The sequence below is a fragment of the Mus caroli genome, unplaced genomic scaffold (genome assembly GCF_978045245.1).
Source record: "Mus caroli unplaced genomic scaffold, Mus_caroli_1 scaffold_4, whole genome shotgun sequence".
Classification (NCBI taxonomy): domain Eukaryota; kingdom Metazoa; phylum Chordata; class Mammalia; order Rodentia; family Muridae; genus Mus; species Mus caroli.
The window spans coordinates 142,320,329-142,381,276 of NW_028227259.1; the positions used below are offsets into that span (position 1 = coordinate 142,320,329).

Sequence of the window (60,948 nt, forward strand, 5' to 3'; positions counted from 1 at the left end):
TGAACTCCACTAACGGCTCCTGTGACTATTCATGCCCTTTCTTCAAACTGGGCCAGGAACCAGTTATATTGTCATTTCCCTTCCATCACCGCAAAGTCTTTTATGGGATTCTTAAGCAAAGAAAGGTGAGCAGCTTCCCTCAAGCTCTGACAGAAAACACAACACCCACTCCTCTTTTGTCATCTGCAGATCAAATTTTTATCTACACAATAGAAATATTTCCTAGCTCTGAACTTGATCACATACCTTTCTTCATCAGCCGTAAGTTTGGTGTTTGTCTCTTAGGGTCTAACCCACTACATATAACCAGATCTGATGAAAAGGACTCTAAGAGCCAGGCAGTGGTGGCGCATGCCTTTAATCCCAGCACTTGGGAGGCAGAGGCAGGCGGATTTCTGAGTTCAAGGCCAACCTAGTCTACAGAGAAACCCTGTCTCAAAAAAAAAAAAAAGAAAGAAAGAAAGAAAAGAAAAAGAAAAATGAAAAGGGCTTTAAGAGCTTTTTCCTAGGAAACATAGGATCAACAGACATTACGATTGAACCCTGAGGCTGTAGCTCAGAGCTAAGCACTTACCTAGCTTATGTATGGCCCTGGATTCCATACCTAGTAAGTCCTATCTCCCACAAACCTCTCTAATGTTTGGGGAATTTTTTTTCTCTGTGTGAGTGTGGATGCACACATGACATGTGGAGGTCAGAGGACAATCTCAGGTGTCAGTCCTTGCCTTCTACTTTATTTGAGACAGGGGATCTTTGTGGGTTTTCTGCTATGTATTCCATGCTAGCTGGCCTATGAACTTCTGAAAGCCCTCCTATCTGTAGCTCCCATCTCCCCACAGGAATGCTAGGACGACATTCTTACTAAATAAATGTCCGACTTTAATGTAGGTTCTGGGGATTCAAGCTCCTGGCCTCAAGCTTCTGTGGCAAGACCTTTTACCCAGTGAGCCATCGCTCCAACTCCACAACCTTTTAATGCTAAAAAAAAAAAGAGGTATGAAAATGTAATAAAACGCATCAGTTTAAGCCCAACACTCCAGGCACAAGTCAAAGACCTGGAAAACTCAAGGCCAGCCTGGGCTATATAGTGAGCTTCTGTCTCAAAAATCAAACAAGCAAACCAAGTGTGCTGGCCCACACCTTTAATCCTAGCACTCAGGATACACAGCAGGCAGGTCTCTTTGACATTCAGATCATCCTAGTGTATATAATGAGTCTCTGGCCAGCCATGGCAACAAAGTGAGACCCTGGCTCAAAGGAAAACAAAACACAAACAAGTAAACGACGGGAAGAGATGAGAATGCCCCGCCCCTGGTCCCATGCCTTACCGCTCTCTAACAGGGGCAGAGGTCCCTGAGATGCATGGTCTGCCTGGGTTTCCATGGGCGAGGGAGAAATGCTCTGGTCACTGGTCGGCTAGCTGTAGACTCAGCAAGCAGCAGGTTTTGAAGGACTGCAGAAGCAAGAGATGAAAACTGAGTTTTAAAAATGCCTCCTGATTTCATAAAGAGGGCCCTGCACTTCCATACCCAGGGACAGCGAAAAGAAACACGTGGGACGACTCTTTTAGATCCCCGTGAATAATGGCACTTCCTCCCGGTAATAAGACGAGACCATACAAGAAATCCAGACTTCCAAATCTTCTCCACCCACACAACACTTTGAGTAAAATGTGTTAACAATGAGGTGGCTATCACTCCACAGGATGAAATGACTGACCCAGAGCCCAGTATGGTGTCTTACACCTGTAATCCCAGTACTAGGGAGGTGGGCAGGAGGATCAGATCAAAGCCAACCTATGCTATAAGAAACTTTGCCTTGGGACTCGAGGGATGGGTGTCTCGGTGGTTAAGAATACTTGGTGCCCTTCCTGGAGACCCAGGTTCAATTCCTAGCACCTACATTGCAACTTACAACACCTGGAGCTTAAGTTCTAATTCTAAAAAGAAACCGTATCTTAAGACAAAAGACAAAAAAAAAAAAAAAAAAATCTAACCCCAGATGTGCTTCCTCTAGCTCTATATGAGCTCCTGCCTCACAAAACACACAAGGGGCTGGAGTGATGCTCAGTGGTTCAGAGCACTGGCTGCCCTTCCAGAGGACCCAAAGTTTGAATCTCATCATTCACATTGGTACCTCACAGCTTTCTGCAACTCCAGTCTCAGGGGATTTGATGCCCTTTTTTGTCCTATGGGGACACTACATGCACATGGGACACAGATATATACACAGGCAAAACACCCATACACAAAATAAATAAAAATAAAAATGGGACAAGCTGAGGTGAGTATGAGACCTCATCTCAAAAGGGACAAAAACAACAAAATTATTTCCCTTTAAAGGTCAGCTAGCCAGACTATTACAGAAACTCTTGTCTCAAAAAACAAAAACAACAAACAAACAACAACAACAACAAAAAAGGTTATGCAAAAGGACTGGAGACAGACATGGCTCAGTGGTCTGGAGTATTGGCTGTACTTCCAGAGGAACAAAGTTTCATTCCCAGCAACCACGTGATATTCTCTTCTGGCCTCTCAGGCACCAGGCACAGCATGCAAGTGGTGGACAGACATGCATGCAGGCAATTCACCTATACATTTACAATTTAAAAAAATAAATAAAATTTTTAAAAAAGTATACCGTTAAAATATTTTGCTGGAGCCGGGCGGTGGTGGCGCACACCTTTAATCCCAGCACTTGGGAGGCAGAGGCAGGTGGATTTCTGAGTTCGAGGCCAGCCTGGTCTACAAAGTGAGTTCCAGGACAGCCAGAGCTATACAGAGAAACCCTGTCTCGAAAAACCAAAAAAAAAAAAAAAAAAAAAAAATATTTTGCTGGGTGGTAGTGCTGCACACCTTTAACCTCAGCACTCGGGAGGCAGAGGCAGCAGTAAGTTGGAGGCCAACTCTAGTGTGCATAGAGAGTTCAAGGACAGCCAGGGCTACGGGGAGAGAGAGCTGTCTCAAAAACAACAAACTACAGAGTAAAACCATCCAGGTGTGGGCAGGGCCTTTCCCTTGCCCTGTTGATTTTTTTTTTTTTTGGGGGGGGGGGAGGTGGTTTTTTGGAGACAGAGTTTCTCTGTATAGCCCTGGCCGTCCTGGAACTCACTTTGTAGACCAGGCTGGCCTCAAACTCAGAAATCCGCCTGCCTCTGTCTCCCGAGTGCTGGGATTAAAGGTGTGCACCATCACGCCCAGCTCCTTGCCCTGTTGTTAACCCTACTCTCTCAAGCTGTGTGAACCAAAAAAGACCACCTGGCTGTAAGCACAGGTCAAGAAAGGCCTCGCCTCCTGGATCCTTTCCTCTTTCTTTGGAGTAACTCACTATAAGATTAAGGTAGCAATGACTGGAAACTTAGCACCTTTTGTGCAGTTCTGAGGTTTTTGTTTGTTTGGTTTGGTCTTTATTGGGTAAGAATCAGACTATAGCCCAGACTAGCCTGGAATTCACTGTATAGTACAAGTTGGCCCTGCTTCATTTGCCTCTGTGCTGGGATTGGATGTGAGCAAGCCAATCTGGCTAATTCCTGGAAATTCACATTAGGTCACTGTTTCTCAAACTTGTAGGTCGTGACCCCTTTGGAAGTTGAATGACCCTTTCAGAGGGGTTACCTAAGACTATTGGAAAACACAGATATTTATATTACTGTTCATATCAGTAGCAAAAAAAATACAGTTATGAAGTAGTGACAATAATAACTTTACGGTTGGGGGGTCACCACATGAGAAACTGCATTAAAAGGTTGAGAATTTCTGTTTTAGGTTCTACCAGTGCTGTATGATTAAGGGGTCAAAATGGGGAAATCGGGTTCAGTTTATGTCTAATATAGATACTTAAGAAGTATGGAGGGTAAATGTGCTAGGAACTACCAGCAAAGACCATCACATACTGTCTTTTCAGTACACCCTAGAGAGCTGAAATGGACCTAAGGTTCTCTGTGTTCAACTAGTTTCTCAATGTCTTAGCCAGCTAATGAACCGGCTCCAGCATGTCCACGAAAGGGTATCAGTCAGTAAAAAAAAAAAAAAAACTATAGCCATAGGACATGAGATCTTGGTGAGGTTACCGAGGACCCGAGTTCGCACCTCCTCCCAAGCCCTAGTTCTCACTGCGACCCAGAAACTACTGTCTGGTTTTCCGATTCAATTAAGGAAAAACTTCCTTCTCCTGCCCTCACACAGAAATCGGTGTGCTGAGAGTACCAAGTTAGGGTGGCAATCTGTCATCAGTTGTTTTAAAGAGAGGGAGACCTCCGTAGCGACGCTAGGAATCTTAAACACTGGGGCTGGGGACGGTAAGAGACACAAAAAGCAGACCCGGAGTCCCATTACGCGACACCCGGGTTCACGCTGCGCGCCTGCAGCTAGGGTTGCGGAGCTGGACAGCGACTGCGGGAGGAAGGTGGGCCCAGAACCCCGGCGGGCCGCGGACGTGTGAACACCAACCCCCTTCCCCGGCGACCACAACTTCCACCTCACCGCGAGTCCGGGAGATGGCCCCACTCACCCTGGGGACAGGGACGTAAGACTTAGGGGGCCGGACACGAAACAGGTCCTGTTGGACCCTGTCACAGACCCACACAACGGAGAACAGAACAAAGAACGGAAACTGCCCCTCCCCATATCGTTTCCGGGTCGTCCTTTCTCACCACCCAGGACAACAAATGCCCACTTGCTCTGTCTAGGAAAATGGGAGGTCTTCATCTCTCGATGGTACGCTGACTCGTGCTGGGAAAACAAGCGCACCAGACTGCGCCACATGCTGGCCAGGTTGGGAAGGGACGATGCGTAGGCTGAAGAAGAAGTTGGAGGTCCAGGAAATTCAGGGCACAAGTTCTAGTGGCTCTGAGGCAGAGAGAGTACACCATCACCCAAACCTCCATAGCAAATATATGAAACTTGAAGAATCCCTTAATATAAATGTGCACCATTGGCTGGTCGTGATGGCGCACGCCTTTAATCCCAGCACTGGGGAAGCAGAGTCAGGCAGATCTCTGTGAGGCCAGCCTGACCAATGATACAAAACAAAACAAAAAATAACAGAGCACCATGGGTTTTGTTTTTTGGTTGTTTTGTTTTGTTTTGTTTTTACTCATGAATCTTTCTTTAATTATTTTGAACAACATTTTCACTAATTAAGAAAATATTTTATTTCAAAACTTCTTTTTTTTTTTTTTTTTTTTGGTTTTTCGAGACAGGGTTTCTCCTTATAGCTCTGGCTGTCCTGGAACTCACTTTGTAGACCAGGCTGGCCTCGAACTCAGAAATCCGCCTGCCTCTGCCTCCCGAGTGCTGGGATTAAAGGCGTGCGCCACCACGCCCGGCTCAAAACTTCTTATAGTAGAAAAATGGATTACCTTTTTAACATGGTATCTCCACTGCTTGGTAAGAAGTATAATAGTTATATTTTTAAAATTTGGAATTTATGCTGGTACTAATGATATTATATCCAAAATAGCGCCATGGGGTTGTTTGTTTGTTTGTTTGTTTGTTTTTGGTTTTTTCGAGACAGGGTTTCTCTGTGTAGCCCTGGCTGTCCTGGCCCGGCCGCCATGGGGTTTTAAAAGCACTCAGCACTCAGTTTTTAAAAGATTTATTTTAACCAGGCAGTGGTGGTGCACGCCTTTAATCCCAGTACTTGGGAGGCAGAGACAGGCGGATTTCTGAGTTTGAGGCCAGCCTGGTCTACAGAGTGAGTTCCAGGACAGCCAAGGCTACACAGAGAAACCCTGTCTCGAAAACAAAAAGACGCCGGGCGTGGTGGCGTACGCCTTTAGTCCCAGCACTCGGGAGGCAGAGGCAGGCGGATTTCTGAGTTCGAGGCCAGCCTGGTCTACAAAGTGAGTTCCAGGACAGCCAGGGCTACACAGAGAAACCCTGTCTCGAAAAACCAAAAAAAAAAAAAAAAAAAAAAAAAGAAAAAAAAAAAAGAAAAAAAATTATTTTAATAGATTTAATACTTATTTGAAGATTTAGTATTTTAATGGGTGTTTTTCCTGCACACACACACACACACACACACACACACACACACACACACACACACACACATACCTGATTCAGATATAGGTCAGACGAAGCCATCAAGATTTAGTATTTTAATGGGTGTTTTTCCTGCACACACACACACACACACACACACACACATACCTGATTCAGATATAGGTCAGACGAAGCCATCACATCTTCTGGAACTGGAGTTATGGTAATGAGTGGCCATATGAGTGCATGGAATCTGGGTCCTCTGGAGGAGCAGCCAGTATTTTTTTTTTTTTTGGTAAAGATTTACTTATTATTATTATATCTAAGTACACTGTGGCTGTCTTCAGATGCATCAGATCTCATTATAGATGGTTGTGAGCCACCATGTGGTTGCTGGGATTTGAACTCAGGACCTTCGGAAGAGCAGTTGGTGCTCTTAACCACTGAGCCATCTCTCCAGCCCGCAGCCAGTGCTCTTAACTGCTCAGACATTTCTCCAGACCTCAGCTTTGCTTTTAGACTGCTTGACTAGCCTGGCTGAAGCCCTGGGTCCCCATCCCCAATGGTGCATAAACGAGACAATATGGTACAGTACTGTATTCCTAGCATTTGGGAGGTGGTGGCAGGAAGATCAAGGACTCAAGTTCATTCTTCAGTACATACTGAGTTCAAAGCCAGCTTGGGCTACATGAGACGTCTCACGTAAGTGATTCTGCAATTACGAGCCTGACGTGGGGTACACATCTGTAATTGCAGTACTTTAGAGCCTGAAACAGAAAAATAGTCAAAAGTTTGAGGCCAGCCTCAATTGCAGACTAAAACTTGGTCTCAAAACAAATGATAATAATTAACAAACACATATTTAAAATGAGCTTCCTATAAAGGCTCACATTTGGGGTTCAAGAGATACCCTGAGACATATTGTGGTTTGGGGGTAAACAATTTATTCTAAGCATTATTAATGCTACAGAGATTGTGCTGGAAGTTGTGAAGAGATTTCAGGCCCGGAAACTAAGAGGAGTAAGGAGTAGTATTGCATCTTACTGGTTTTAGAGAGGTAGGTAACCCCATTCCATGTCATGAATGACTAGTCAATAGTACACGATAGAGGGATGACTCAGTGGTAAAGAGCATGTACTCTTATTCCAGGACTGGAGTTCATTTCCCAGTACCCATGTCTGTACACTCACAACCACCTACGACTCTAGCTCCAAGGGAAAGAGGAAAAGTTTGTCTCTTTAGCTAATGTGTGTCTATCATATGAGATGTGCCACCTGTAACCGCTGATTGCTGGGGTTTGGTGCACCGCCTTAGGGGAAGTGAGGATTGCAGACTGGTCATAGTTTATTTTTTATTTTTTTTTGCAGAAGCTGTGAGGATGAAGAAAGAGGTTCTGCAAGTCAGCCTAGCCTGACTAATCCTAAGCCCAAGCCTAACATGTTCAAATAGAATTTTTTACTTAGTCAATTAATTAATTAAACAGGGTATCATTCTGAAACTCTAGCTGGCCTAGAACTTGCTATGTGGACCAGATTAGCCTGGGACTTACAAAGATCCTTCTGCTTCTGCCTCCCCAGTACTGGAATTAAAGGTGTGTGTTACTATGCCTGGCTCTCAAACAAACATTTTGACATAAAATGCTCTCCATGTGGGGCTGGAGAGCTCAAGGAATGGAAGCCTTTGTTACTGATGATACAGCTCACACAATGGGAATAAGGGGTAGTTTATTCTAAGTCCTATTTGAGTGATCATGGTCTAGTAAGGCAGATTTAGGTTACTCCAAATTTCATGTTCATGTTCTCACATGGAAGCAGTTTCATGTATTGTTATAGTCTTACAGAACAAGGCAAGTTACACATTATGGCAAGTTAAAAATACCTTGGTGGTACCTCAAGGAGAGAGGGCTACAGAAGGCTGGAGCAAGCTTTTCTACAGGCCCTCAGATGCTATCTGAAGACATTCTTAACTTTTGGTTGGTGGAAACTAGAAGTCTGTTAGTTAATAGATTTTTAATCTACAGGTTTAGATTTTTAGAAGATTTAAACATCACAAGATGTTTTGACATAGAAATGAGCAAGGAATGGCTGCTTAGAGGGCGATTTGGGGAATCAGACTCTGGACCGGTAACATTCCAAACTGACCACATTACTGGGGTTCTAATCAGTCAATCAAACTCTACAGAAACATTTTCCAAGCCTGGCAGCTTTCATCTAACCAACTCATGCAAGCTGTCCTCTGACCTATGTTGGGGTATTCACATTACACACACACACACACACACACACACACACACACACACACACTCAAAATAGAGTAAAGGGCTGGTGAGATGGCTCAGTGGATAAGAGCACCCGACTGCTCCTCCAAAGGTCCAGAGTTCAAATCCCAGCAACCACATGGTGGCTCACAACCACCTGTAACAAGATCTGGCGCCCTCTTCTGGAGTGTCTGAAGACATCTACAGTGTACTTACATATAATAATAAATAAATAAATCTAAAAAAAAAATAGAGTAAAAAACAAAGGTGTTCTCCTATACCCTATTATTGTTTTGTTTTTCTTTCTTCCTTCCTCCCTTTCTTTCTTTCTTTCTTTCTTTCTTTCTTTCTTTCTTTCTTTCTTTCTTTCTTTTTTTGGTTTTTTGAGACAGGGTTTTCTCTGTATAGCCCTGGCTGTCCTGCAACTCACTCTGTAGACCAGGCTGACCTCGAACTCAGAAATCTGCCTGCCTCTACCTCCCGAGTGCTGGGATTAAAGGCATGCGCCACCATGCCCAACTTGTTTTGTTTTTCGAGGCAGGGTGTCTTAGTCAGGGTTTCTATTCCTGCACAAACATCATGTCCAAGAAGCAAGTTGGGGAGGAAAAGGTTTATTCAGCTTACACTTCCACATTGCTGTTCATCACTGAAAGAAGTCAGGACTGGAACTCAAGCAGGTCAGGAAGCAGGAGCTGATGCAGAAGCCATGAAGGGATGTTCCTTACTGGCTTGCTTAGCCTGCTCTCTTATAGAACCCAAGAATGCCAACCCAGAGATGGTCCCACCCACAATGGGCCTTTCCCCCTTGAAAACTAATTGAGAAAATACCCAACAGCTGGATCTCATGGAGGCACTTCCCCAACTGAAGCTTTCTCTGTGATAACCCCAGCCTGTGTCAAGTTAACACATAAAACCAGCCAGTACAATGGTCAACTTGACACACAAACACATCACTAGTAAGCCTCAACCCTTAGTTCTTATTCATCCCCAAGATCTAAACAACTTTAAAAGCCCCACAGTCTTTACATATTAAAAGTTCAATCTTTTTAAAATATCCAATATCGGGCTGGTGAGATGGCTCAGTGGGTAAGAGCATCCGACTGCTCTTCCGAAGGTCTGGAGTTCAAATCCCAGCAACCACATGGTGGCTCACAACCATCCGTAACGAGATCTGACTCCCTCTTCTGGAGTGTCTGAAGACAGCTACAGTGTACTTACATATAATAAATAAATAAATAAATAAATAAATCTTAAAAAAAAAATCCAATATCTTTTAAAATCCAAAGTCTTTTTACAATTAAAAGTCTCTTAACTGTGGGATCCTCTAAAATATTTTCTTCCTTCAAGAGGGAAAAATATCAGGGCACAGTCACAATCAAAAGCAAAAATTAAACTCCAACTGTCCAATGATTGGGATCCAACTCACAAGCTTCTGGGCTCCTTCAAGGGCTTGGGTCACTTCTCCAGCCATGCCCTTTGTAGAACACAGGTTGTCTTCTAGGCTCCAGCCCGTCTGTACGCCACTGCTGCTGCTGTTCTTGGTGGTCATATCATGGTACTGGCATCTCCAAAACGCTGCTGTCTTCCACTGTAACTTGGCTTCACCGATAGCCTCTCATAAGCTCTCTTCATGGTGCCAAGCCTCAACTCCTTTGCATGACCCCTTCAGTCCTGGGCCATCAATTGCAACTGAGGCTGCACCTTCACCAATGGCCTTCCATGGCCTCTCACAGTGCTGAGCCTCAGCTGCTCTTCATGACCCCTTCATGCCTTCAAAACCAGTACCACCTGGGTAACTCTTTTTTTTTTTAATTTTTAATATTTTTATTATATATTTTCCTCAATTACATTTCCAATGTTATCCCAAAAGTCCCCCATAGCGCCCCCCACTTCCCTACTCACCCATTCCCATTCTTTTGGCCCTGGCATTCCCCTATATTGGGGCATATAAAGTTTGCAAGTCCAATGGGCCTCTCTTTCCATTGATGGCCGACTAGACCATCTTTCGATACATATGCAGCTAGAGACAAGAGCTCCGGGGTTCTGGTTAGTACATCATGTTGTTCCAACAATAGGGTTGCAGATCCCTTTAGCTCCTTGGGTACTTTCTCTAGCTTCTCCATTGGGAGCCCTGTGATACATCCAATAGCTGACTGTGAACATCCACTCCTGTGTTTGCTAGGCCCCGGCATCGTCTCACAAGAGACAGCTATATTTGGGTCCTTTCAGTTTTTTTGGTTTTTCGAGACAGGGTTTCTCTGTGTAGCCCTGGCTGTCCTGGCACTTACTTTGTAGACCAGGCTGGCCTCGAACTCAGAAATCCACCTGCCTCTGCCTCCCGAGTGCTGGGATTAAAGGCGTGCGCCACCACGCCCGGCTCCTGGGTAACTCTTACACATTACCAAGTCCAGCCACAGCACAAGATACAACCTTGGCTATCTCTGGAACACAGCCTCTGTGCTCTCAGAAAACATTTCCCAGAAGATGTCACCTCAATGATGCTGGTCTCTTCTTAATCACTGCTAATTTCTTAGCTCCAGCTAACCAGCATCAATAGTCCCAGTAATGCAAAGATTTCACTTTAATAGTTCTGGTATCTTGTTAATCACAGCTGATTCTTCAGCCCCAACTAACCAGAACCACAGAATCTTCACAAGCAAACTAGCAATGGCCTGAAAAAAGTCTTTAATCTTCCCTCTGAAATTTCACAAGCCAGGCCTCCATCTTCTGCACTGTTCTCAACATTATCTTCCAAGCTCCTACACAACATCCCACAGAGCTCTTAACACCAAATGGATCTTCTGGCCCAAAGTTCCAAAGTCCTTCCACAGTCCTCCCCAAAACATGATCAGGTTGTCACAGGAATACCCCACTATGCTGGTACCAATTTGTCTTAGTCAGGGTTTCTATTCCTGCACAAACATCATGACCAAGAAGCAGTTGGGGAAGAAAGGCTTTATTCGGCTTACACTTCCACATTGCTGTTTATCACCAAAGGAAGTCAGGACTGGAACTCAAACAGGTCAGAAAGCAGGAGCTGATGCAGAGGCCATGGAAGGATGTTCTTTACTGGCTTGCTTCCCCTGGCTTGCTCAGCCTGCTCTCTTATAGAACCAAGACTACCAGCCCAGAGATGGTCCCACCCACAAGGGGCCTTTCCCCCTTGATCACTAATTGAGAAAATGCCTTACAGTTGGATCTCATGGAGGCATTTCCTCAACTGAAGCTCTTTCTCTGTGATAACCCCAGCCTGTGTCAAGTTGACACATAAAATCAGCCAGTACACAGGGTTTCTCTGTGTAGCCCTGGCTGTTCTGGCATTTGGTTTGTAGACCAGGCTGGCTTCAAACTCCAGAGATCTGCCTGTCTCTGCCTCCTGAGTATCAGGATTACAGGTGTGTTCCACCACTGCCTGACTTTTTAATACATTATTAAAATCTGAAAAAAAAAAATCATTCCATGACAGATGAAGGGAACCCAGCTCTCCTTGAGCTCTAGACAGGGGTTGAGTGTTTTTTTTTTAAAAGAGATTTATTTATTTTATGTATATCAGTACACCATTGCTCTCTTTAGACACCCCAGAAGAGGTCATCAGATCCCATTACAGATGGTTGTGAGCCACCATGTGGTTGCTGGGATTTGAACTCAGTACCTTCAGAAGAGCAGTCAGTGCTCTTAACCACTGAGCCATCTCTCCAGTCCGGGTTGAGTGTTTTAAGAATGTTGTTAAATTGCTATTAGCACTAATGATGAGCTTCCCTTTCTTCTGTTTTTCCTCCAATGGAAATCTCTTTAGGTTTGTAGTATAAAAACTCCCAAGGCTTATTTTCATGTAAGTAACCAAAGACATTGGGAAATAGGGCAACTTAACTCTCTAATTATCATCTACTGTACCCATCTCTCTCACTGTCCAGGCTGCCCCGAGGTAAAGGAATGTCAGTCTCATAGTTAGCCAGATGACCCTTAGACTAGCACCAGCAACTCGGACACACAACAAAGCCTTGAGACAGCTGTGTAAAGATTGAAGCTGATTTCCCAGTGTATTTGACATAGTTGTTAGCAGGTATTTTGCTGTCATAGACCCCTATGAAATGTAGACGAACCTGAAAGAATTTCCAGCGTGACAGGAAGGGAGCCCTTTCCCTAGTGGAAGGACTACTGCGAATCAGTGCAAGGCTGTGATTGGTCCAAAGCACATACTTCAGTGACTGTGATTAGTAAAAAAATAAAATAAAATAATAAATAAAAAATAGCCCAGGCGGTGGTGGCGCACGCCTTTAATCCCAGCACTTGGGAGGCAGAGGCAGGTGGATTTCTGAGTTCGAGGCCAGCCTGGTCTACAAAGTGAGTTCCTGGACGGCCAGGGCTATACAGAGAAATCCTGTCTTGAAAAACCAAAAAAAAAAAAAAAAAGTCAGGTTGTCTTGAAACTGAAGAAGCAGCTGAACAATTCAAGAGTAATTACTGCTGGGGAGATGGCTCAGGGGATAAAGTGTTAGGACCTGAGTTTAGATCCTCAGTACATCGTTTTAAAAGCTAGGCATGCTGGGTATGGTACACACCTTTAATCTCAGCATTCAGGAAGCGCAGGAAGGTGGATCTCAGCCTAGACAAATAGCAAGTTCCCACCAGCTGGCCAACACTGTAAGACCCTATCTCAACAAACAAGTGATCAAGTCTCTATAGATTATATGCAACATGAAAATTTTTATATCCTGAATAAATTGTCTTCCCCGTTCCGTTTTACAGCCTTTCCTCCTTTTGATCGCAATTTTCTCTGTGTTTATTATTGACAGTGTCTCCACTTGAGACCTGGAAACTAATAGCCCTCCTTGAGAGGTAAAGGCAAGAGGATCAAAGTTCAAAGCCATCCTCAGATACACAATACAGAACTCATGGCCAGGCTGGTTTACATGAGAACCGCTAGCAGCAGCACAACACGCTGAGCACCCTGAGCTACCAAGTACTGGCAGATGCCCCGCCCATACTTGAGCACCAAGTATACACTGAGCATGCACCACTCCCAGACGGAAGCCGAGAAGGAAAGGGGCGGGCCGTGGCTGGCGGGCGCGGGGAAAATGGCGGCGGCAGCTGCGGCGGGGACGAATGGGAGCGGAGGCAGCAGCGGCATGGAAGTGGATGCAGCAGGTAACGGGGTGCGCAGACCGACTTCTGGAGTTGCCCTTGAGAAGTGGTCTTGAGTACTTCTTAAACCTGGGAGAAGAGACATCTCTCCCAGGATAACTTGAGGGCAGGGATGGACGGCCGGGCTCTGCTGGTCCCCTGCTTCCATGTCTAGGGGAAAATGTGTGGGCCCGAGCTCTCACCCGCTATGTTTTCCTTTCACCTTTAACAGTCCCCAGCGTGATGGCCTCCGGAGTGACTGGGAGTGTTTCCGTCGCTCTTCATCCCCTTGTCATCCTTAACATCTCAGACCATTGGATCCGCATGCGCTCCCAGGAGGGGCGGCCTATGCAGGGTGAGTGTTGTGTGTAAATCTCAAAATCTCTCGGAGATTTCCTCCAGTCACTCCCCCGCACCCTTTCTTCCAAATTATTGTTTCCCCAGTCGTTGATTCACGCTGACTCGGGAAAGGTTTTCGAGATGCCTGTTCCTCACCTAGTTTTCTTGTGCTTCTGTTTCTCACCCCTTAGTGATTGGGGCTCTGATCGGGAAGCAGGAGGGGCGAAATATCGAAGTGATGAACTCCTTTGAGCTGCTGTCCCACACCGTGGAAGAGAAGATTATCATTGACAAAGAATATTATTACACCAAGGAGGAGCAGTGTGAGAGGGGATTAGAAGTGGGTGGGGAAGGAAAAGTGGGAAGATTTTTGTTTTGTTTGTCTTAAAGAGTAAAGGGCCTGAGGATGTAGGGCAGTGGGGTAAAGTGCTTGCCCTAACATTCGGGAAGCCCGGAGTTCAGTCCTCAGTGGCATATAACCCAGGAGATAGAGGCAAGTGGTCAGAAGTTCAAGGTTAGTTAGGTGTAGTTATTTCAAACTGACCCAAAGTATGAGGAGGGAGGGGAGAACCGGTAAGAACACACCAGGCCCATCAAACTAAGGAAGAGAGGTTTAAAGGAATATTTACTCTGGCCCCTTCTTTTCCAGTTAAACAGGTTTTCAAGGAGCTGGAGTTTCTGGGTTGGTATACCACAGGGGGGCCACCTGACCCCTCAGACATCCACGTCCATAAGCAGGTATAGACGCTCAAATATGTGCATGTTGGGGAAACAAACAGGTTAGGGGAAGAAGAGATACCGACTTTTCCTGGGCTTTGCCTTATCTTCTAGGTGTGTGAGATAATTGAGAGTCCTCTCTTTCTGAAGTTGAACCCTATGACCAAGCACACAGATGTGAGTATTGTTGACCCAACGTCCCCTTTTTCTTGACTTGTGTGACTTCATCTCTTCAGTGGTGTTTCCGTATGTAATGTGTGTAAAACCTAGAGAAAGCATGAGCCAAGTGTGGTGACAACACTTGTAATCAATCTTAGCACTCAGGAGATTGAGGCAGGATTGTGAGTTCAAAGCCAGCCTGGCATGTGTGGAAGTTCAAGTGCATTTGCTTTTAGTAAGAGCTGTTCTCTTGTCTCCGTCTGTGTTTTTACAGCTTCCTGTCAGCGTTTTTGAGTCTGTCATCGATATAATCAATGGAGAGGTAATATTTAGCCTACAACCTTCAAATCCTGCTTTTAGCCTGTTTCCTGCATGCCGTGCACAGGCATAGGACAACCCTGGGTGGCCATCCTAGCTTTCTACCTTGGGACAGACTCACTTGTTTGCCAGGCAGCTTGGCCTGTGAGCTTCTGGGAATTGTGTCTCCACTTCCCATCTTGCTGTAGGGGTTCCACGATCACAGTCACATGCTGTCACACCATTTAATGTGGGTTCCGAGGCTCTAAATTGAGATCCTCAGTTGTGCAGCAAGTACTCTACCTGCTGAGCCACCTGCCTAAGCCTAGGTCTGTTTCCTGACTCTCCCTGTCTGAGAACCCTTTACTCTGCAGGCCACAATGCTGTTTGCTGAGCTCACTTACACTCTGGCCACTGAGGAAGCTGAACGGATCGGTGTAGACCACGTGGCCCGGATGACAGCAACAGGCAGTGGGGAGAACTCCACTGGTAAGGGAGGGGAATTCAGTCTTTGGAGGTAGGGGTTGGGTGTGGCCACAGGCTGCCCTTCATTTGCCTCATTCCCCTGCAGTGGCTGAACACCTGATAGCTCAGCATAGTGCTATCAAGATGCTGCACAGCCGTGTGAAGCTCATTTTAGAATATGTCAAGGCCTCTGAAGCAGGTAGGAGAGGTGCCTGTCACTTTGAACCATCTTTCCTGTTTCCTGGAAAAGTGACAGCATCCACATCAGTGCAGCCTCCTTGTGTCCTTAGGAGAGGTTCCCTTCAACCATGAGATCCTGCGGGAGGCCTATGCCCTATGTCACTGTCTTCCAGTTCTCAGCACTGACAAGTTCAAGACAGACTTTTATGATGTGAGTGTTAACACCCTTGATGGGGAGGTGGGGCTCACACCACCTCACAGGTAGGAGGTGACACTCAGTGTCATTGGCTAATACGAGGGACCCCTGGGGAACTGGTTCTTTCTGTTCCCTCCCAGCAATGCAATGACGTGGGGCTCATGGCCTACCTCGGCACCATCACCAAAACGTGCAACACAATGAACCAGTTTGTGAACAAGTTCAACGTCCTCTACGACCGGCAAGGCATTGGCAGGCGAATGCGGGGACTGTTTTTCTGATGATGGTTCTGGAAGGGATGGTGTGTGGGGCTCAGAGCTGTTCCATGGAACTGAGTACCACATTCCCTTTAGAGAAACTCATTAATAAAAGAGCAGCCCCTTAGCAGCCCAGTGGCTTTGTCCTCTCAGGCACCACACTGGTTTCTCAACATGGACTCTTAAGGAAGCTTCACGCAGGCAGGACCCATTTATCAACACTTTTGGACCACCTACCCACCTTTTAATGACTTGTGGTGACCCCTTGTTGAAGTAGACAAAAAATGTGATAGGACGACCTGCTTGCTTCCAGTTTTTTGTGTTCTGTGATCAAGTCACAGCTCCACAGACATGGAAGATTGCTTTCCCAGGCTAATTTAATTTCACTGCAAGTGTTTCTCAAATAGGAAGGGGAGGGAAGCTGAATCCCATCTTTATAATTGTGGGTATCTCAAGTCCTTGTTTTTCTGTATCCTGAAGGTACCTAGGAGGGCGATATGTACCTCACCCTTAGGCCTTCCACTTAAGTCATGCCTTGTGCCATCACCTCTAGATGTGGGGTTCTAACAAATCAAATGTCCATAATGGAAACATCTCAAGAAACAGTGGTCCCAAGGCCTTGTATCTCCCAGATTGACTAGCACATAGTAAGGGTCAATACTACAGACTAGGGGAGGAGAGAGCGCACTAAAATCTCTACAGGCTCCATTTAATCCTTGCCACACCTTAAGTTATTAATAAGCAAGAGGCAAAACTTTATTGGCAGAATAAAAAAGTGCAGCATGGGAAAATGAGATTTTTCTTGAGGGGGCATGCATTCAGCATTTCCTCTGGTGTAGGCAGGAGGGTGTAAAAACTGGCTATCAGACAAAGGTGATCCGTGTCCGAGAAGTATTAACCTGCCAGACATTTAGCTCTTCATATTCATCCAGAGCTGCCTGGAACTGGGCTGGTGTGAAGCCACGAGATATGCAGCGCTGTTCAGCCTCAGAAAAGTGGACACTCCGCCCCCGTGACACCAGTTCACGGATGGTGGCAAATATCACGTCTGCTGGCCTCTGGGTCCTAAAAGACAAGGATGGAAAAGGTGAAGGTGCAAGGCTACAAACAGTAGCAGCAATCAGCATCAAACTCCTGAGGGCAAGAGTGCAGAAGCCAGCTCAATTAAGCCCAGTGGCCCAATCTCTTTCTTCATTGAAATCCTCACCTAGCTGTTTGTCCCTTTTCACCTAGAAGGGAGTCCTTCGACATCTCCATCAACCTTATGGCTTCATTTACATCTTCCTTCTCCACAATGTCTACCATCCGAAGTCGAGCCTAAGGGGAAGGCATAGAAAAGATTGGGATAGGAGGGGAGGAGGGGAATGAAGTCAAGGATCTTTGCTCCAGCTTCAAGCCTGGGCAAGCCACATTTGCCTACTCATTGAACAAAAATGGGGACTCCTCCCTGCCCCCCACATCTGCAGCGTTGGGCCGGCACTGTCAGACCGAGACAAGTGCAATGCCCAGGGCAGCGTCCAGCAATTGCCCAAGTCTCCGCCTCTCAACACTGGCCAGTCCCGGTGGGTGTTCAGCTGTCCTGTGAGGGAGACCAGACCCTTCTGAACTCCACTAGGCTCCCCATTAAGACAAATGGAGCCTGGGGCGCTCAGCTAGGGCCACTATCAGAGGTTGTGTCCTGGGGGCTCGGGAAGTGCTAGCTCAGCAGTAGGTCAGGTAATTACACTACCTGCACGAACAGCACTTTGGAGCCCCCATGACTAAGGTCCAAGAGGGGAGGACAGAATGGAGAGTTCTAAGATCGTATCTAGGACATCAGGAATTCAAGTCCTTCTAGCCCTCATGGATTCAAGCAGCAAGCAGCCTTTCCCTCCATGGGCGTTGCACGTGCCCTGCTGGAGCAGCAAGTACCCACAGTGCGGTAGCACAGAGAGGACCACTATCTGCACTGTCAGCACTTTAGTCCCAGCAGGGCTGGTAGGAGGGAAGGAGGCAGCTTGAGGGTCATTAGGTGAGGTGGCAGGCAGGGGTCAGCTTTCCAGCTGACAGGGACCCACCACTCACCAGAGCAGTGGAAAGTCGGAGAATGGCCAGCAGGGTCCGGGCAGAAGTATAGGTGGCATCCTTACTGGCCCGGGCCTCTCGCCTCATCTCCACATATGCTGCAGTGATGTAGTCAGCCAGAGATTCAGGCACTGTGGGCTGTCTCTCGTGGCACATGGCTATGTACCGTCTGTGGGAAACAAGGTTCATGGGAAAGCGGGAAGACAGGCATGCTTTATAGGAGACTCCCCACTTAATACTCTATGCTGACGTGGACAGTGAGGGATTTCTCCCAACAGGGCTGGCTGCCAGGACACTTCAAGTAACTCCCAACCTTTCAGGAGAATGTCATTTACCAAAGCACCTGTAGCGGGAGGACTGAACTTATCCCTTGACAGACTTCAGAGACCATGTGAAAACCAGTTAGAAACCTGAGTCATCTGTGCCATGGAAGCACTTATGGCCAAAAAGCTATACCTGCCTAGGACAGGATGAAGATAATGAGAAAGGTTCTTTTATATACAGGAAGGAAGTAGTTTTTGGAGACACCCCCCAAAACTACTCAGGTTTCAGAGTAGCTAGGATTATATAAGTCCTGCTGCTCTGTCATCCCAAATCAGAAAAAAAGTTTCTGATGATCCCTTGGCTACAGAGAGACCCAGGCTCACTATTCTCAGTCAGGCTCAGCTACTTTGAGGCTGAAATAGATAAGCAGATGAGTCCTTTCAAGACTCAATGCTTTTCAGACACACTTGGCATAAGACAATGCCACAGACATACCCATCTCCACCCCTCCTACCTCATAAGTTTCATGTCCAAAGGTTCAAATTGGGCAGGGGGCTGCCGGCTGTGCTGGTGGACATAGGTGATGTGCTGGGCCAACCTGTAGAGAAGACGGGCATCAGTCTTTAGAGCTGTAACACCCTGAGACTCAGTATTTTGACTCAGTATTCCCTTTTAGCTCCACCTCTTCTCCAAAGCATGGCAGATAGGCCTCCCAGAAAACCCTCAAGATCTTAGCTCCAACCTATCTCCATATGAACTGCAAACAAGGAAAGGTGTTTAAGGTGTCTGTACACAGACAAGTTGAGTGGCTTTCTGATTTTACCTCCCTGCCCCAAAGTCACTAAAATGGGCTGTCTCTATGGGTGTTATATACTTCATTCACCGGAGGTCATTGTCTCTGTCGGGCCGGTCTTGAATCAGCCAGAGGAGGTCGAATCGAGAAAGCAGAGCGGCTGGAAGCTGGATGTTCTGCTCCAGACTGCGGCGGGGATTATATCGGCCATAGGCAGGATTGGCCGCAGCCAGGATAGAACATCGGGCATTGAGCGTGGTGAGGATTCCTGCCTTGGCAATGGAGATGGTCTGCTGCTCCATAACCTCATGGATGGCTGTGCGGTCAGCCTCGGCCATCTTGTCAAACTCATCAATACAGCACACGCCCTGGTCAGCCAGCACCAGGGCACCACCCTCTAAAGTCAGTTCTCCACTCACAGAGTCTCTCAACACAGCTGCTGTGAGCCCTACACCAGAGGAGCCCCGGCCTGTTGTGTACTGACCTGCAAAGATAAACAACAAACCGCTGAAGAAAGGAACCGCTTTCCCCAGGCCTTCCAGAGGCCTTAGTGTTTATCAATCAAACACCAAGCCCTGTCCACACTCACTTCGGGGTGCCAGACGGTCAATGTAAGATAGGAGCTGAGATTTGGCCACACCAGGATCTCCCATAAGGCAGATGTGGATGTTTCCTGGCAAATGAGAAGGAAGCCTGAGTCATACTCTTTACGCAAGTTGTCCACCAACAGGGAAGAGCACTTGAGACCCGGTCCCCTTCTTCAAGTCCAGACTGCTTCTAAGACACCAACAACCACTAAGCCAAATCATCAACTCTTGTCATTTACAGACTCTGGCGGGATGTTTTTTTACCTTCCTTCCTAAGTCTCTTGTCCTTCTTACCTCTGATCTTCATGCCTTGAGGAGACTGGTCCACACCACCCACCAGAAGCAGCAACAGTGCCTTCTTCACATCTTCATGTCCGTAGATCTCCGGAGCAATAGAAGCAGCCAGCTTTTCATAGAAATCCTCCTCTGCAATAAATTAAGCCATAGCATTTCCTTCAGGACACAATCTAGGATGGAGCTCAACTATCAACGTGAGCTCGTGGCCCCTCACCTGCAATCTGCTTCAGCTCCTCTGAGCTCAGCTCTCCGGCCCCGGAGACATCATCCTCACTCTTGGTCATCTTCACAATCCAGTGGGCCTCCAGGTAAGTTTCTGAGAGGAGACCCTGGGCAGAAGAAGAAGTCCCTTTAAATTCCCCATCGCCAGAGTCCCTGAGAATTCTTTCATCCACAAGTCCCACTTCACTGATTTTCATTTTCTAAGGGTGTGAAGAGTGAGTGGGTGGAGGAGGAGGAAAGGCAGTTAATTCCTCATTCAAAACGCCCTCACCTGTGCCATCTGTTGGAACCCTGTGCGCAGGACTGGCAAGAAGATGCCAGTGACGCTGACATGATCACCAGGCTGGGCAATTCTTGTGTTCTCACCTTCTAGAACCACTGTGATGCTACGAGGGATGTTTCCCACAGGAACTTGGTCACTCTAGGAGATTGGGAGGTGTGGGGGAGGGCATGACATGGAGCACATGAGACAAGGAGAAAAGTGAGGCAGATCTGACCCAACTGACCACCACCCCAGAAGATGCCCATCTGATGGTAAGATTCAGTCAGCCCAACCTAGATGACTTCAGGAAGGAAGCTGAGCGATAACATCCTCCTCCCAATACAACCAGAAAAAAACTTCAATTAAATCACCCCCTGATTTTTTGATTAAGAGCAAATACAAAAACATTCTAGGTAAACCTCTTTCCCAATCTTTCTTCCTACAATTTCATAACCAGCTGCAGGACTCATATCCCCTAAACTCACATGTTCTTGAATCTTCATTTCCTGGAATTTAATAAATTTGGAGCCACGAGTCTGTAGGTACAGCCGCCCCCCTGAGCGATTGGTCTGGCACTCCTGGCTGGGGCACATGATCAGAGGCATGAAAGTGGGAGACTGGATCTAGAAACAAGGAAAACAGGAAGTCTTACAATCACCACAGTAATCATCTCTGCTCTGCGTCAAGACGTTTTAAAAGTATTGAGAACTCCTTGAAATATTATCAGTCAAAACGACCTGAGGTATCAAATCACCATCAAAGAATTGTATACGTACTGGCTGGTAGGTCTCTGCCCCACACTGATCACAAGTGTATGTGGCCACCACCATCCTGGGCTTGACTTCAGACACACGAGTGACAATGCCACGCACAGTTAACAATTTCCCCACAGAGTCAGCTCGTACTTCCCGGATCACTCGAGGCTTGCTGCTACTTGGGCCTCGGAAATACAACTCACTAAAAGAGAAACATTTGTCAGCAAGTCCCCGGAGAGCAAGTCCCTGCCCTTTCCCACAGAGATACTCACAATCTTCGCATGAGCTCAGAAGGATACTGGTTTTGGGGGTTCCGGACTGCCCCGGGGTCTCTGCTTCGCTGCTCCATCATCAGCCGGTGTTCAATGTAAACATCTAGGACATCCTTATTCACCACCTAAAAAGAAAGAACAGGTGAGGGGCAGGACAGAGAAAGAAAACAGAGGGCACCAGGCAGAAGAGCTCAGAAACAAACCAGCCACCTACTTCCTTCTCCTTGTACTCAGGCAAAAGCTCTTGTACAACATCACCAAACAGTCTTGAGTAGCGCTTGGCATTCTCGCAAACTGAGTCGACCAACTCAGGGTCATCTTCAGCTATGTCATCCAGGTCCACATACAGTGCCACTTGTTCCCGATGAGCCAGATGAACCTGAGGTGAAGAAGAGATGGTAACACTTTAGGGTCAAGTTCACCTCACCCACAAAAGCTCTTCTAAGTCACTGGCCTACCTCCAGAGGGGAAAGAACAGAACACAGTCCAGCATGGTGGTAGATGCTTATAATCCCAGCACTTAGGATTCAGAAGACAACAGAATGAGGAGCTCAAAGCCAACCTCAGCTATGTAGCTACACAGCGTGTTCTTGATGCTGGTCTGAGCAACACAAAGACTATCCCTAAAAACTAAGAGCTAGGAATGGATGAGATGGCTCAGCAGGTTAGACGTAGCCATCTAGTCAGATGATCTGAATTTGCTCTCTAGAACACACATGGTAGGAGAAGGGACTTCCACAAATTGTCCTTTTGACCTCTACACATGCTATGGCATGCCCCTGTGAGCACAAACACAACTAAAACAGCTAAGAAAACCCTAAAGCTAAAAACAAAACAAAAACCCAACTTTGTATAAAAACAATCAGAATCAAGTCATTCACTGATAGTCATACTTGAGATAACCTTATCCAAGTTCTTAACATGCCACTCCACTCCCCAGAACCAATCCTGAGACTTACCAACTGGGTCCCATACTTGAACTGCTTCTTTCCAAGCTCATTCTCATAATAAAACTCTTGGAGGAACTTCTTAACTTTTTCTACAAATATAAAATAAAAGCCAAATCTTTGCAGTGAGGTGTAAAGACCACTGCTGCCGAGGATTGGAGTTCAATCCCTGGTGCCCACCCACAGGTTGGAAGAGAACGGAGTCCTGCAGGTGTCTAGCACCCAGTTGTAAGCTGTGATATGCCCTTGCGACCTCACACACACAATAATGTAGCAAAAAATAAACAATCACCCTTCCTTTTGGATTCTTTATTTCAAACTCTTAACAGAAACCTAAGCAACCCACTTTCATTTAAGACGGAACCTATGAACTAGTTAGTTAAATGAACATGGAAAACAAATCTACCAAGTTTTCCCCAAAGTAGGCAGTGCTCCTTTTCACAAGTCCGTTTTTACACAGGGAAGAATATAGGTCTTCGGGCAGCTACAAGAGTCTTACCCAACCTTCCCCCAAGAGAATTCCACACTCTGTCTTAATTAGGAATCTCAGTTTCTTCAATTCTCTCAGCTCGCTCACAATCGACTTAAGATCCTCGGCTCTCGCTCTACCAGTACAACTCTTTTTCTTCGGGTCCCGCCAGGACGTCCGCCACTAGGCCTCCTCGGCACTCATGCCCGGCTCCCGCCACTGCTTCCGCTCTTAGTAAACAAAGAAGCACATGGGCCCAGATTCCAGCCGCCTCACAGCCCAGGATTCCTCCGCCCGAGACGGGTGGCCGAGCGGGGATTGGCCAGGACGCCAAAGGGCCACTCGGGTCCACCACACTGCCACCTTTCGCCGCCGGGCGCTCAGCCTCCCAATTCTAGGCACGCCCCTACCTACTGCAGCTCTCTCCGAGGCCACCGCGCGGAAGGACACTGTTTACACACGACAGTCCCAAGATCGGGTAGCGCCACTTCCGCCCGCCTCTACTTCCGCTTGGAGGGCGGCCGAAAACAACCAATCGCGGCGCGTAGCGGTCTGGCAAGCCCCGCCTCTGGACTGCGGCCAGTCTCCAGTGGACGCGGGAATTCGCTAGCGCCCCAAGCAGCAGAGGCTGGCCCAGTAACCTAGTCCCTCAGGTCATGCATTGAATGTATTGAACCACGTCATCCGGTCTCTACCGAGCGCGCCCCTCCTTTGTGGACTCCACTGGGTTCTCTCCATAACACAACCACATCACCTTTTCCAAGGAGGATTGCTTCCTCCATCCCTGACGCCCACTGCTTATTCCAGGCGCAGTTCGCCTGTCCTCGGAGTCACAGATCCCGGCTCAGCCCCCCCTCCCCGGTCCCCAAGATTCCAGCTCCCCTCAACAGGTGTAGGCAGAAAAGTTTCCCTCCGAGGACGCCGCCCCCAGCCCTATAGATCTTCACCTTTTTCGATCGCGTAGTCCTTAAGCGCCATCGCTGCCAGGGACGGTGTGGCAGGACTTGAAAGGCTCAAAAGTCTCTCTCTGGGGAAGCAGAAAACGAGCGCGCGGCGGGACGTAGTCGGCCAACCGAAATTGGCGCGAAACGTCGTCACCCATGTGACCCGTGCGGCTGAGAACCCGCCAATCAGATAGGGGGTTCCCAACTGCTGCCAGCACCTAACTTTAACCAATCAATGGACGAATCTGGATTGAATGACAAGGGGCTTGAGGGCGGGCCGGTGAAAGATTGCCAGATCCTGGCGGGTTGGACACCCTGTTTCCCGCGGTTCGAAATTAATGCTCGCGAGTGTGTGTGTGGGAGGAGTGTTTCTTAAAGCGCCAGCCTCCGTGCGGCCTTTTGTTCCGCGTCCACAAGGCGGGGTGGGTTCAACTTTCACCCTGTTCTCGTCTTATCCTCCAGAACCGCCATGATTTCCCAGTTCTTCATTCTGTCTTCCAAGGGGGATCCGCTCATCTATAAAGACTGTATCCTTTGACCCGGGAGACGGGGTAGGGTAGCTGGGTAGAAATCGAACCCAGATCAGTCTGTGTCGCCTGTTCCTTAACTATCTTTCCACCTGGCTAGTCCGCGGGGACAGTGGTGGTCGTGATGTGGCAGAGCTCTTCTACCGGAAGCTGACGGGACTGCCTGGAGGCGAGTCCCCGGTTGTCATGGTAACTACGTGGTTGGTGTGCAGGGCCTTAGAACTGTGGAGGTGGGTGAGTGCCTCCTCTCTCCCTGTCAAGGACAGCTTGGTAGGAAGCTTGGGGGGGGGGTGTGGGGAGGATTCGTTTTTTCCAAGTAAGATAAATGTATTGAGTACTAACAAGAAGCCAGTTACAGTCCATGCACCCCGATTTTTGACTATCAACAACTTTGAGAGGTAGATACTACCTTTACACGTTAGGCGGCCAGGTCTTAGATCTGGGGCATAGCCCATCACTAGTAGACCTCAGGGTGCCATCTTGCAGGTTACATTACTACAATTCTGGTCTTTTGTTAATGGCCTCTGTCCTCAACTCTGTCTCAGTATCACGGTGATCGTCATTTTATTCACATCAGACACAGTGGGCTCTATTTGGTGGCCACAACCTTAGAAAACGTCTCTCCTTTCAGCCTCTTGGAGCTGCTTTCCCGGTGAGTAGAGTTGGGACAGGCACCTAAGAAGGAGGGAGTGTGAGGTTTATTCACACATAATTTGCTGTGTTTCCTTAGGTTAGCCACTCTCTTGGGTGACTACTGTGGCTCACTCAATGAGGGAACCATTTCACGCAATGTGGCACTTGTCTACGAACTCCTGGATGAAGTGCTGGTAAAGCCCAAAAACTTTGGTCTTTTTAAGTTTATTTATTCATGTGTATGTGTGTTTGTGTGTGTGTTTGCCCACATCACTGCACACGTGTGGAGATCAGGTATCTTCTACTTGTAGAATCTGCTAAATCCAATATAAATCCACCATAACTCAAGCACTAGGTCAATGCAGATGACAAAAATGTATTGTAATCAAGCCAGTACTGATCAGTCAGGGCTGTAGAACAGACTCCTGAACTTGCCTAGCATAGTTAAAGGATGACACCACAGAGTGAAGGGGAGTGGGGTGAGCTGTAGCACTGTCCAATCATATTTTGACATAAGGGGTTGAGCAAGGGATCTTTCACCAATCAGATTAGGAGTAGTTTTCTGGGCTTGGGAACACGAGCTTAGTTGATCTTGTCAGCAAGATGGAGAAGTTGTCCTTGAGGTGTCTGAACTCAAACAGCTGTTCTCTTACCAGCTGTCCCTAAGATGGCTGGACTCAGACAACTGTACAAGTTGTTCCTAAGATGTCTGGACTCAGCCACACGCTTTTAATCCGAGCACTCGGGAGGCAGAGGCAGGTAGATTTCTGAGTTTGAGGCCAGCCTGGTCTACAAAGTGAGTTCCAGGACAGCCATGGCTACACAGAGAAACCCTGTCTCGGGGGGGGGGGGGGGGGAAGATGTCTGGACTCAGACAGCTATTTACAACAGAAGCCGTTCAGCTATTGGGAAGTCCTCAGCTCCCCCAGACTCCCCCAGAGCCTGGGATCTTGAATTTAGCTTCTCCTTATGATTAAATGGAGTCTGAAAATGAAATGATTTTATTTAAAATAAGTTTCTTTTGCGTGTTACCAACCAACATACTGTCTAGGTCCCTGAGATTGACCTAAGGTTGGCTTGCTTGATAGCTAGCACCAGCAGAGCTATCTCACAGCAGCATGTCTGTCTGTCTCCCTGGCTCCGTTTCTCCGTGTGTGTGTCCTTCTCTTTCCTGCTGGACAATATCGGGTATTGGTCCTGACCTTCCACCTTGTTCAAGACAGAGTCCTTTGCTGGTCATGGTGGTGCATGCCTTTAATATACCAGCATCCAGAGGCAGATGGATCAGTTTGATTTTTGAGGCATTCCCAGTCGACATAATGAGTTGGAGGCCAGCCAGGGTTACATGAGACCTTGTCTCATAATAAAAATAGAAGCCAGCCATAGTGGTGCACCCAGGATGCCGAGGCAGGTGAATGAATCTCTTGAGTTCAAGGCCAGCCTGATCTACAGAATGAGTTAGGACAGCCAGGGCTACACAGAGAAATCCTGTTTTGAAAAAAAAAAAAACAAAGAAAAAAACAAGAGAAGAAGAAGGCAAGCCCCCTTTGTTCTCCAGTGCATGTACACTAAGCTAACTAGCCTGCAAGCTTCCTGGGATTCTCCTGTCTCTGAATGGGAACACTGGGATTATATATGCTCATTCTCATGTCCACCTTCTTATTTACTTACATTTCAGGGACTGAGTTCAGGTCCACACACTTGCTCAGCAAGTCTTTTACCCACTGAACCATCTCCCCAGCTCCAAGGACTTCATTTTCATTCTCTTGTTCCGTGCTACCATGAAGAAAGGTCCTCGTGGAGTGTGTGGTTGGGAGGTTGCATCCACACCATTTCAACTCTTTCTGTCCGTTAGGATTATGGCTATGTGCAGACTACATCCACAGAGATGCTGAGGAACTTCATCCAGACTGAAGCTGTGGTCAGCAAGCCCTTCAGCCTCTTTGACCTCAGCAGTGTTGGATTGGTCAGTAGCTGGGAAAGAAGAGGGGCAGGAGGGTTGGCTGTGAGCGTCAAAGCTGACGATTTGTTGCTTTGGATGCTTTGCAGTTCGGAGCAGAGACACAGCAGAATAGAGTGGCCCCAAGCAGCGCAGCCAGCCGCCCCGTCCTGTCCAGTCGTTCTGACCAGGTAAGGGAAGGATCGGTGAGGCCAGACTTGATGAGGTTTTTTTTTTTTTTTTTGGCCTAGAACTCGATTATCTTTCCATTCCCTTTGATGTGGTATTTCTTCCTTTACCTCTGGGCTCCCATCCCAGGACTCTGCTTCAACTCTCCTGTCCCTTCTGCTGCCTCTTTTATTTTATGCATGAGTGTATGTGCAGAGCATGCTCTTGTGTGGAGGCTAAAGGACCAGGCCTTTGCCGTCATTCTCAGGAATGCCATCTGCCTCCTGTGAAACTAGCTTGAAGCCCATTGACTAGGCGGGGCTGGCTGATCCAATGAGCCTTGGGTCTGCGTATCCTCACTTCTCTGGTGTAGGTTATAGGTTACCTATAGTACCTTGGCATTCACATGGATTTTGAGGATCAAACTCAGATCGTCATATTTATGTGACAAGCACTTTTTTGACCGAGTCATCTCTGCAGTTCCTGTTCTTTTGTTTTTTTGAGATAGGCTTTCCTTTGGTCCTCCAACCCAGGCTCTCACCTTGTAACCTAGGCTGGTCTTGAACTCGTGGCAGTCCTCCTGCCTCAGTTTCCCAAGTGCTGAGCTTATAGGCATGTATCACCATGCCTGACATTGCCTGTCCATTTGAAGACAGGTTTCCAGGCTGGGTGTTCATGCTTTTCATCCCAGGACTTGGGAGGCAGAGGCAGAAAGGCAGGGGCAGAGGCAGAGAGAGGCAGGGGCAGAGAGAGGCAGGGGCAGAGAGGCAGAGGCAGAGGCAGGTAGATCTCTTGTGAGTGTGAGGCCAGCCTGGTCTACAAAGCAAGTCCAGGACAGCCAGGGTTCTTTTACACAGAGAAACATTGTCGAAACCCTGTTTTGGAAAAAAACAAAAACAAACAAAAAACCCAAAAAACAACCAACCCAGAAAACAAAACAGATTTTCAGCTCCATAACCCAGATCCTCTCTTTCCTAGAGCCAAAAGAATGAGGTGTTTTTGGATGTGGTGGAGAGGCTGTCTGTACTGATTGCGTCTAATGTAAGTCTGGGCTCCACTCCTGGACGTGAAGGGCAGTGGTCCTTGGGGAAGGCTGAGCTTGACTTTCTGCCTCTAGGGCTCGTTGTTGAAGGTGGATGTCCAAGGAGAGATACGGCTCAAGAGCTTCCTTCCCAGCGGTTCTGGTGAGAACCCGTGGTTAGGTGTGGCGCAGGCCTCCTTGTGATGTGTATGGTGGCATTTGCTATCCCTTCTCTCATGTCCTTCCTCCCACAGAGATATGCATTGGCTTGACAGAAGAATTTTGTGTTGGAAAGTCAGAACTGAGAGGTAAGGAGAGCGTGAATTTCTCCCTCCAAAATAATATGGAGAGAAGTTGGAAATGTCTCTTTTCTGAAATATGGGTCAAGAGAACCGTCTCCTTCTCTCTCTCCCTCCCTCCCTCCCTCTCCCTCTATGTGTGTGTGTGTGTGTGTGTATGTTTGCTTGCTTGTTTGTTTCAAGACAGGGTTTCTTTGTGTAGCCCTGGCTGGCCTTGAATTCAGAAATCCGCCTGTCTTTGCCACCCAAGTGCTGGGATTAAAGGCGTGCGCCACTACTGCCCAGCATTGTCTCCTTCTCTTGGCAGGTTATGGGCCAGGGATTCGAGTTGATGAGGTGTCATTCCATAGTTCTGTCAATCTAGATGAGTTTGAGTCTCATCGGATCCTCCGCCTGCAGCCACCTCAGGGCGAGGTCAGGTTTAGGGCTTATTCCTGGTGTACTCCATGCACCAAGGGGAGGGAGGCAGGACCCGTGCAAGAGCAAGCTGACCTGTCCCTGTCTGGCCTCAGCTGACTGTGATGAGATACCAGCTCTCTGATGACCTCCCCTCACCACTCCCCTTCCGGCTCTTTCCCTCTGTGCAGTGGGACCAAGGCTCAGGCCGGTGAGACTATCTCCTGTGTTTTAGAACTACTCCACGCCATTCCAAGGCTTACGTGTACAAGGGCTTAATTGGAAGGGTGGTGGTAGAGATGATACAGTGTAGTCTTGGCTAGTGTTGTTGGGATGGATCTCAGCCCTTTCCTTCTTGGGGTACAATTTCTTCCCATGGTGGCCCTGGATTAGCAGTGATGGGATGCCAGTAGGATATGATGTAATTGTATGCCACCCTTTCCAGGCTCCAGGTTTACCTGAAGTTACGGTGTGACCTGCCCCCAAAGAGGTAAGGGTTGGGGCTGGTCAAATTGGGCATGGTGGCACATACCTATTATCTCAGCCCTTGGGAGATAGAAGAGTTAGGCGATCATGAGACCAACCTCGAATACATAGAGAGTTTGGAGGCCAGGTTGGGCTTCATAAAGCCCTGTCTCAGAAAACAAAACAAATCACACAAAAAAGTGGGAGTTAGTCAAGCCCAGTCCAGCTGCACGGGACAGAAAATAGGCCCAAGGACCTGCTAACTCATCCTCCAGATGGGTCCACTAAAGCTTTGTAGTGTGTAGTGTCTACCTGTTATCCCAGCAGATGGGACACTGAAACAGAAGGTTCACCAGTTGTGAAGCCAGTCTGGGCTTCACAGTGAAGTGAGACGCCCCCCCCCCCCCCCATCTCAAAACCACCAGACATTTGCATCCATCACCTTTAAGTTCCAGTTGAGTCAGAGGTTGTGGTGTTTGGGAAAGGGTTGGATGTGGGAATGCATCTGCTGAACTCTCTTATGAAGGACTAGAGAAGAGACTGGAGTAGAGATCAGTGTGCAGTGTTTGCTTAGCATAGACCGAGCCCTGCCTTTGATCCTCAGCACCACAAACAGTGTGGTGGTGCACACCTGTAATCCTAGCCCTGGAGGAAGCAGAGGCAGGAGAATCAGAAGTTTAAAGTCATCCTCAGCTGTGTTAAGTAAGACACTGCCATCCTGGAGCTGACCCTTCCTTTCCTCTTTACAGCCAAGCTCTCAACATTCATCTGCACCTCCCCCTGCCCCGAGGGGTCATCAGGTCAGCGTGTTCCCTGGGAAGACTCCCTGGGTAGAGCCTCTGCTCCACCAAGGAAGTAAACCCTTAGTTCAGCATCTTCCCTATCTACCATCCAGCCTGTCTCAGGAACTGAGCAGTCCAGATCAGAAGGCAGAGCTGGGAGAAGGAGCCCTTCACTGGGACCTGCCCCGGGTACAAGGAGGCTCTCAGCTCTCCGGCCTTTTCCAGGTATGCCTTGTTGATCCTACACACCTTCTGTACAGCCCAGTCCTGCTGCCGAGTCGCTGTCTCACCTCACATCTTCCCTGACTCTTTCACTTGCAGATGGATGTCCCTGGCTTGCAGGGACTTCCCAGCCATGGGCCTTCTCCCTCAGCATCGCCCTTGGGGCTGGGCCCTGCCAGCCTCTCCTTTGAACTCCCTCGGCACACATGCTCCGGTCTCCAGGTTCGATTCCTCAGACTGTCCTTTAGTGCCTGTGGTAATGCCAATCCTCACAAGTGGGTTCGACATCTAAGCCACAGCAACGCCTATGTAATTCGGATTTGAAGCTCCCCAAGCAAGGATATGGACAGCAATGTGAGCAGGCAGTTGAACAGGAAGAGGACATTTTCTTTGTGGCTTTGGACCTGGACAGGAAGGTCCCATAGACCTTATGTGATTCGGGAGGCTCACAAACTTACAAATCCAACTTTTATTCTGAGGAAGTTACTGTACAGTATCTAAAAAGAAAGTCACTGGGGAAAACATCTCCTCCTTCCTCCCTCACAGGTTGTTTGAGTGTGTAGGAATTTGCACAAGAGAGGAGGTCAGCACATGTGACACATCACAGAGCAGGCTGGGGAGAGCCAGGTCCAGTAGGCTGGGAGCCATTAGCCTTTGGAGTCCCTGGAGCTGGAGGGGGGCTGTCCCCAGCTTCCTGCTTCCCCCCACAGAGGGTACTGCCCCCAAGTGGGGATGGTGAAGAAGATGAAGGGGGGACTGGAGAAGGATGAGAAGGAGGGCCTCCTTTGCCTTCCCCTGTTGGGGGAAGAGAGACCACAATGTATTTCTGAACACTGCCAGAACCAGCAGGGGCTGTGCTTGGGGGTGCAGTGGTAGCAGTGGAGACCAGCTTGACGATGGGCTGCACGCTGGGAACCGTGGTGGTGACAGGAGAGGTAGTGGTAGAGCCTGAGCCAGGAGCTGAGGTGCTGAGGGACAGAACCTGAGCGAGAAAGGAGGGTCTAGGGTCATGTCCTTGCTTTCCCCAGAATCCTTTTCCAGGTATCTACTGTTGACACATGCCCTCCACTCCCACCTTCCCTTGTAGCCCCCAGTGAATGGATGGTCAAGACTGCTGCTAGCTTGAGACCCCTAAGATCCTGCTAAGTAGCTCTTATGCTGTCTGAGTTTGAGCATGAAGGGATTAGGTCACAGCTTGGAGGTTTCCCCAGGGGGCTCCTCACATCCCTCACCCTGGCTCCACATACCTGCTGGGTTGATGAGGCACTGGAAGATGAGGACATTACAATAAACTTGGTTGGAGGAGGAGAAGGCTGAGGAGGAGCAGCGGCTCTCGCAGACACCAGTGTCTGAACAGGCAAGGCAATGGAGCCAGGGACCTTCAATAAGCCAGGCGTACGAGGGCCTGGCTGAGGGGCCTGTGAAAGGGTCAGTGTGGGCCGAGGCTATGAAGAGACACACAGGAAGAAAATGTTAACATTGAAGGCAGACCAGAGCCACTCTACCTAGCTAGGTCTTCATCGGGCGTGGGAGAGGTTGCTGGCCGTGACACATGCTATCCCAAACCTGGGGACATTTCCTCCCTCAGCAGCTGACCTGTGTGATGGTGAGTGTGGTCCTGTTGACCTGCTGAGCTTGTAGAGCAGCCTGGGCCCTGGCCTTCACCACATGGGAACAGAGAAGGGGCCCAAGGGACCCAAATTCTCCCCGGTAGGCATCCTGATTGTCAGGTGGAGGGCGCAGCTTGGCCAGTACTGGGGCACAGTGTTTCTGTAGAGAAGGCAGAGTAAGGGCTGGTATCCTCTCACAAAGCTGAGAGGAGCCCATCCAGCATTACTGTTGGAAGCCACAGTGAAAAGCGATGGCCCTATAAAGAACGCATCCGAGCTGGGTGTGGTGCTTCATGCCTCTGGACACAGCACTTGAGCTGAAGCAGGAAGGAGTTCTAGGCTAGCCAGAGCTACCTAGAAAAACTCCAGGCCAGCCTGAGCAGGTGACATATCTCAAAGTTTTTTTTAAAAAAGGGCCAAGGAGAACATAGCGTCATTGGTAGAATGCTTTGCAAACAAGTATGTGGCCCCAAGTTCAATTCCCAGCAGCATAACAACAAAAGGAATGGGGGGACTGGAGAGTAACTCAGGTTTAGAGCACTCGCTCAGGGTGGTTATTCACAGCCATCTAGGACTCTAGTTCCAGGTTTGTTGCCTTCCTCTGGCTTCCGTGGGCACCTCACCCATGGCGTACATTCATAAACATAAAAAAAAATCTTAAAAAGGAATGATTTCAGTGGGTATGGTGGTGCATTCCTATAATCTCAGCACGCAGAAGACAGGTAAAAGGATTGCCACAAGGCTAGTGTTGTCTACCTTACAAGTTCAGGCTAGCCAAGGCTATATAGCAAGATCACATCTATAGAAGTCAACAAACTCCAAAAAAAAAAAAAGACCGTTTCCTTCCATAAGGATCAACTGACATGAACAGGATTTGCTGATGACATATTTGGTGTTCATGAGCCTTGGGCAGAGTAAGCCATAGAGTGAGACAAACAGGATGAAGGCAGTGTGGTCCAGAAGTTATTGACTATCAAGGCTTTCTGCTTGTGCCTTGCTTTCCATGTACACAACAGTGCTAGTCTCTCGGGTAAAAGAGTAAGATGTGCCTCGTGCTTGCTAAAACACTGTAGCCATGTTTGTGACAACTGAGGGGAGGGCTGATGGGAAGAAGGGGGTTCATCACCAGGAGAAGGCTCTGCACATGGTCTGCTCCAATACGGTCGATGTTGCTCAGCACAGGCCCATCCAAGACACTGCGGATCCGTTCCCCTTCCTGCTGCAGCCTTGGCAGAATTAGCGTCTTAATCACCTGGTGGGAAGGAAGGGGAGAATCCCAGGCTAAAAGGTCACCAGAGGCTTCTCCTACACCAAATGTAACTGCCCCTCTCCCAGCTCTTTCTGGAGACTAACATCATGTCCCAGCTCTGCCAGGCCTGCAATGGAGCCATATCGAGTTGTCCATGGAGTCTTCTCGTCTACCCAGCTCTGTAGAGAAAAAGAAAATCCCAGATGAAAAGGTTTAGAAAGGCTAACCTGGCACATAGTAGGTAGAGACAGGAAGATTTGAATTATTATTATTTTTTCTTTTGAAGATTAGAATTTTAAAACCATCCTCAAACCAGGCATGGTGGCATACACCTTTAATCCCAGCACTCGGGAGGCAGAGGCAGGCGGATCTTTTTGAGTTTGAGACCAGCCTGGTCTAAAGTGAGTCCAGGACAGCCAGTGGTACACACAGAAAAATCCTGTTTCAAAAACCAAAAAAAGCCATCCTTGCTTACACTGCAAGTTTGAGGCCTGCCTGTAGTACATGGTACACTGTTTCAAAAAAGAGATGGCTTTGAAATGAAGTGGTGGTACATGCCTTTTAATCCCAGAACTCACAGAAGGGTGGATCTCTGAGTTCAAGGCTAAGCCTAGCCTACAGAGCAAGTTCCAGGACAGTCAGGGCTACACAGAGAAACTCTGTTTCAAAAAAACAAAACTGGAAAAAAGGAAAAAAAAAAAAGAAAGACTAACTGCGAAGGATTGACATCACCTATAAACACAAAACATTAGGACACAGAGGTTCAAAACCCTTGGGCCCAATCTCCATGGCTCCATGTTCCCAGTATCATTTCCACTGCCAGATGGGTGAAGTGCGCTCTTTCACAGGTATAGCCCTAAAGGGGCAGTTTGCATCATTTGATAACACTTTTGGCGCTTACCTTGGTAAAGGTCTTAGTGATTCGGGACTGGATGTTGTTGGTGGTTGTGCTGAAATGCTTACAGATCTGGGCCACTAGACGGGCAGCAAAATCCCGGAGTGCCCAGTGATTGTCCACATCTGGCCGCAAGCACAGCTGTCTACTCACAATGCAGGTCATTACTGCTGGAATCAGCTCGTGCACCTGAGAGAGACCAGGCACTGTCAGTCAGTTCTGATACCAGACCTCCTGTGGTGAGAGTGGCAGCAGGGTCCCTGACCCTGCAAAGGACAGCAGGTAGGCAAGACCACTCACATATTTCTCTAGATACAGGGTGGGGTTGTCCATCAGGGCCTTCACCATACGCATCAGGTAGATGAGCAAGGCCAGGTTATTCTGGACCACATTCACACGGACCTAGGAGAGGGGACATTGACGGTAGGCACAGAGAGACCCCCCAGATGAACTTACCTTGCCATCCCCCTCCCTTGGAGCCTCATCGTGGGTCTGTCCTTTCCCAGTTCTCTCACCCCCTCTGAGATGAAGGTACTGAACCGTGGTAGCATCTGATAGAGCCCCGGGTCCGTGGCAATGCTCTGCAGAGCTTCCTGTGGTAGGGGGCAGTGAGTTAGGTGGGGCCATTTCCTGCTGAACAACTACCATTGTTCCAGGAAGATTCTTTCCCTGACTGAAGGGAAGCCAGAGGGCAGGCTTACCGCTCTCTTGGCCTCACAGGATCCCACACAGGCTTCCGTGATCTCCTTGTAATACAGCTGCTGCTCCACAGACAGCTCATGGATGCTGCGGGGCTTCAGGCGGAAAGGGGCCCCCTCCAGCAAGGGAGGTGCCTTCTTCTCTTTTCCTGTGTGAATTGGGAGACAGGCTTGATAAAGAAAACTTAGCCTGGGGAGATAGCTCAGTCAGTATAGTGCTTGCCCTAAAAAAATAGAAGGTAGATAGCTCATGAAGACTGATAGCTAACACACACACACACACACACACGTACACACACACACACGTACACATGTCTAAAAAGAGTAGGCTTTAGAAGACGCTTCTGCACAGGACAAACCCTCACCACAACATGCAACTCTTCTATAGGCTTCTGGGCTTTTCTGGGGTTCTTTTGTCCCTGGCCTCATCCACTTCACTGAGGACCATCTGGCTTTGGGATAAGAGTAGGAAGGGGCCTGGCCAGGACACTGACCTTTGCCATCGGCTGCAGCTGCCCCTTGACCTTTGCCTTTCAGGGGTCCGTCTTCTTCTTGGCCTGGCTTTGCTGATTTCAGGGGTTCTGTGGCCTCAGCCTTCTGCTGCTCTTTGGGAGCTGGTGGGAAAGTGGTCACAGCAGGAGGGATGAGAAGGTAGGAGGAGCTCTAGAGGACCAGGGATGGGGAAGGAGATTAAGGGCAAGGAAAACCTTACCTGGGGGTGGATTCTCTGGTATAGCTGGCTGGCAGCCTTCGATGCTTAGCCAATGAGCTGTAAAGAAGACGTCAAGCTGAGTTCTGGGTATGTACACTGGGAAGCCGACCCTGACGGAGGAAGATGTATTCCCCTTCCTAGTCCCCTTCTTGCCATTCACACATTGGATGTTTCTTTCTTCTCTTGTGAAGTTCCTCCCAGTCACACGCTTGCTTCCCCTCCTCCCTGGGCACCCAGCTCTACCCTCCCTCCACCTTTGAGGCAGACATCCAGAGGCACCCGAGGCAGAGGGGTGTTGATGATGTCACTCAGGTCCACTTCCTTCTCTTCATAGAAGTACAGCTCCCGGCCCCCACCAGAGGCAAACCGGAAAGGGATGAACTCCTGAGCATGGAAGCCATACAGTGGCTACACCAGGAGAGAGACAGAGAAAGACATGAGAAACAGCTCAAGGGAGGCATGGCTACGCGTGCACTGTCTCCCCACTCTAAAGCCGCCTGTCTCCTTTAAGTCCCTCCAAATCACCTCCACATTCTTTAACTTCAATGCATAGTCAATGTCACTGGTAGTGAGCTTCTGTCGTTTCCCCATGTGCATGAACTTCAAAGCATCCTAGGGGGTGGGGAGGAAAGAGATTTTGTTTTCAGAAACAGAGTTTTCTCTGTGTAGCTGTGGCTCTCCTGGAACTCTATGTATATACCAAGCTGGCCTCAAACTCAAGAGATTCCCCCTGCCTCTGACTCCAAGTGCTGGGATTAAAGGCATACCCCACCAATGCCCCACTAAGAGGAGATACTCATCTCTGACCCCAGTGAGTAAAGCATAGGCCTAGCATGCACAGGGACCTGAGTTCAATCCCCAGCATCACATAAACAAGACATGGTATTAGAACCTCAATCCCGGGGCTAGAGAGATGGCTCAGTGGGTAAGAGCACTGACTGCTCTTCCAAAGGTCATGAGTTCAAATCCCAGCAACCACATGGTGGCTCACAACCATTCTTAATAAGATCTGAGGCCCTCTTCTGGTGTGTCTGAAGACAGCTACAGTGTACTTACTTAGATATAATAATAAATAAATCTTTAAAAAAAAAAAAAGAACCTCAATCCCAGCAGTGGGAGGTGGAGGCAGGAGGGTCAGAAGTTCAAGGATATCTGTAGTCACATAGTAGCATTGTTAGCACAAAGGGAAGCTGGACAAAAGGGTTACCTGGGCAATCTCCTTGATGCGGTAGCTGACCTCATCTGTCAGTAGCTGGCAAGTCTCCTCCTGAATCTGAGCAATGCCCATAGATTCTGCCACCACCTTCATGGACTCAGAGGGCAACACAGTATTGCTGAGTTTCAGTTTCTTCTCCTCGGCCATGCTGGAATTCCAGCTCCTGTCCCTGGAAGGATGCCTCCCCAGGATGGAAAGATGGAGATCCTGATAGTGGGATGGGGTAAGATAGAAAGGAAAATAATTCAAACCCTACATCTGAGTTCCTTCCTTCCTTGCAGCTCTCCCTCAAAGCAAAGCTACCAAACAACAGCTTGGTCTGTCCTTTTTCCTTTTAGACGCAGGGGCTATGTAGCCGTGACACTTCCCGTGACAATTTTGTTTGTTTGCTCTTAGTTTTGTGTACAGGATTTCTTTAGCCACACCTTAAACTCTGTAATGAAAGATAGCCTTGACTCTGGATTCTTTTGCTTCTACCTTCCTAGTTCTAGGATTACAGACATGCACCTCTACAGTTTTGTGGTCTGGGAAATACTCTAACTACTGAGCTACATCTCCAGACCAGTTTGTCCCCTGTCCTTCCACCCCGAGGCTGTGTAACCCCGGCTGACCTGGAACTTGCTCTGTAGACCAGGCTGGCCTCAAAGTCTGGCTGCCTCTGTCTCTTGGATGATGGGATTAAAGGCGTGTGCCACCACTGCCTGGCTCAGGCTTTTTTTTTTTTTTTTTTTTTAAATAGGGCCTCTTGTAGCCTAGGCTAGTCTCTTACTCCATAAGTGGCTGAGAATGACCCTGAACTCCTGGTACTTCCCAAGTGCTGGGACTATAGGCGTGCATCACCACATCCAGCACAAGTCATTCTTATATGGATGCTTAAATCAAATCCACCAGGCTGGAAGATGTGGCTCAGTAGTAAGGTACTTAGCATGCACATGGGCCTGGGTTTGATACCCAGCAGAACTTTAAAACTTACCAGGCAGCCCAACCAGACCCTTTTTGGCCCAGATGACTATCACCTATTCATCTGCTGAACTCAGTCACTGGACAAGGTGTTCCTATTTCCATCTTGGCTTTTTTTTTTGCGTTTGTTTCTTAAAACCAAAGTGGTCTGACAAAATATAAACTAGGTAACTATTTCTTTCCTATAACGACTCCCCTTGTCTCCTGTCCAGGTGTTGGGGTTAACACTTCTAATTTCAGTGGACTGCCTTGGGTTTCATGTCAGGCTATGCTTCAGAGTGAGACCCTACATGCTGTACACCCATAATCCCAGTACTCTGGAGGCTAACGTGGGGACAGCAAGTTTGAGGCCATCCTGACTATGCAATAAGTTCCTGTCTAAAATGTTTTTTTTTTTTCTCTCATATCTCTGTTCCTCCCCCTCCCACTTTACCTGACATATCATTCTCCTTGCAGTCCTTTCAATCTGACAGACGGGTACTTGGCTTTATAGCTTTTGTTGTGTTCTTCCTAAATGTGTTTGGCTGACTACCTGACCCCACCCACCTCTCTTTAGGGGCAGGTCTCCTATAGCCCCACTGGCTTCAAATTCATTAGGTAGACAACACTGGTCCTTTGGCCTCTACCTCCCAAATACTGGGAATACAAGCACATACCACCATGCCTGGCTTTACCTGTTTGCCATGTTTTCTTCTTCTTAATAATAGTGAGATAATATGTATATATATAAAATCACTCTAGATTAAATCTAAGACCTTCCACATGTTAAACATCCCTTCTACAATTGGGTCTCAGGCTTGTCTGGAATTCATCCCGTGGTCTTGATTTGGAGAGCCTCCTGCCTTTTACAGCTGTTTACCACCAAGCCTGGCCATTATTTCTTCTTGTTTATTATCCTTACCCCACCAGTAAACAAGAATATGTCTGTTATGTTCACTGACCTATCTGGTGCCTAGGGCATTGTTAAATATATGAATGAGTCTTTTTTTTTTTTTTTTTTTTTTTTTTGGTTTTTCCAGACAGGGTTTCTCTGTGTAGCCCTGGCTGTCCTGAGACTTACTTTGTAGACCAGGCTGGCCTCGAACTCAGAAATCCACCTGCCTCTGCCTCCCAAGTGCTGGGATTAAAGGCGTGCGCCACCACTGCCCAGCATGAATAAGGTGTAAGTGTTCATTAAATACTTGGTATAACAATTACCAAAATGAAAAAGACACAGACTCAAGCTTGGAGTTTACTCTGTGGTTAAAAGGAAAGGAGCTTGCCTGACACTGGACATGAGACCAACCTCAAGAGTGTTCAGAACTGAGTGCTAGGGACTGGTTCTTTTCATTCCAAGTCTTCTCAGACTTCTGTTAAATCTTGTCTACAGGACATACAATTATTCAGCACATACTCTGTACCTGGTCGGGTCCCAGTCCCCTTGCCACTAAGGTTTCATAAAACACTCTAGCGGCCTCGGGAGTTTCTCAGATCAGTGGAAGCGACAGGAAGACGTCGCTTAGAGAAAGGATAACTTGAGCTATATCTTTGCATCATTTTTCTCAGCGAGGGAAGTGATTCGAAGATTACCCGGGCAGCGCTACAGGAGGTTCACAATCCACTACATCGCCCCACCATCCTTCCAGTGCAGTCACGCACAGGGTCCCCACGAGCACGGACACACAACCAACCGTCCTCTTCCCAGTCCTCACATGGGCCCTTTCAAAGGGTCTCCTCACGGATACACCTCAGACTTTCCCCCGCCAGCCAAGCACCGGGAGCAGTAAAAGCCTCTCACCGCTGCCAAAGCGCCGCTCACCCGGCGCTCGGCGCCATCTTGGCCCCGCCCCCTGACAGGAGTAGGTCCTGGCAGAAGCCAAAAACTTATCACTGTTCTTCCCTATGTCAAAATAGACCATATCGTTTCACAGTCTGAAATTATGTAAAAATTTCATTCTACGTGCATGGGTAAAGATCATATTACTCTATTCTAATTACTTCAATTTGTATCTTCATTACCCAGCTGTCAGGACCTTCAGAAGGCGCCACAAAACTGAGCCATCACGCTCCACCCACTTTCGGGCTGGCTCTGAGCATGCGCTGACTGTTCTATGAATTTTTTTTTTTTTTTTTTTAAAGCTTGCTGCGGGCTTCGCCTAAATTTAAAGGGCCCGCTGACTTCCAGAAGTTGGTCTGAAGGCAAACGGTGGTTTTATGTGTGGACTGCGTTTTGTCATGGGACCTGTGCGGCTAGAGATACTGCTTTTCATCCTGGCAGCGTACGGTGCTTGGGCTGAGGCGACAAAAGAGGAGGAAGATGACACAGAACGTTTGCCCAGCAAATGCGAAGGTACAGAATCGGAGTAGTTGCTATTTACATCTCCCTGTCTACCTCCTGCCTCACTAACTCTAGGCTGAATCAAATGGGCTAGGATAGATGGATCACTAGACTGTCTTGAAAGAGGTTCTGTTGGAGCTTGGTAACACTTGAATGGGAACAAGGGAGGGAAAGCAGGGTTAAGGTGGGACTACATTTCCCAGGTTGCATCCAGAAGGATCTAGGTTTTTCTTGCGGGCTTGGGCCCCAATGTATTGTGGGAATTGTAGTTCAAGAACCTGTAACGCTGGCTCTATGGAGCATCTTCCTCAGTCGTTTCTCTCCTTGTTAAAAATCTGGACAATCTGCATGGGTGGGGTGTACTACTCATTCCTTATAGACATACTGAGCCCCGCCCTGGCAGAGACGCTGTTAAATTACAGGCCTGATGGCCCCCTTTAGGGGTTTAAAGGTGAGTAAGTCTCCAGCTGAAGTTCATAAAGAAAAGATGAAGACACCACACCACTTAGAAGTTGCCCATCGGTGTGAGGCTTTACAGATGGGGTGCACTGTAGGGATTTTACAACAAGCAGCACTGCCTCTGGCTGCATTAGCAAATGCCCTCCCCCCAACCACCCCTCCCATTCCCAACGGGGAGGAAGCCAGGTCACTGAATAAATATCCTGTGGCTCCCTAACTTTAACTTCTTCTTTGGATTCATTATCGCTCCACTTTACACCCAACAACATGTTTTTATCATTGATACCCATGACTTGCTTCTAATCTCTCACTTATTTTTGCATCTGTGTCCCCACTCTTCTGAGTCTTTTTTCGGGGTCGGGGTGGAGACAGGGTTTCTCTTTATAGCTCTGGCTGTCCTGGAACTTGCCTGTAGACCAGCCTGGTCTCTAACTCCGAAATCCACTTGCCTCTGCTGGGATTAAAGGCGTGTGCCATCACTGCCTGGCATCTCCTAGGACTTCTTAACCTTCCTAAACACAGACCTAAAACTTGGCACTGTTGCTTGCATACCTCTGTTCAGACAAAGACCTTGTGTGTGTACACCTGGATGACATACGTGTGGAGGTCAGAGGACAGCCTCAGGTGTCATTCCTTCAGGAGAAACCTATACCTTTTGTTTGAGACAGGTTCTCTGGTTCCCCTGGAAGTTAAACCATATAAACCCCCTGTCTCTAGTTCTGACCTCAGAATGCTGGGATAGCGTGTGCCACATCACCTAACATTGCAGAGGTTTTTAGGATCTGAACTCAGGTCCTGAAGCTTACAAGGACTTTACTTACAGAACTGTTTTCCCAGACCCTAAGCCAACTTTGGAGTGAGGGGAGAGCTGTAAAAACACACTTTTTTTTTTTTTTTTTTTTTTTGAGACAGTTTCTCTGTATAGCCCTGGCTGTTCTGGAACTCACTCTGCAGACTGGGCTGTCCTCAAACTCAGAGATCAGCCTGCCTCTGCCTTCCAAGTGTTGGGATCAAAGGCATGCACCACCACCATGAAAACAGGTTTTTGGATTGTAACCCTGAAGCATGCTACTGTATCATCATTGTCAGTCCCAAACTATACTGGCAGTATTTCATGGATAAATCATAATGGGTTTTATGCTCTCTAGACTCTTTAAGTCAGGTAAGAAAGTAGCTCAGTAAATAATATCAGAGTGACACCAAGTTCTGACACAGTGCTCACTATATACTAGACGTGACTCCAGGATTTTGCATCTATTGATGCACATAAATCTTCATCACCCCTCGATAAGGGACACAGTCTTATCTCCATATGAGAGGTGAAGAAGCTAAGACGCAGCAAGTGTCACACAGCTCCTGAGAATGAGGCAGCATTCTCTTCCAGTCATTCGGGCTCCAGAGTGTGTGTTCATGTGCTAGGCTGCCTTGGGTCAAGAGCAGAAGGACTCTGGTGGGTTGCTTGTCTTCTTCATTCCCCTCGAGTATCTCTTTACTCCCAGTGTGTAAGCTGCTGAGCATGGAGCTCCAGGAAGAGTTGAGTCGAACTGGCCGATCCCGAGAAGTGCTGGAGCTGGGTCAGGTGCTAGACACAGGCAAGAGGAAGAGACACGTGCCTTACAGCCTCTCGTGAGTCTTTGTACTTATCTACCTCCTAGCTAAGCCTCCAGAGGAGCTGCAGGGTTCCTGAAACATCAAAGGGTCTTATTTCTCTCCTTCCTACAGTGAGACGAGGCTAGAAGAGGCTTTGGAGAATTTGTGTGAGCGGATCCTGGATTACAATGTTCATGCTGAACGCAAGGGCTCACTAAGATATGCCAAGGTCAGATGGTTTCTAAGAAGGGTCTTGCTTGGGTTTCCTTTTTTTTTTTCTCCAAAAGTCTTATATATTCTTTTATGTGTATGTGTGTATGTAGAGAGGACAGGAAACAACATTGAATGCTGTTTCTCAGAAACCGCCTTGGTTTTTTGGTTTGATGTGTTTTGTTTTGTTTTGTTTTGTTTTTCGAGACAGGGTTTCTCTGTGTAACCCAGGCTGTCCTGGAACGCACTCTGTAGACCAGACTGGCCTCTGCCTCCCAAGTGCTGGGATTAAAGGTGTGCGCTACAACCACCCGGCTGGTTTTTATTTTTTAAGACAAGGTTTCTTTGTTTAGCCTTGGCCGTCCTGGAGGCCCCTCTGTAGACCAGACTGGCCTTAAACTCAGAGATCCTGCTAACCTCTGTCTCCCCTCCGAAGTGTTGGGATTAAAGGCGTACACCACAATAGACAGCTCCCTTTTTTTTTTTTATCTCCCCCAGTAATTACTTCATGTGTGAGTGTGTCACAGTGCACTACTGAAGTCAGAGGATAGCATGTGGCAGTTGGTTCTCATTTTCCTCAGTGTGGGTCCTGGAGATTGAATTCAGGTCACTAGGCTTGGTGGCAGTCACCTTTCCCCACTGAGATATCTTGCTACTCCCACCTTGGTTTTTTTAGACAGAGTCTCACTGGCTTACTGACTTACCAAGTGGCCTAGGCTGCTTAGTCAGAGAACCCCAGGATCTGTTTTGATTCTTGTTCCCCGGCATTGCAATTGTAAATTCATGCCACCATGCCTGGTTTTTGTTTTTTTAATTTTTAATTTTTATTTTTTTTGGTTTTTCGAGACAGGGTTTCTCTGTGTAACCCTGGCTGTCTTGGAACTCACTCTGTAGGCCAGCTGGCCTCGAACTCAGAAATCCGCCTGCCTCTGCCTCCCGAGTGCTGGGATTAAAGGTGTGCGCCACCAACGCCCGGCTCTTTTTAATTTTTTAAATTATTTGTTTTTATTTTATGTGTATTGATGTTTTGCCTGCATGTATATCTGTGTTGAGGGTATTAGGTTCTGGAGTTACAGGCAGGTGTGAGCTGCCGTGTGGATGCTGGGAATTGAACCCAGGTCCTCTGGAAGATCACCCTGTGCTCTCAATTACGGAGCCATCTCTCCAGCACCTGTCCTGTTGCTGGTTTTGTTTTGTTTTGTTTTTTAAATGTGGATCTGGGGATTTAACTAAGGCTCTCAAGCATTTACCAAGCTACTGGGTCCCCCAGTCCAGGACCCTGTTTCTCAGAAACAGAGACCTACATCATCCAAGATCCTCAAGGAATATCTGTCAGTCTCCCCCTAAATCTGGACTGTCCCCTTATTATGGCTAGACTCTTTCATAGAACACACCACAGAGTCTCCAGTAGCTGATAAAGCTGATACAGGAAGAGATGAGGTGGTAGACTAGATGTATACCAAATTTTCTGTCCCTCAGGGTCAAAGTCAGACTATGGCAACACTGAAAGGCCTGGTCCAGAAGGGAGTGAAAGTGGATCTGGGAATCCCTTTGGAGCTGTGGGACGAGCCCAGTGTGGAGGTCACATTCCTCAAGAAGCAGGTAGGATGAGCTAGCACTTGGTTGGTCCGGGAAGGTGGGAGCACTAAATCCCAGGACTCAGTGTCGGGGATGACTACCTCTGAGCAGGGAGAAGACAGAGAGTGAAGAACTGTGCCAGTTATGAAAGTAGTAATATTGTGCGGCTCATGATATCTACCAATGCCTGCCTACTGTCTCCTGGGTTCTGGGCCATACACTTTCCAGCTACTGCCTCTTTTTACTCTCATGTCACAGGCGCAAATACCGGTTCCCACGTCCCAGGTGAGGCTCTGAGAGGTGCTGAGGGTTTGAGACAGGATTATTCCACGTAGCCCAGGCTGGGTCTGTAACTCTAGGTGGTTGGGAATGAGCTTGAGGATAGGACCTTTCTTGCCGCTACCTCCTAACTGGGATTATAGGCATCTGGCACCTCTCGGAGTCGATATACTAGATATTAGATAGTAACCGATACTGGTAAATGTTGAATAAAGACAATCTCACGTCTTAAAAGCCAAGTGGAACCTTTTGGTTGCCTGCCCCTCAAAAGGCACTCAATGGAGTTGGGGGATAGGGAGTGAAAGGCAGAGGCCTTCCAACGCCCCTCCTCCTGCTCTTCTTTCCCAGTGTGAGACGATGCTAGAGGAGTTTGAAGATGTTGTAGGGGACTGGTACTTCCACCATCAGGAGCAGCCCCTCCAGCATTTTCTCTGTGAACGGCATGTGCTTCCAGCCTCTGAAACTGGTAAGTGTAAAGGTTGAGCTCCTCCCCTAGCTTCCTGGCTATTCCCGGCATTAACCCTAAGATTGTTTTCTTCTCATTCCACGCAGCTTGTCTACGGGAAGCTTGGACTGGAAAGGAGAAGATCAGTGATGGGCAGGAGGAGGCAGATGACGAAGAGGAGGAAGAAGAAGAGATAACCAAGACTTCAGGCAATCCCAAGCATGACCCAGAAGATCTTTGACCCTTACTTTTGAACCCCAAGGATGGGTTGTGGAGAGTTTTCGAAACTCTTGTGCTCTCCCTTCCCCGTCCCTAGGCTTATAACTGTCTTTGTATGATCTCGGCTATGATCCTGGGGACCCAGAATGGCAACAGGAAAGAATGGTGTGTGTGTGTGGGGGGGGGGGGGGGGGGAGAAGCAGAAGCAAGTTTTGCCTTCGGAGTTGAACCACATGCAGCCACTTAATTGAATAAGTATGTGGTGACAGTATTGAAACTACGTTTTACTGGTCTTCACCTGCACCAATTGGTCAGTAGCGGTACGAGCTGTGGGGAAGTCACTTTGCTTTTTAAAGGGTCTATTTTAAACCCTTTCAAGAGGCCAGAGAAGAGCTAGAGATACAGCAATTGGTAGAGTGCCTGCCTAGTATGGACAGTGATGGGAGTTGAACCCTGATGTGGTGGCATGCCCCTGTAATCTCAGCACTCAAAGAAGCGTTGGCAGGAATATCAGAATACCATCCAGTTACTTGGCAGTTTGGGACCAACCAGAGCTATGTGAGACCCTGTCTCAAAGCAAGAAGCCAAAAAGGGACCCTCAAGAACCAATATACACTGCAAACATGAGGCCGTAGACCATCCATCTGTGAATAAGAACAGGATGCTGGAAGAGAGTGAAGCAATACTGGGGTTAGATGGGGTAGACATGTGGGCTATTTTCTATTCCACCGGTGCCATATTTTCTATATTGCTATTAAACCTTTTATATGTATATCAGCTGAGTCCCATTTCAAACATGCACACATTATCGATGAGGGAACACCCAGTGTTCTTTTTTTTTTTTAATTTTTTTAATATTTTTTATTACGTATTTTCCTCAATTACATTTCCAATGCTATCCCAAAAGTCCCCCATACCCCCCCCACTTCCCTACCCACCCATTCCCATTCTTTTGGCCCTGGCATTCCCCTGTATTGGGGCATATAAAGTTTGCAAGTCCAATGGGCCTCTCTTTCCAGTGATGGCCGACTAGGCCATCTTTCGATACATATGTAGCTAGAGACACGAGCTCCGGGGTACTGGTTAGTTCACCCAGTGTTCTTATAATTATTCACGCCAAGGATACTGGCTGGGGTTGGGAAAACAACTGTACCACTAGGACTTTAAATCCAGAGTGGCAGCGCTTTGGAGGTGGGGGAAAAGAGGATCAAGAGCTCAACGTCTTCCTCAGCTATGTAGCGAGCTCAAGACCATCCTGAGCTCCTTGAGCCCCTGTATCAGGAAAATAGAAAACAAAACAAGAACTCAGAAGTTAGCGTAACACATAATGTGAACTATACAGGATTAGAAGTATGGTTATACAACGTGTCTAGTGCTTCAGGCGCGGTAGTTTGTACGGAAGCCCATAAAGGGCAAAAATCTCGCGTTTTCTCACCTTTTGAGTTTTCCCAGCGTTAAAAAAACAAAAACAAAACCCCTTAAGGACAGCGATAGTTTCGTTTCAAAGTAGACAACAGCTAGAATAAAGAAGTAAAAGATATCTTTAAGATGTGGATGCGTGAGAACCTACCGACTATAAGCCTAAGGGGGACTGACCAAAAGAATCTAGGCAGTCTTGAGGTCTCATGGAAAGGCCAGTTGGGCGAGACCATCTTCAGCAGGGGTGGTAGTGGAGGGCGATACCACCTTAAGATCTGGTGGGTAGCAACGAGTTGCGACTTGGGAAGAGTGGCGGGGCTTGCGGTAGGATTTTGGAGGGACCGAGCAGACGTCCGTACCGGGGTAAATCTCCCTTGTCATGAACGGTCCAGTGCGCACTGAGCCGCTGCATGGTGAGATCCCTTTGCTGGCGACCAGCGGCTCCTACTCGGTGGTGGTTCTGCTGCGCGGCTACGCGGAGCCGCAGGGAGCGGGCGACGCGGTGCGTGCTGATGGCACTGTGACTCTCGTCCTGCCTCGGGGCTGGGCCTCGGACTCCAGCCGCCGTTTGGCCCCATCCGCAGACAGCGGCTTTAAGACTGCCCTGAAGGAGGCGGTGCGTGGCCCCATCCTCGTGGACACCGGGGGACCCTGGGCGCGGGGTGCGCTGCTGGAAGCCCTGGCTACTCAGGGCGTGGCCCCCGAAGATGTGACTCTGGTGGTGGGCACCCACGGACACTCGGATCATATCGGGAACCTAGGGCTGTTTCCCGAGGCTGCTTTGTTAGTCTCCCATGACTTCTGCCTTCCCGAGGGTCTCTATCTGCCCCATGGGCTGTGTGAAACGCAGCCCTTGATACTGGGCTCCGGACTGCAGGTGTGGGCCACGCCGGGCCACGGAGGACAGCGGGACGTGAGCGTCGTAGTGGAGGGCACCAGTCTGGGCACCGTGGTGGTGGCTGGCGATGTGTTCGAGCGACTTGGTGACGAGGACTCCTGGCAGGCCCTGAGCGAAGACCCAGTAGCTCAGCAGCGGAGCCGGGAGAGGATTCTGAGCGTAGCTGATGTGGTGGTGCCTGGTCACGGAGCCCCTTTTCGAGTGGTCAGGGAAACAGTGAAAAGTTCAGAGGATTTGATATGTGAAGGCAAGGAGGTTGCTTGACTGGACTCCAGTCAGGAAAGCCCCTTCCAGCGAGGAACCGGCGTCAGTCGGTCCGGGAGACCTAGAGGACACAGTCAAGACAAGCATTATTTGTCACGTGCAGCTTTCTAGGAGGCAGCTTCCAAACAGGACAGAATGATTGACATCAGTCACCTTTAATCATTGCAACCTAAGCAGGACAAAGGACTGGCTCAGATCCACATCCTCCATGAGCCTCCGTAAAATATAGGAAAAAAATAGTTAAAATATTTATGTGGGATGTGCGTGTGTGCCCGTGGAGTACTGAAGGCTACTTTGGAGGAGTCGGTTCTCTCCATCCTGTGGGTCCCCAGGATCGAGTTCAGGTTGTTAGACTTGACGGCAGGGACCCTTTACCTGCGGAGCCATCTTGATTTATATTCTTGTTAGGACCTTCAAAAATAAAAATCGACCGGAAGTCATACTGTCCTGATGTAAATGCAAAATGCTGATTGCATTAATCTTTGGGATTGTAACTCTGCTGCAGCAAAAGAGGGACAGTGTGGCCAATAGCTTGTCCCTCTGAGGATGCACACTGGTGAGACAGTGCCAGACACAGAGTAACCCCTTAGTAACCTTACTTCTTTTGTTTATTTTGTTTAGACAGTCTCACATACTCCAGTCTGGCTTCAAAGCTGAGGCTGGTCTTGAACTCCTGATTCTTGTTTTTTGGTTTTTGTTTGTTTGTTTGTTTTGTTTTGTTTTTTGTTTTTTTGAGACAGTATTTCTCTGTGTAGCCCTGGCTGTCCTGGAACTTACTCTGTAGACCAGGCTGGCCTCGAACTCAGAAATCCACCTGCCTCTGCCTCCCGAGTGCTGGGATTAAAGGCGTGTGTCACCACTGCCCGGCATAAACTCCTGATTCTTATGCTCCCACCTTCCAAATACTGGATTGCAGAATAACAGGCATGTGCTGCCCCACCTGACTTTCACCTGACTTTAGTTCATTCATTGATTCACTCGGTGGCATCTGTAATGTCTCAAGCGCTGATGTAAGTCTTGTGATGCCACGACAGTGAGCGAATGACAAGTTTCCACCCCAACACATGAGTCACATTCCATTCAGGAGACAGACAAGACAACCATAATAGTAGTCGCAACCAAATAATTATAGGTTGTGGCATATTAATGCACATGCGTAGGATGAGGAAAGAGAGCAGGAGAGAGCAGGGCACAGAGAAGCTGCTTGATGTTGCGAGATTCTTTCTTTTCTTTTCTTTCTTTCTTTTTTTTTTTTTTTTTTTGGTTTTTCGAGACAGGGTTTCTCTGTGTAGCCCTGGCTGTCCTGGAACTCACTCTGTAGACCAGGCTGGCCTCGAATTCAGAAATCCGCCTGCCTCTGCCTCCCAAGTGCTGGGATTAAAGGCGTGCGCCACCACTGCCCGGCTGCTTCTTTATTTCTTACATCCATTGATTTTGCAGTGTGTGTGTGTGTGTGTGTGTGTGCACATGTGTGCACATGTGTGCACATGTGAGTTATGGCTTGTCCATGGGTGTCAGGACAAGTTGCAAGAGTTGGTTCTCCCTTCAACCATTTGGGTTCTGAGGGTATAGTCAGGTCATCAGGCTTGGCAGTACCTTTATCTGCGGAACCATCTCTCTCGGCCCTGGTTTTTTTTTTTTTTTTTTTTTCTTCCGTTTAACTCAGTACAGTGCTTGCCCAGAATGTACAAAGTACTAGTTTCAATTTCTAGCGTGGCCTAAAACTCAGCAAGTGGAATACACCTCCAGTACTTGGGAAGCAGAGGCAGGAGGATCAGAAGTTTAAGGTCATCTTCAGCTACAGAGCACGTTTGAAGCCAGCCTGGGCTACTACATGAAACCTAGTCTCAAAAATAAATAAGGACAACCCATGGGATTGGATTGCAAAGGGCCAGGGAAACGTGACAATAAGGGAGGGTTCATATCAGATGTCTTAGTCAGGGTTCCTATTCCTGCACAAACATCATGACCAAGAAGCAAGTTGGGGAGGAAAGGATTTATTCAGTTTACATTTCCGTGTTGCTGTTTATCACCAAAGGAAGTCAGGACTGGAACTCAAGCAGGTCAGGAAGCAGGAGCTGATGCAGAGGCCATGGAGGGATGTTCCTTACTGGCTTGCTTCCCCTGGCTTGCTCAGTTTGCTCTTATAGAGCTTAACACTGCCACCCTAGGGATGGCACCACCCACAACAGACCCTCCCCCCTTGATCACTAATTGAGGAAATGCCTTACAGTTGGATCTCATGGAGGCATTTCCTCACCTGAAGCTCCTTTCTCTGTGATAACTCCAGCCTGTGTCAAGTTGACAGACAAAACCAACCAGTACTTCAGACAAACCTGGGAACCATTGTTGGTAACACAGAAGTCACTGACTCAAAAACAGGCTATAACAAACCTGATCTCATTTGTAGTCACTCTTTTCGGGGCTCTGTGGTACACTCCTGTAATCCCAACACCAAGGAAGGAGAAGCAGGAGGATCAAGAGTTCAATGTCATCCCCCAAACTGCATAGTGAGTCTGAGGCCAGCCTGAACTATGCATTACTATGTCTCAAATAAGTAAAACAACCACTTGACCTGGGTGGAGAAGGCCTTAGTGTGGGGCAAGACCAGGATTGGGTGGCTTAGAAGGAAGTGTTAGAGCTATGATTCTCAACACGGGGTCAACACACCCTGGGTCACCTAAGACCATCAGAACTATCAGATATATACATTATGATGTATTACAGTAGCAAAATTACAGTTATAAGGTAGCAAGGAAAATAATTTTATGATTAGGGGTTACCACACCATGAGGAACTGTGGTAAAAGGTCGTAGCATTGGGAAGGTTGAGAACCACAGCTTTGGAGTGAGAGACATTTGCGGCATGTGCTCTTATTCCAGAAGTCTTCAACGGTGGCTCGGACAGAGGAGAAGCCCATCTTGTTTTTCCCTTAGGTCAGCTCTCTGGTGAGAGCACTATTGTTACCTCTTTTTTGTTTGTTTGTTTTTATGGTGAGAAAACAAAACAAAGACCCAACAGGTTAAGTAACGCAGAAATGAACTAAATAGTAATTGAGAAACAGTATTCACTGAAATAGGGAGTCATTCAAATCCAAGGAAACTGGCTCCTGAGGGTTTCCCAGCACAGGACCTGCTGGGGCAGCTTCTGGATTCGATTGCATATTGATCTCCTATCAACCAATGGAAAAAGGACTTATTCTCTTTTTCTGAACTAGGAGCACTCGGTGTCTCATGCTTGTAATCCCAGCTCTCGGGAGGCGGAATGAGAATAATGTGTTCAAATCCAGCCTGTGCTCCACAGTGAGATTATTGTCTCCCCCCAAAAGGTAGCAGGAGAGCTGAGGATGTAGCTTAGTTGGTGGAGTCCCCGCCTGGAATGCACAGACCCTTGAGTTGAGTTAGCACCCAGCATTGCATGAAACGGCGTGGTGGCAGGTGGATGCATCAGAAGGAGTTCAAGGTTATCTTTGCAAATTTTGGAGTTTGAGGCCTGACTAAGCCACACAAGACATTCATTTTGGAATACATTCATTCATTTGTTCGTTCATTCATCTCAGACTACAGGGACAAAAGAGTTCTCCGTTACTTTTAGCTATTTTAACTATTTGTCCTGTTCCCCGGAGGAAGCTGGCTGTCCTGAGGCTGAGGACACTTCTCAGCCTTTATTTTTCTTAGGCTCCATGCTACAGTGTTCTCCTTTTGCATGGTAAGGTCACAATCTCTGTCTGACCACCTGAAATGCATGCTCCTTCTTTCCATTCTTCCTTCCCTTCCTCCCTCCTTCCCTTCCTTCCTTTTTTTTTTTTTTTCTTTTTTCTTTTTTTCTTTTTTGGTTTTTCGAGACAGGGTTTCTCTGTGTAGCCCTGGCTGTCCTGGAACTCACTCTGTAGACCAGGCTGACCTCAAACTCAGAAATCCGCCTGCCTCTGCCTCCCAAGTGCTGGGATTAAAGGCGTGCGCCACCACGCCTGGCTAGGTATTTCCATGTTTGAGTGTTTGGAATTACAGTTGGATGCCACATCGCTTTGCTAATAATGTGATTCTGGGGGTCAGACCCAGGGATTTTGTGCGTGCTAGATAAGTGAAAAACAACAGCAATAGCAAACAACAAAACCCCTAAAATCCTTCCAGTTTTCTTCCCCTGGGAAATGAGTCTTCCTCAGATAAGAATCCGAGAGTGTCCATGTGCTGCACACATTACAAAGTGAGTTCAAGGACAGCCCGGGCCACTTTCTGCGGCTTTAATCCTATCATTTGCCAGAACAGAGGCTGCCACTAGAGAGCAGACTTTCTCAACTTTGCTCCCTGCCGGTCCTGTTTTCCCATTCCTGTAAATCTCTCCTGCAGACTCCAAACCTAGAAGACACCCCCGCTCCTATATCTTCCACCACCTTAACCTACAATTAGCAAGAAGTTTTTTGGGGTAGGTTTGTTTGTTTTGAGTCTCTCTGTGTAGCCCTAGCTGTCTTAGAACTTGCTTTGTAGTTCAGGCTGGCCTGAAAGGCACAGAAACAACCTACTTCTGCCCCCTCAAGCACTAGGATTAAAGAGTGCATTAACACCACCCAGCTAGGTTTTTATTTTATTTATTTTGGTTTTTCGAGACAGGGTTCCTCTGTGTAGCCCTGGCTGTCCTGGAACTCACTTTGTAGACCAGGCTGGCCTCGAACTCAGAAATCCACCTGCCTCTGCCTCCCAAGTGCTGGGATTAAAGGCGTGCGCCACCACACCCGACATTATTTTATTTTATATTTTAAGATTTGTTTTGATTATTTATTTGTTTATTTTCTATGAATTTATTACTTGTGTGCCTGTGCGTGTGTGTGTCATTGTGTGCACGAATGTGCTCATCAGTGCCCATGGGAACCAGAAGAGACTGTTAGAACTGCTGGATTGGGAATTACAGGTGGTGGTGAGCAGAAGGATGTGGGTTCCGGGAATAGAATGTGGGTCCTCTGCAAGAGGAGCAGGCATGCTCTTAACACCATTCTGCATACTACTACCACTACTGACCTTGTAGCTCTGACTAGCCTGGAACTCTCCATGTAGACCAGGTTGCCTTTAAACTCACAGATTCACCTGCCTCTGTCTCTTGGGTTCTAGAGTTCAAGGAGTGGTGCACCATGCCTACCCTCCTATTTGTATTTTTACATTATTTATATGTATGTGCGTGTGTGTCTATGTGTGGGTGTGAGCATGTCAGTGTGAGTTCCTACAGAAGCAAGCCTTGTGTAGCTGGGCAGACTTTTCTCTATACAAACTGTTCTCTACTTCCACAATCTCCCTCATCCTGTACCAGGCAGCGAGCATCTTGAGAGCGAGTTTCAGATGTTGGGTTTTGGTTGTCACTGTTTTGTTTTGAGACAAGGTGTTATGTAGCCAGGGCTAGCCTCAAACTCATTATGTAGCCAAGTAACACAATGAATCTCTCTCTTATCTTTCAGCTTCTACTACCTGAATGTACCGCCTAGTCTACCTCCTAGTTTTTCCTTTCCTTTCCTTACCTTTCCTTTCCTTTCCTTTCCTTTCCTTTCCTTTCCTTTCCTTTCCTTTCCTTTCCTTTCCTTCCCTTCCCTTCCCTTCCCTTCCCTTCCCTTCCCTTCCCTTCCCTTCCCTTCCCTTCCCTTTCCTTTCCTTTCGTTTTCCTTTCTTCTCTGTTCTTTCCTCCCACTTCTCTTTCTGTCTGTCTTCCTTCCTTCCCCCCACCCCCTCTCTCCTACATGACTGCCTTGCTTTCTGACTGTGGCCTGAAGGAGCAGAATTAGCTCTTCTTCAAGCTCGAGCTCTGCACACCAACTACCCAGCCACCCTTGTGCTGGCAGGATCCCAACATTTTTGGCTCTGATTACTACCAATTTTCAAACCACTGAAACCCATTCCCTTGAGTGGGGGGAGCAGAAAACAACAACAGCCAAACCAAACCAAAAATCCACCATAGAAGCCAGTGAGATGGCTCAGCAGGTAAAGGTGCCTGCTCCTGAAAGACTCCCAGAGGAGCCCCTCACACAGGCCTCAGGATAATAGCAGACCCCCAAGAACTCACGAGAGACCAAACTTGATGCAAACCACATGAGGCTTTATTCAGGGAAAGCCAGAGCCCTGGGGACAACTCATATCCCACGCAGGGGTAGAGGAGTCAACCTCGAGGGGGAAGGGGTCCCAGTTTTTATAGACCCTCAAGGGGGAAAGGAGAAGGGGGAAGTAGGGGATTTCCAGATCTAAACAATATCTATTCTCAAGAAACGGGTATGGGAGGGGTACAAGGAAAGAGTCTGGTGCAGGTGTAGCAACTCCGGATTGGCCCGGCTGTGGTTGCTGGGGAGGTTTACTGACTTTTCCTCAGCAACCAATATCACAAACACCCCCGGCAATGGGCTTCATCAGTGGGCACACACATGGGTTCAAGGAACAGTCAAAACATTGGCAGACACACGGGTTCAAGGAGTGGCCAGAGCATTGTGCACCTCTATTTTTCTAAATCAGTGAAGCTACTTCTACTAACAATGAAATCTATTTTGCCCATTTCAGGACTTCTGTGACCTTTTACATTCTGTCAGCATCTTTCACTCCCAAGCCTGATGACCTGAGTTGAACTCTGAGACACATGCTGTTGAAAGAGAAAACTAACTTCTGCAAGTTGTCCTCTGACCTTTGTATGTCTGACATACATATATGGCACATATGTTCTCATACACATGTGTATGAGTACACAAAACATGTAATTGAAAGTGTAACACAACTTAAAGTAAGATAGAGAACATTTGATATTAGCCTGGTCTTCATATACTTCTGCACAGGAGAGTGAACCCACCCACATACCACATGAACATGTATGCTTGCATGTATGTGCACTCACGCACACACATGGGCACACACACACAAGCTCACAGCACATCTAAGCTGATGCTCATCCCCAACCCCAATATGGCCCTGCCTCACTCACCCATGTTACTCACATGCCCCCGGAGCTGCTGGTAGGACCAGGATTGGAGATATGCCTGAAGAGAGTACAACAGAGGAATCTCAATTGGCTAAGAAATACTAAAAGAAATGTTCAATGTCCTTAGTCATCAAGGAAATGTAAATCAAAACAATTCTGAGATTCCACCTCATACATCAGAATGTCTAAGATCAAAAACTCAAGGAACAGCACATGCTAGGGAAGATGTGGAGCAAAGAGAAGCACTCCTCCATTGCTGGTGGTTGTGCAAACTCCCACAACCACCCTGGAAATCAATTTTGTTGTTTCTCAGAAAACTGGGAGTAGTTCTCCCTCAAGACCTAGCTATACCACTCCTGAGTATATACCCAAAAGATGCTCCACCATCTCACAAGGACATCACTCAACTATGTTCTTACTAGTCAGAAACTGGAAACAAGCTGTTCATCAACTTTGTCCATCAACTGAAGAATGGACAAAGAAGATGTGGTCCATCTATATAATGGAGTACTATTCCACTATTAAAGACAAGGATACCATGAAATTTGCAGGCAAATGGATGGAACTAGAAAATACCATCCTAAATGAAGTAATCCAGACCCAAAAGGACATGCATGGTTGCTATATCCACTTGAGTAGTGACAAGCGCGACAGGCCCTGAAAACCTGGGCGCTGTCCCAAGGCCAAAAGTTCACAGAAACTTAAGTCTTCTAGAATCGTGGCATCCTATATAAAGAATGCTCTAATGTCCTTGCTTTAGTTGGTAAACGGATCTGTATGCTTTCCCTTAATATTGCTTTACTACAAGTGGTCCTAAGGATTGATATTTTGACATATAGCTAAGTTAGATTCTAGGCAGTCCTTGATCCAACCTTGGGCATGGATAGCTAAGTCACTGCCCTACACAGAAATTTACCATCACCTAGGAAGAAGGAAGTTTGTGATCTAAGTGGGAACCAGAGTAGATACTTAGAACTATAGATAGCTGAGTTACACCCATACGCAAGTATTTACAATGGCCTAGGGGGAAGGTGGACTATACAATAGACCAGAATAGGAACTATGGTAAGGGCATGAAGCCCTTGACTCTGGCTTCTTTTTTTTAAATATTTATTTATTATTATATTATTATACATAAGTATACTGTAGCTGTCTTCAGACACACCAGAAGAGAGCATCAGATTTCATTACAGGTTGTTGTGATCCACCATGTGGTTGGTGGGATTTGAACTCAGGACCTTCGAAAGAGCAGTCAGTGCTCTTACCCGCTGAGCCATCTCACCAGCTCTGGCTCTTACCCGCTGAGCCATCTCACCTTGACTCTGGCTTCCAAGATTAAGTGGACCTTAGGTGGAGCTGTTTTTGATCCCAGTTGTTAACATTGAATTTTACCCCAGTTGTTTCCTGCCAGTTCTTCCGTGTTTGCATTTCTCTGTTTTGTGTAAGAATCCAGTAACCTCTTTGTACCTTGCCGATGTGTCACCCAACTTCCCTATTTTCTTCTTTATAAAAAGTTTGATGCTCGATTTGACAAATTACATTCAGATCCACACTCCCTTGTGTCGAGTCTGTCTGTCAATTCCCCTCGACTCCTTGCCCACCTGCACTAGAGACCCATTCCACGCAGACAAGGGACCAAGAGGGTCTGTGGCACATGGTATGTACTCACTTATAAGTGGATATTAGTCATAGTGTACAGGATAAACCACAAACCCAAAGAACTCAAATAATAATGAGGGACAAAGGGATGCTGGTTACATCTTTCTCAGAAGGGGAAATGAAATAGATATCAGAGGTGGAAGGATGGAGGGAACTGAGTGGGAGAAGGGATGGTGAGGGGAGTGGGTCACGGTGGGATATCAGTTGTAGGGAAATTAGATGTGAGAGAACAGAAATCAGAGGTGTTTGGGGAGGAGCATCTCTAGGACATGCCAGAGACTTAGGATGTGGGGGGAGGCTCAGGGTGTCTCTGGAGGTGACTCTTGCTGAAATTACTAGCAGTAGGGGATAGGGAAATTGGGAACTTCCTGTAGCCAGGCAGGACTCCCAGTGGAGAGATAAGGACAGCAGCCCACCAACAAAACCTTTGACCTAAAATGTGTCCTGCTTAAAAGATGTGAAGGGACAAAGATAAAACAGAGACAGAAGGAATGGCCAACAAATGATTGGCCCAAACTGAGACCCATTTCATGGGCAAGCACCAGTCCCTGACACTATCAATGACACTTTGTTATACTTGCAGACAGGATCCTAGCACAACTGTCCTTTGAGAGGCTCCACCCAACAGTTGTCAAAAAGAAATGCAGAGGCCCACAGATGAACATTAGATGGAGCTCAGGGAGTCTTGTGGGAACATTGGGAGAAGGACTGAGGGACCTGAAGAGGACAGGGACTCCACAGAAAGCCAACAGAGTCAACTAATCTGGACCTCTTGGGGTCTCTCAGAGACTGAACCACAGACTAAAGAATGAGCATGAGCCGTACCTAGGATCCCCACACATATATAGCAGATTTGCAGTTTGATCATCATGTGTGTTCCCCAATAACCAGAGCAGGGACTGTCTCTGACTCTGTTGCGTGCCTGTGGATTCCATTCCCAGAACTGGGCCTCCTAGTCTGGTCTCAGTGAGGGAGGATGTGCCCAGTCCTGCAGTGACTGGTGTGTGTGAGTGTGTGTGTGTGTGTGTGTGTGAGTGTGTGTGTGTGTGTGTGATTCCCTAGGGGCCTTCACCTTCTCAGAGGAGAAAGTGAGTGAGAATGTGGGAAGGAACTGTGAGGGGGAGACTAGGAAGAGAAGGGGAGCTGATATTGGGCTGTAAAGTGAATAAATCAATCAACTAATTAATTTAAAATATGAATATATTAATTTTAAAGACATTAAATTGTTGACACCATTGCTCTATGTTTTCACTCCCAAAAGGTGCTTTATTTTATCATGACAAAAACACAATTGAGAGATTTTAAACTTTTAAAAATTTGAAGGTTTATAATGTTAAAAAGATTAAAAATCACTGTCTTAAAATATGCTTAGTTTGTTTTCACTAATGTTATTAAGCTATAATATAGCTTTAGATTTTATAAGCTATAGATTAGTTTATAAATTAAATAATTTAGGAAACTGTTATGTTCTACAGTCACTCACGATATAAAGGTGAGAAGAGTTTCCAGTATCTTTATGGACTGTGTTTATAGATTAAAAAGTTTTATTTTGATACTAGAAGTGCTTTAACTCAAAACCATGATTTTTAATACTCAACCCTAATAGGGATGGAATCTTCTCTTAGTTTCACGAAAGCTACTGTAATAAAGAAATGCAAGTTGGTAGTCATAACTATAAATGATCAAATCTTTAAATGTGTTCAGAAATGGATTTGAAGTCCTGCTAAAACCTGATGTAGTTAGTTATGACTAAGCTTTCTTTAGTCTCCTAGTTAATGCTTGCAAGGTACAGTTTCCAGCAGATACCTGAAAACAGACAAAGATTATTTATCTCAGATGTGTTCCCAGGCTAGCAGGCCTCAAATCCATCAGAGAATCTGTTGACTATGGCATTTCACATATTTAAACTTATTATGACAGAGACTCCCAAGTCCTAACAGTGACTCCCTCAAAGTCTCCAGGAAGACACGAGCATGGAGACACAGGGCTCCACCTGGATTATAGTATGCTCACCACTGAGATAGAAGGCCCTCAATGCCTTGCCAAATGGTAGCACTCAGCCTGAACTGTGGACAAACAGGACACCTGGAGAATTAATGTCCCATGCTGCCTAGGATAAGTTAAGGTCAGTCTCTCCCATGTTCTTCCTCCACAGAAAAAGCTTCTCATCTTCTGGGCCTGATGGCCAAAGACTGCCTCTGCCCTAAGTGCCATGGAGACCACAGGACACTGGGACAACTGTCTAGGTAGTGGGCTGTGGTCTAGTCTGTCATTTTAATTGGTACATAGGCCATTAATATTAGAATATATCCTTCTTGGGCTGGAGAGATGGCTCAGTGGTTAAAAGCACTGACTGCTCTGCCAGAGGTCCTGATTTCAATTCCCAGTAACCACGTGGTGGCTCACAACCATCCGTAATTGGATACAATGCCCTCTTCTAGTGTGTGTCTGAAGACAGCTGCAATGTACTCATATACATAAAAAGAAAAAAAAACTTAAAAATAAAGAATATATCCTTCTCTGCTCTCTGATAACATTGATGGCTAAGCTAACTGTACCTGTAGCTCTAAGCCAGAGGACAACAGACAACTAGCTCCTTACTCCAAGGTAATCCACCCCCATGTTAGTTCATTAGTCAGTTCATTAGCTAGTGAAGACTATTAGGTCTCTGATTAAAAGAGGCAAACAGGTTTGCCTTGCTCACAGGCTTCATGTGAAAGGTAAACATGTTTCAGAGTTAACTTTCTACTGTTCCTTTATCTAAAGGAACTCACTTTACTTCACAGTGACTGCTTCCAGGAGTCAACCACCTGTGACTCACACTGAATCACCAGATAGGACAAAGATGTAAAGTTTGTGTGCAGCTGAGAAACTTAAGTTATGAGGTCCTAAGAAAGTGCTTTAGGGTTTAGTTTGGTTAACGCAAGTGAAAGCTTAAATGGTGATAAAGTGGCTTAATGTATATAAAACGAATTAAAAGTTCTTTAGATTTCCTCCTCTTGCTATGTTACTGTTGTTTTAGCCCAGAGTTCTTTAAAAAAAAAAACATTTATTTATTATTATATCTAAGTACACTGTAGCTGTCTTCAGACACACCAGAAAAGGGTATCAGATCTCATTATGATGGTTGTGAGCCACCATGTGGTTGCTGGAATTTGAACTCAGGATGTTTGGAAGAGCAGTCAGTGCTCGTAACCACTGAGCCATCTCTCTAGCCCCCTAGCCCAGAGTTCTAACACTGATCAAGCCGGGCAGTGGTGGCGCGTGCCTTTAATCCCAGCACTTGGGAGGCAGAGACAGACAGATTTCTGAGTTTGAGGCCAGCCTGGTCTACACAGTGAGTTCCAGGACAGCCAAGACTACACAGAGAAACCCTGGCTAAAAAACAAACAAACAAACAAACAAACAACAAGGACCAAAAAAAGAAACAAACAAAAAAAAAACCAAAACAAAACAAAAAAAACCCCAAAAACCAAAAACCAAAAAACAAAAAAAACCCACTGATCAATGGAGCTCTGATAAGTTAGTAGTGTAACTCTGGTAAAGCCTTCCACCGTATCCACTATTACAGTCACAAGCTCAAGATTTTAAATTTCCTTTGGTTGTCTTTTAAGTATAGACTTAAACTCTGCACACCCCCTCTTCTCCACCCTCACTGTAGTCCCAAAGCAGCTTGCAGCAATCTCCATCAAAGAAGTTACTAGCCCATTATTTCTACCCCAGCCTATGTCTGCCTTAAGATGCTCCCACGGGAGTTGTCAAAATGGAGGGTACAGGACTGCTCCTCAGCCTGCAGCAATCACAGGAGCTCTCCACAGCGGCTCATCCTTTCCCCATCTCAGCAGCAGCTGTCCTGCAAGAGTCCTCCTCAGTGGCAGCCCCTCCTTTCCAACCACCACAAGGAGCTCTATAGAGATGGGGCCTCAGCCAAGGCCATCTGGGACCAGGCAGGACTTTCCACTCTAAGCCATGGGCCTGATGCTGGGAAAGGGGTGGAGGGTGGGGTGGAAAAAAAGCCACCAATCGCTGAGCAGAAAACCCCACCAATCCTTGAACATGAAAGCCCACCAATTCTTGAGCACCCCAAGATCAGGGCTTGAAATCCCCAAATCTCCAGTCTGGAAATCTCTATCATGAACACTAAGAAATCCTATATAAGCCCTACTATTTGTTCAATTCCCACTCCTGTAAGCAGGGGCAGCCATCCCTGAGTTTGTAGCTCCTCTCACTTGATCCTCCAATAAGTTTCTTTTATGAGATTTGCTGCCTTGTGTGACACTCATCGGAAGAGGCCAAGAAGCAATGAAGAGAAGAAAGGAAGAAGGAAGAGAAGGAGCAGAGCTGAGGCTCCTCAGGGATTCCTCAGCTCAGCTGGGAATGCCCTCCTCTGGGAGCTGCAAAACCTATGCTGAGGAGGCTGTGTGGTTGTCTCAGGATGCCCTTCCCTTGGAACACGGTCCCACCTCAGAGCTGTGTGGTTCCTGCACTCCTGTGTCTCAGGATACCTTTTCATTGCAATACCTTCTCTACTCAGAGCTATATGGTCACTGGGCTTCCAAGACCCTTCGATCTGAGCAGAAACACTCACAATCATGGCTATTCTATGCTCTATCTGTCTGCCTGTCTACATGTCCACTTGTCTGCCCTTACTCCTCTTCATTCCCCCACTAACCCTCCTTTACCCAGGATCTGCTGCATGGTGTAATTACTCAGGAGCACACCTTGCCATGGGACCACTAGATACCCACCCCTTACTCCACTGTATTTTATTTTATTTTATTTTATTTTTGATTTTTAAGTTTTTCTTTATTTTTTGAGACAGGGTTTCTCTCTGTAGCCCTGGCTGTCCTGGAACTCACTCTGTAGACCAGGATGGACTCAAACTCAGAAATCCACCTGTCTCTGCCTCCCAAGTGCTGGGACTAAAGGCGTGGGCCACCATTGCCTGGGTCCATTGTATTTTATAACTGTGAGAGTTTCCTCCAGGCCACTCTCCAAGATTAAAGAAGTTAACCAATCTACACAT

General features: G+C 47.3%; 7 protein-coding genes across 17 annotated transcripts in view; 4 read left to right on the forward strand and 3 right to left on the reverse strand.

Moving 5' to 3' along the window:
• Znf3 (zinc finger protein 3) overlaps nt 1-4,625 on the reverse strand; it is a 14,888-nt gene extending 10,263 nt beyond the window's left edge. The window contains exons 1-2 of the mRNA XM_021161908.3: nt 4,510-4,625; nt 1,329-1,453 (exon numbers count right to left, since the gene is read on the reverse strand). Of these exons, the coding sequence (XP_021017567.1) occupies nt 1,329-1,383 (55 nt within the window). The 5' untranslated portion in view covers nt 1,384-1,453; nt 4,510-4,625. The remainder of the gene's footprint in view (nt 1-1,328; nt 1,454-4,509) is intronic.
• An 8,628-nt stretch (nt 4,626-13,253) lies between these two features.
• Nucleotides 13,254-16,102, forward strand: Cops6 (COP9 signalosome subunit 6). Its single transcript, XM_021161912.3, has 10 exons — nt 13,254-13,389; nt 13,598-13,720; nt 13,896-14,027; nt 14,354-14,442; nt 14,536-14,598; nt 14,855-14,902; nt 15,252-15,366; nt 15,449-15,541; nt 15,633-15,733; nt 15,859-16,102. The coding sequence occupies exons 1-10, from the start codon at nt 13,254-13,256 to the stop codon at nt 15,997-15,999; spliced, it is 1,041 nt and encodes a 346-aa protein (XP_021017571.2). The 3' UTR covers nt 16,000-16,102.
• Nucleotides 16,103-16,680: 578 nt separating this feature from the next.
• Mcm7 (minichromosome maintenance complex component 7) lies at nt 16,681-24,005 on the reverse strand. Of its 6 annotated transcripts, none has more exons than XM_021161893.3 (15): nt 23,855-24,005; nt 22,451-22,530; nt 21,706-21,870; nt 21,492-21,616; nt 21,241-21,421; nt 20,950-21,087; nt 20,474-20,623; nt 20,195-20,309; nt 19,978-20,109; nt 19,686-19,769; nt 19,187-19,580; nt 18,818-18,901; nt 18,040-18,208; nt 17,183-17,292; nt 16,681-17,040 (listed from the first exon to the last, which is right to left on the reverse strand). In XM_021161893.3, the coding sequence occupies exons 1-15, from the start codon at nt 23,883-23,885 to the stop codon at nt 16,839-16,841; spliced, it is 2,160 nt and encodes a 719-aa protein (XP_021017552.1). In that variant the 5' UTR covers nt 23,886-24,005; the 3' UTR covers nt 16,681-16,838. The 6 variants fall into 6 exon arrangements, with proteins under 6 accessions (XP_021017552.1, XP_085693491.1, XP_029333763.1 ...); XM_085837365.1 differs by lacking the exon at nt 23,855-24,005 and adding an exon at nt 23,318-23,355; XM_029477903.2 differs by lacking the exon at nt 23,855-24,005 and adding an exon at nt 22,938-23,297.
• Nucleotides 24,006-24,130: 125 nt separating this feature from the next.
• Ap4m1 (adaptor related protein complex 4 subunit mu 1) lies at nt 24,131-30,846 on the forward strand. 3 transcript variants are annotated; one of them, XM_085837367.1, is made up of 15 exons: nt 24,131-24,378; nt 24,479-24,567; nt 24,924-25,030; nt 25,109-25,205; nt 26,867-26,977; nt 27,061-27,141; nt 28,097-28,159; nt 28,236-28,302; nt 28,394-28,447; nt 28,746-28,852; nt 28,951-29,045; nt 29,280-29,324; nt 30,049-30,099; nt 30,195-30,306; nt 30,403-30,846. In XM_085837367.1, exons 1-15 carry the CDS (start codon nt 24,321-24,323, stop codon nt 30,625-30,627), a joined length of 1,362 nt encoding a protein of 453 aa, XP_085693493.1. In that variant the 5' UTR covers nt 24,131-24,320; the 3' UTR covers nt 30,628-30,846. The 3 variants fall into 3 exon arrangements, with proteins under 3 accessions (XP_085693493.1, XP_085693495.1, XP_085693494.1); XM_085837369.1 differs by lacking the exon at nt 24,131-24,378 and having other exon boundaries at nt 24,517-24,608; XM_085837368.1 differs by lacking the exons at nt 24,131-24,378; nt 24,479-24,567 and adding an exon at nt 24,576-24,612.
• Taf6 (TATA-box binding protein associated factor 6) lies at nt 30,754-39,656 on the reverse strand. Of its 4 annotated transcripts, none has more exons than XM_085837366.1 (15): nt 39,642-39,656; nt 36,675-36,890; nt 35,993-36,079; nt 35,722-35,875; nt 35,468-35,524; nt 35,250-35,369; nt 34,759-34,904; nt 34,573-34,650; nt 34,358-34,459; nt 34,064-34,246; nt 33,267-33,341; nt 33,040-33,165; nt 31,900-32,073; nt 31,551-31,748; nt 30,754-31,285 (listed from the first exon to the last, which is right to left on the reverse strand). In XM_085837366.1, the coding sequence occupies exons 2-15, from the start codon at nt 36,828-36,830 to the stop codon at nt 30,905-30,907; spliced, it is 2,037 nt and encodes a 678-aa protein (XP_085693492.1). In that variant the 5' UTR covers nt 36,831-36,890; nt 39,642-39,656; the 3' UTR covers nt 30,754-30,904. The 4 variants fall into 4 exon arrangements, with proteins under 4 accessions (XP_085693492.1, XP_029333766.1, XP_021017554.1 ...); XM_029477906.2 differs by lacking the exon at nt 39,642-39,656 and adding an exon at nt 39,335-39,470; XM_021161895.3 differs by lacking the exon at nt 39,642-39,656 and adding an exon at nt 39,421-39,467.
• A 113-nt stretch (nt 39,657-39,769) lies between these two features.
• Cnpy4 (canopy FGF signaling regulator 4) lies at nt 39,770-45,514 on the forward strand. Its single transcript, XM_021161911.2, has 6 exons — nt 39,770-39,972; nt 41,919-42,045; nt 42,142-42,238; nt 43,699-43,821; nt 44,425-44,542; nt 44,629-45,514. Exons 1-6 carry the CDS (start codon nt 39,837-39,839, stop codon nt 44,760-44,762), a joined length of 735 nt encoding a protein of 244 aa, XP_021017570.1. The 5' UTR covers nt 39,770-39,836; the 3' UTR covers nt 44,763-45,514.
• Nucleotides 45,515-46,444: 930 nt separating this feature from the next.
• On the forward strand, nt 46,445-48,737 carry Mblac1 (metallo-beta-lactamase domain containing 1). Its single transcript, XM_021161910.3, has one exon. The coding sequence runs from the start codon at nt 46,539-46,541 to the stop codon at nt 47,319-47,321; it is 783 nt and encodes a 260-aa protein (XP_021017569.1). The 5' UTR covers nt 46,445-46,538; the 3' UTR covers nt 47,322-48,737.
• Nucleotides 48,738-60,948: the final 12,211 nt, after the last annotated feature.

Coding starts and splice junctions, on each gene's coding strand:
- Cops6 (XM_021161912.3), top strand. CDS start 13,254: ATGCACCACTCCCAGACGGAAGCCGAGAAGGAAAGGGGCGGGCCGTGG. Junction 13,390..13,597: donor CATGGAAGTGGATGCAGCAG/GTAACGGGGTGC, acceptor CACCTTTAACAG/TCCCCAGCGTGATGGCCTCC. Junction 14,028..14,353: donor TTACACCAAGGAGGAGCAGT/GTGAGAGGGGAT, acceptor CTTCTTTTCCAG/TTAAACAGGTTTTCAAGGAG.
- Mcm7 (XM_021161893.3), bottom strand. CDS start 23,885: ATGGCGCTTAAGGACTACGCGATCGAAAAAG. Junction 21,617..21,705: donor CTGAGTACAAGGAGAAGGAA/GTAGGTGGCTGG, acceptor CTTTCTTTTTAG/GTGGTGAATAAGGATGTCCT. Junction 17,041..17,182: donor GAAAAGGGACAAACAGCTAG/GTGAGGATTTCA, acceptor CTTGTCTTTTAG/GACCCAGAGGCCAGCAGACG.
- Ap4m1 (XM_085837367.1), top strand. CDS start 24,321: ATGATTTCCCAGTTCTTCATTCTGTCTTCCAAGGGGGATCCGCTCATC. Junction 27,142..28,096: donor TGTCCAGTCGTTCTGACCAG/GTAAGGGAAGGA, acceptor TCTCTTTCCTAG/AGCCAAAAGAATGAGGTGTT. Junction 29,325..30,048: donor TGTGACCTGCCCCCAAAGAG/GTAAGGGTTGGG, acceptor TCCTCTTTACAG/CCAAGCTCTCAACATTCATC.
- Taf6 (XM_085837366.1), bottom strand. CDS start 36,830: ATGGCCGAGGAGAAGAAACTGAAACTCAGCAATACTGTGTTGCCCTCT. Junction 34,247..34,357: donor CCCTGTATCTAGAGAAATAT/GTGAGTGGTCTT, acceptor GGTCTCTCTCAG/GTGCACGAGCTGATTCCAGC. Junction 33,166..33,266: donor TGGCAGAGCTGGGACATGAT/GTTAGTCTCCAG, acceptor CCTTCCCACCAG/GTGATTAAGACGCTAATTCT.
- Cnpy4 (XM_021161911.2), top strand. CDS start 39,837: ATGTGTGGACTGCGTTTTGTCATGGGACCTGTGCGGCTAGAGATACTG. Junction 43,822..44,424: donor TCACATTCCTCAAGAAGCAG/GTAGGATGAGCT, acceptor CTTCTTTCCCAG/TGTGAGACGATGCTAGAGGA. Junction 44,543..44,628: donor GCTTCCAGCCTCTGAAACTG/GTAAGTGTAAAG, acceptor CATTCCACGCAG/CTTGTCTACGGGAAGCTTGG.
- Mblac1 (XM_021161910.3), top strand. CDS start 46,539: ATGAACGGTCCAGTGCGCACTGAGCCGCTGCATGGTGAGATCCCTTTG.